The sequence below is a fragment of the Heterodontus francisci genome, chromosome 2 (genome assembly GCF_036365525.1).
Source record: "Heterodontus francisci isolate sHetFra1 chromosome 2, sHetFra1.hap1, whole genome shotgun sequence".
NCBI lineage: Eukaryota > Metazoa > Chordata > Chondrichthyes > Heterodontiformes > Heterodontidae > Heterodontus > Heterodontus francisci.
In genome coordinates this window covers 41,431,607-41,503,695 of record NC_090372.1, presented here as the reverse complement: position 1 = coordinate 41,503,695, position 72,089 = coordinate 41,431,607, and the positions used below count along the sequence as shown (strand labels likewise).

General features: G+C 42.3%; 1 protein-coding gene across 20 annotated transcripts; it reads right to left on the bottom strand.

Moving 5' to 3' along the window:
- Positions 1–17,277: 17,277 nt before the first annotated feature.
- Positions 17,278–62,060, bottom strand: adnp2a (ADNP homeobox 2a). Of its 20 annotated transcripts, XM_068057458.1 has the most exons (11): positions 61,929–62,060; positions 60,578–60,714; positions 51,579–52,277; positions 42,094–42,274; positions 40,232–40,279; positions 36,900–37,093; positions 36,442–36,603; positions 34,235–34,342; positions 28,164–28,276; positions 26,778–26,867; positions 17,278–23,922 (listed from the first exon to the last, which is right to left on the bottom strand). In XM_068057458.1, the coding sequence occupies exons 9-11, from the start codon at positions 28,269–28,271 to the stop codon at positions 21,235–21,237; spliced, it is 2,886 nt and encodes a 961-aa protein (XP_067913559.1). In that variant the 5' UTR covers positions 28,272–28,276; positions 34,235–34,342; positions 36,442–36,603; positions 36,900–37,093; positions 40,232–40,279; positions 42,094–42,274; positions 51,579–52,277; positions 60,578–60,714; positions 61,929–62,060; the 3' UTR covers positions 17,278–21,234. The 20 variants fall into 20 exon arrangements, with proteins under 20 accessions (XP_067913559.1, XP_067913535.1, XP_067913569.1 ...); XM_068057434.1 differs by lacking the exon at positions 36,442–36,603; XM_068057468.1 differs by lacking the exon at positions 36,442–36,603 and having other exon boundaries at positions 40,232–40,271.
- Positions 62,061–72,089: the final 10,029 nt, after the last annotated feature.

Below are 72,089 nucleotides of genomic sequence, written 5' to 3'. Positions count from 1 at the left end.
GAACCCTCAAAGATGTACCCTTGGCCCCATCCTATTTCTGATCTATGTACTGCCCTTTCGTGACATCATCTGAAGACGTGACATCAGGTTCCATATGTATACTGACAACACCCGGCTCTACCTTGCCATTAACTCTCCTGACTCCTTCACTGCCTCTGTGTTGTCACAGAATGCTTATCCAACATCCAGGGTGGAATAAACATTGGAAAGACCAAGGATATTGTCTTCAGCCCCTGCCACAAAATCTGTTCCCTTGGTATTGATTCCATCCCCCTCCCTGGCGCTGTCTCAGGATGAAACAGGCTATTAGCAACTTTCGTACCCTATTTGACTTGCAGTAAGCTTCTGACCCCATATCTCCTCCATCACATAGACCACCTACTTCCACCTCCACAGCATTGCCTGTCTCAATCCCTGCCTCAGTGCATCTGCTGCTGAAAGCCTTTGTTCCCTCCAGACTCAACTATTCTAATGCTGTACTAGTCAGCCTCCCATCTTGCACTGTCAATAAACTTGAGCTCATCCAAAACTCTGCAGTATGTATCCTAACTTATAGCATGTCTTGTTCACCCATCATCCCTGTGCTCGGTGATCTACATTGGCTCATGGTCCACCAGCACCTTGACTTTAAAATACTCATCTTCATAGTGAAACGCTTCCATAACCTCACCCCTTCCTATCTGAATCCAGTTGTGTTAGTGCTTTGCCCTCTCTGAACCCAACAAAGCCAGTGCTGTGTGCTAGAATCATAGAATGGTTACAGGAATGGTTACATAGGAGGTGGCCACTCTGCCTGTTGAGTCCATGCCAGTTCTATGCAAGTGTAATTCTGCTAGTCCTGCTGCCCTGCACTTTCCATGTAACCATGCAAATTTCTTACCTTCAGGTGCTTATCCAATTCTCTTTTGAAAGCCACAATTGAATCTACCTCCACCACCCTTTCAGGCATTGCGTTCCAGATCCTAACCTGCATAAAAATCTTTTCTGTCATGTCACCCTTGGTTTCTTTGCCAAAGGGAACAATTTCTCCCTTTTTTACTCTGTCTAGACCCCTCATGATTTTGAAAACCTCTATCAAATCTTCTCTTCTCTAAGAACAGTCCCAGTTTCTTCAATCTATTCATGTAACTGAAGTCGCTCGTTCATGGAACCATTCTCGTAAATCTTTTCTGCACCCCCTCCAATGTCTTTGCATGCATCCTAACATGCGGTGCCCAGAATTGAACACAATACTCCAGTTGAGGCCGCACCAGAGCTTTATAAAGGTTCATCATAACGTCCTTGCTTTTGTACTAAATGCCTCTATAGGATCCAGTGTGCCTTTTTCACTGCTTTCTCAACCTGTCCTGCCACCTTCAATGCTTTGTGCATATATGGCCCCTGGTGTCTCTGCTCCTGCACCCCCTTTAGAATTGTACCCTTTAGTTTATATTGCTTCTCCCCATTCTTCTTACCAAAAACGTATCACTTCACATTTCTCTGAATTAAAATTCCGGCTGCCATGTGTCTGCCCATTACAACAGTCTATGTCCTCTTTATACTTCCACGTTTTTTGTCATCTGCAAATTTTGAAATTCTGCTCTGTGCACCTAAGTTTGAGTTACTAATACATGTCAAGAAATGCAGTGGTCCTAGTAGTAACTCCTGAAGAACACCTTCCTCCAGTCCAAACAACAACCATTCACCACTACTATGTTTCCTGTCACTCAGCCAGCTTCATATCCGTGCAGCTAATGTCCCTTTTATTCCATGGGCTTTCACTTGACTGACAAGCCTATTATGTAGGATATTATTAAACGGCTTTTGGAAGTCCATGTACACCACATCAACCATCTGTTACCTCATCAAAAACTCAATCAAGTTAGTTAAACACGATTTGCCTTTAACAAATCCATGCTGGTTTTCCTTAACTCAGTTCAAGGGCAGTTAGGGATGGGCAATAAATGCTGGCCTGGCCTGCGATGCCCACATCCCATGAAAGAATTTTTTAAAAAATTAACAGGAATGGTTATATAGTGGTAATGTTGCTGGACTAGTAATCCAAAGGCCTAGGCCAATGCTTTGCAGACAGGAGTCCAAATCCCACCAGAGCAGCTGGTGGAATTTAAATCCAGTTAATTAATAAATCTGGAATTCAAAAGCTAGTCTCAACAATGCAGGAATAGGCCATTCAGCCCATCAAACCTGCTCTGCCATTCAATTCAATCATGTCTGATCATCCACCTCAATGCCACTTTCCTGTGCTATCCCCATATCTCTTGATGTTTTCAGTATCCAGATATTGTCTTGAACATGCTCAATGATTGAGCTTCCACAGCCCTCTGGGGTAGAGAATTTCAAAGATTCACAACCCTCTGAGTGAAGAAATTCCTCCTCATCTCAATCTTAAATGACCTACCCCTTATTCTAAGACTATGTCCCCTAGTTCTAGACTCACCAGCCAGGGGAAACATCATATCTACATCCACCCTGTGTGAATTTTGTAAGTTTCAATGAGATCACCTCTCATTCTTTGAAATTCTAGAAAGTATAGGCCCAGTTTCCTCAATCTCTCCTCATAAGGCAACACCGCCAATCCAGGATTGCCTGGTGAACCTCAGTCACTCCCTCTATGGCAAGTATATCCTTCCTTAGATGAGGAGACCAAAACTGTATACAATAATCCAGGTGCAGTCTCACTAAGGCTCTATACAACTGCAGCAAGACTTCTCTGCTTCTGTACTCAAAACCCCTTGCGATGAAGGCCAACATACCATTTGCCTTCCTAATTACTTGCTGCACCTGCATGCCAGCTTTTACTGACTCATGAACAACGACATACAGGTCCCTTTGGACATCAACACTTCCCAACCTCTCACCATTTCAGAAATACTCTCATTTTGATTTTTCTACCAAAGTGAATAATTTCACACTTATTCACATCATTTGTCATAAATACCTATCTGGTTCACTGACTTCCTTTAGGGAAGGAAATCTGCCATCCTTACCCGGTCTGGCCTACGCGTGATTCCAGACCCACAACAATGCGGTTGATTCTTAACTGCCCTCTGAAATGGCCTAGCAAGCCACTCCGTTGTATCAAGCCACTACAGAAAAGTCAAAAAAGAATAAAACCGGATGGACCACCCGGCATCCACCTGGAAACAGCAAAGGCACACCCTTTCCCGTTGACCCAGCATAGCCCTCCTTACTAACATTTGTGGACTTGTGCCAAAATTGGGAGAGATATTCACAGACTAATCAAGCAACAGTCTGACATAGTCATATTCACCAAATCATACATTACAGCCAATGTCCATTCCCCTCCATCATCATCTCTGGGTCTATCCTGTCGGTGAGGGAACAATGGCACACAGTGGCCATGTTCAATTCCCCACCTGACTGCAGCAAATGTATTTGTGTTAGAGTTTAGCCCCTTAGTGTTTTATTTTTCAAATAAACAATTAGCGACAGGTTTTCTTGTAGGTTTTATAAACAGAAAGTTGATTGTTTATTGATCACAACGCCTTATCCAAAAATTGTCGCAACCACATCTACTCACACAGTCACTCATGCTCACACACAAACACACACACACAGACACAAGAAGAAACAGATGGAGAAGGGAAAGAGGAAGGTGATTTTCAGTGGGTGGAAAAGTTACAATAAACCTGTTGAAATTGAGAATCAAGTTGTAGGTGGATGCAGGCCTGAGATGATTGTAGATTTCTCTCTTGATTGAATGTTCTGTTGAAGATGATGGGTTTCTTCTAGCTCTCACTGCTGTATACAGTAGATGTCAGATTTTTTCAGCAGGGCACTTTGCTTCCTGCGTTGGCTGGAGCTCAAGCTATTACAAGTAGCTTCACCTTTTGGGTCAGTCTCTCTCTCTCTCTCTCTCTTTCTGGCTGTCTTTCTTTTAAAGGTAAAACTATGTCACCTCTCACCTCCTGGTAGGAGAGATTCTTATCTCTTCCCCATGGTGTTTGCACAATGGCCCAAGACGTGGCTACTTCACACCTCCTTTGTTTCAGAAGACGACATTCAATTCTGAAATGTTTTAAGGAAAGGTGTAAGATATGTTCCATTAACACCTTTTCTTCAAACATTTTTCTTTTGCTTTGTCAAACTGTTTGAATACACAAAAGGCCAATCCCCTTTTTTGTGTGGCCATTTTAGACCATTGTTCACTTTTATAAATAAAAGTTCATTTTTTAAAGACAAAGTCCATTGTTCATAACTCTTCAGTTAGTCCAAGATTATTGTATCTTTGCACTTCTGGTGTGCGTGACACCATATTTAAAGGGAAGCCAGCCCTGCATTAGTTCCTGCATGAACAAAGCAATCCTTCCTGTTCCTGTTGCCTTGGTTTAAATGTCACTGTTGCCTGGAGAGACTGAGCTGTGGCTGCTCCCCTCAATCAAGACTCAAAAGGTACCAAGGCAATCCCTGGGAGGCAACACACACAATGGCAGAAAGAAGATCCTGAGTAGCCCCATGATTCAGCAATGCCTTCCTGCAGGTTCTCCTCCAGGCTGCAAGGGCAGAGTGGGAGGTCCTCTTCCCAAGGAATGGGAGGAGGAGAGGGCCCCAACTGACCAAGCAAGCCAGAACAGAGATTGCAGAGGAAGTCAGCATCCATGGAATCATCCCCAGAACCTGGATCCGGGGTTGGAAGCAGGTCAGTGACCTCATTTGACCTGTCAGGGTAAGTACTCCATACCTCATTTCCCTTTGGGGCTTACATGTGGCAAGACAAGAGGGTTGGCTTGGTGCTGACAGAGTCACCACTCAGTTGGTGGCAAGGCGTTCAGGCAGTAGCATATCCTGTCTGAGACATAGCTGCCTTTTGGTGAGAGGTGCTCTTTGACCCTCACAAGATCCCTAGAGTGTGGCTGTATGCAAGTGGCAACATCTGCAGGGGAGGCGGTGGCGTAGTGATGTCACTGGACGAGTAATCAAGAGGCCCAGGCGAATGCTCCGAAAATTTGGGTTCAAATCCCACCATAGCAGATGGTGAAATTTGAATTCAATTAATAAATCTGCAATTAAAAGCTGGACTAATGGCGACCATGAAACCATTGTCGATTGTTGTAGAAACCCATCTGGTTCACTAATGTCCTTTAGGGAAGGAAATCTACTGTCCTTTCCTGGTCTTGCCTACATGTGGCTCCAGACCCACAGCAATGTGGTTGACTCTTAAATGCCCTCTGAAATGGCTTGCATGCTACTCAATAGTATCAAACCACTACAAAGTCTAAGAAAAGGAATGAAGCCGGACGGACCACCCGACATACACCTAGGCACTGGAAACGACAACGGCAAAGCCAGCCCTGTCGACCCTGCAAAGTCCTCCTTACTAACATCTGGGGGCTTGTGCCAAAAAAATGGGAGAGCTGTCCCACAGATTAGTTAAGCAACAGCCTGACATAGTCATACTCACGGAATCATACACCGCCATCACCATACCTGGGTATGTCCTGTCCCACCAGAGGTGGCAGCACAATGGCATACAGTCAGGAGGGAGTTGCCATGGGAGTCTTCAACATTGACACTAGACCCCATGAAGTCTCATGGCATCAGGTCAAACGTGGGCAAGGAAACCTCCTGCCGGTTACCACCTACCGTCCCTGCCTCCGATGATGAATCAGTGCTTCTCCATGTTGAACACCAATTGGAAGAAGCACTGAGGTTTGCAAGGGCACAGAATGTACTCTGGGTGTGGGACTTCAATGTTCATCACCAAGAGTGGCTCAGTAGCACCACTACTGACCAAGCTGGCTGAGTCCTAAAGAACATAGCTGTTAGACTGGGTCTGTGACAGGTGGTAAGGAAATCAAGAGGGAAAAACCTACTTGACCTCTTCCTCACCAATCTACCTGTGGAGTTGAAGACCCGTCTTCACTTGAAGATACCCACCATTGTGTTGTGTGGCACTACCACCGTGCTAAATGGGATAGATTTCGAACAGATCCAACAACTCAAAACTGAGCATCCATGAGGCACTGTGGGCCATCAGCAGCAGCAGAATTGTATTCAGCCACAGTCTGTAACCTCAGGGCCAGCATATCCCCCATTCTACCATTACCATCAAGCTGGGTAATCAATCCTGGTTCAATGAAGACTGGAGGAGGGCACACCAGGCAACCTGTTGAAGCTACAACCCAGGATTAGTTGCATGCCAAACAGTGGAAGTAGCATGCAATGGACAGAACTAAGCAATCCCACAACCAACGGATCAGATCTAAGCACTGCAATCCTGCCAAATCCAGTCGTGAATGGTGGTGGACAATTAAACAACTAACAGGAGGAGTAGGGTCCACAAATATCCCCATCCTCACCGATGGGGGGGGCCAGCACATCAGCATTTGCAACAATCTTCAGCCCGAAGTTCCCAGTGGCTGATCCATTTCAGCCTCCTCCTGGGGTTCCCAGCCAGACAGATGCCAGTCTTCAGCCAATCTGATTCACTCGACGTGATATGAAGAAACAGCTGAATGCACTGAATACTGCAAAGACTATGGGCCCTGACAACATTCTGGCAATAGTACTGAAAACTTGTGCTCCAGAACTAGCCGTGTCTCTAGCCAAACTGTTCCAGTACAGCAACAACACTGGCATCTACCTGGCAGTGTGGAAAATTGTCCTGTTATGTCCCATCCAGAAAAAGGACAAATCCAACCCGGCCATTATCACCCTATCAGTCTACTCTCGATCATCAGCAAAGCGATGGAAGGGGTCATTGATATTGCTATAAAGCAGTACTTGCTCGGCAATAACCTGTTCACTGATGTTCAGTTTGGGTTCCTCCAGGGCCACCCAGCTACTGACCTCATTACAGCCTTGGTCCAAACATGGACAAAACAGCTGAACTCCAGAGGTAAGGTGAGAGTGACTCCCCTTGGCATCAAGGCAGTATTTGACTGAGTATGACAACAAGGATCCCTAGCAAAACTGGAGTCAATGGGAATCAGGGGGAAAATTCTCTGCTGGTTGGAGTCATACCTCTCACATAGGAAGATGGTTGTGGTTGTTGGAAGTCAATCATCTCAGTCCCAGGACATCACTGCAGGAGTTCCTCAGGGTAGTGTCCTTGGCCCAACCATCTTAAACTGCTCCATCAATGACCTTCCCTCCATCATCAGGTCAGAAATGGGGATGTTCTCTGGTGATTGCACAATGTTCAGCACCATTCGTGACTCCTCAGATACTGAAACAGCCCGTGTCCAGATGCAGCAAGACCTGGACAACATCCAGGCTTGGGCTGATAAGTGGCAAGTAACATTCACACCACACAATGCCAGGCAATGGCCATCTCCAACATATGAGAATCTAACCATCTCCCCTTGATGTTCAATGGCATTATGATCGTTCAATCCCCCAGTATCATCCTGAGGGTTACCATTGATCAGAAACTGAACTGGACCAGCCATATAAATTCTGTGGTTACAAAAGCAGATCATATGCTGGGAATTCTGTGGCGAGTAACTCACATCTCCCCAATGCCTGTCCACCATCTACAAGGCTCAAGTCAGAAGTGTGATGGAATACTCTCCACTTGCCTGGATGAGTGCAGCTCCAACAACACTCAAGAAGCTTGACAACATTCAGGACAAAGCAGCCCACTTGATCAGCACCCCCTCCACCACCGATGCACAGAGGCAGCAGTCCATACCATCTACAAGATGCACTGCAGTAATTCACCAAGGCTCCTTCCAAACTGGCGACCTCTACCACATAGAAAGACAAGGGCAGCAGATAAATGGGAACACTACCACCTGCAAGTTCCCTCCAAGTCACACACCATCCTGACAGAACTATAATCGCCGTTCCTTCACTTTCGCTGGGTCAAAATCCTGGAACTCCTTTCGTAACAGCACTATTGGTATACCTATAACCTAGGGACCGTAACAGTTCAAGGCAGCAGCTCACCACCACCTTCATAAGGGAATTTGGAATGGGCAATAAATGCTGGCCTAGCCAGCGAAGTCCACATGCCATGAACAAATTTTTTTTAAAAACTGCACATCCTCACTCCCATGGAGATGGTGGCCTTGGAGTTGGCAGGTCACCAGGGCATCCATGCTATCGCTGATGGCGAGACAGGAGTTCTAACCAAAGAGGGCGAGTCAGTGAGTGTGGGTACACAAGTGTATCTCGCACACAGAAGGCATAGTCCCCATGTGACCATGCTGGACACGGAGTGCCATAGCAAGTATGGATGAGGAAATGGGAGACCCTTAACCCTTGCATGGTTACGTTTTCTCATGCAGGTCAGGGGCAAGCCTAGGTCAGAGCAACTGAATGACAGCTAGCCACCGGAGGATGGGGTGGGGGAGATTCTTCAGAGGATGCAGCGCCACATCATTCCCCTGCACCCTCCATCAGCGCAGATAAGCTCACGTTGGCAAGTAGACATTTGAGATTAAATTCAGGGTCAGAAGCTGGTGAGCACTGCACAGATGTGCCGAGCAGCTGACAGAGGCTGACAGCTGAGGCCTCTGACAGTTGGAAGACTGTGGGAGGCCAGGCCTATGCCAAGCTCCAGGCTGATGACGTGCGTTTGGAGTTGGCCGTGACACAGCAACCGCAGCAGCTGCAGTGAGAGGTGATGGAATATCTGGAGCTTCAGAGGCTATGAGCACCCATGCGCAGACAAAGGAGGAGTCCATCTGGGCCATGAGTGCTGCTATGACTCTAATGGGTGCACGCTTGGCTTCCCCGCCATCAAGAGATTGGCAACCCTCATGCAGATCCAAATCCAGTAGACCAGTCAGTGGATGCCAGAGATGCATGCAGACCTGCATGCCATTGCCTTGGCCATGGGCTCAATACAGCAATGGCAAGGCGAGAAGGGGATGAGGTGCCTGGATCCTCAATCAGGTCTGTGTCCTTCTCAATTGAGCAGGAAGGTACATGTACCTTGCAAGGGAAGAGGAGCAGCTGCCTTTTGCTTCTGGGGTGGGGGTTCACCTGAGGACACTCTTGTAATGGACCATTGCTCCAGTAGCTGCAATAGAGGAAGGTCCTGCACCTGTGCAGGAGCCCTTCAGCACCCTGGGGCCTTCCAGGCCTCGGGCAGCCAGAGGATGACAGCCAGGTTTATCCTAAGCCATGGGGCAGCCAGGTCAGCAGCTCGCCTCCACCTCAGCTGAAAGTGCAGCGAGAGCACCACGTAGGAAAGATAAGAGCACCTAGCTGCATTTAGGGTTTACAGTTGATTTACATATCTATACATTAAGTTTTCTTCACCTGTTCCTCCTCCTTTTCACTTTAATTCTCTGTGCGCTGTATCTGCACCCTTTCTCCTTTAAGGCACTGAAAGCAGTGAACTAAGCTGGGTCCATTGAGGTCCTCAGTCATGCCACTTGTAAGATTTTTGCGCGTATAGGCAGGATGTTGACTAGCTTTTGACTCACAAGGTAGAGACTCTAGTTTCTTAATCAAGATAGAGAGTTTATTAAGCACAGAAAGAATATACAAACAATACTTAACCAAAGGCAGTAGTTATATAGCAGAGCATAGGACGTCCTCGGTCCTTGCTTCCCGAACTGCTATGGCGCAGTCTTTTTCTTGGTGTTCTGTTCTTGAATTGGTGCACCCCATGTGTCCCAGCCCTGGTCATTTACGGCCCCCTTCTGAAGGTTCCTTCCTTCCATATTAGGTTATCTTCCACCTTAACCTTTTTGATTGATCAGGTATGACCTCACTTTCTAAACATTGTCTCTGCGGATAGCTTGATATCATTGTCCTACACCGGGGAATGTTTGCTATCCCCACCAATATTCCAATCTTGAATGGTCTCTGAATATCTTTACTTGCATTACCACCCTCATGGGGCCTACAAGTCTATCACTTATTGTGACTCTGGGTCTGTCTTAATTGAAATGCAGAATGGGCAGTTACACATCCGGTTTCATTGCAAAGCTATTTCTGCTATTGTTACAGTAAACACAGTCTTCCACCATTTCTCCACTACAGTATACAAATATACATTTCACAATGACATGATTCCTAACACAAGGTCCATAACTTAGTTCTAATTTAATACAGATACATATACAAAGTATAACTATACCTGAACATAACCGCAACATCACTTAAAATCATTCTACTTTAAAACGTAGCATCTCACACGAATTTGTACCAGACCATAACTTGCATGGATTCATCCAACAGACAAAACATGGCAGAAGTTAACCCCTTAGTTCCTATGGTCCCATCGTGAGAGCGAAATGCCAGATGGCATTGATCCCTCATGCATTAGCTCTTTAGGAAGGCATATATTTTCATGGCCTCCTGTCTAATTCGCATTTTCTTTATCATGCCCAATTTTCTTAATTCTGATTTTGGTGTGTGCCTCATCACCAATTGAACAATTACCAAGACATAGGAAATAATCTTGACCCAAGGTGGTATTTGTTTAACCCTATGTCCCACTAGTGGCTGTCATTTTCTATCTCAAGGATTTCCTTTCATTTTGTTGTTGCAGGACATAAAAGTGTTGGATGCATTGATTCTTTGGAATAGGTCGGGCAGATGTTTGGGAAAAGGGGGAATGTCAATCAAATCTACTGCTATATTGATGTAACTACGGAATCGGATCTTGTTTCCTACCTGAGCCGTTAAAGGTCTAAAGCAAAATTCTCCCTTATTTAATTGACACACTAAACTGCCATATGTGTACTCAGTGCAGGTAGTAACAACACCTTCCCTCACTTTGTTAGGTAGAGTGAACAGGGGACTCCTCTCTGCTCACTATTTCCAATGTACAGTTGCAGGGGTCTTTGTTCCAAGTGAATCCACATGCTGGAACAGAGATTTCTACAATATCATATGGACAAACATAGGAGACCCACTCAAGTCAAGGGCAACCCAGGTGGTTCCGTCAAATAGGTAGATATACTTAGGTGGGTTTCAGTACTTAATGTGATTCCTCATTGTTATCTATTCCTTAACAACTGTTACTGTAATTCCAGATTTCCAAAACCAATTCTTCATTCTTTTGCCGCAGTTCTTTAATTCTAAGTTATTGGCCTGCTGTAAGTATTTTTGCTTCAAGTAACAGATTAGACCTGGACTTAAAAGATTCTCCAGCTCTCTCTTTCCCATATCTGTCTTGTGGATAATTCCTAACCCTTCATTCGTCTTCTCTGAACTTTAATCTTGCTCCCTCTGCCTATTACCAGTGTGTTTAATTCAGTTCTAATTGTTTTAAAGTCAGTTTCTCTATAGAATGTGTCACTGCCTTGATAATTGTAAAATGTTTCACTCTACTTGCCATATTAACTATTCACTGTCATGTTGTCAAGTAGGTAAACTTGTCTGAGACCCAGTCTTCAGTGCATTTCAGCACGCATTCTGCATGTTAGTTACTTTACATGTAACATATAACATTTGAACACTTAACACTGGTGTCCCAATATCATGTCACACATTCTTTTGATTAGATCATCAGAGAATCAAGAAAGATTGAAAGGGGAAGGAGTGGAGGAGGTGTCAAGAGCCTTGCTCATCTCGTGCTGCATGGTCCCAATACCTTGGGTAGTGGCCAGAATGTCAAATTCAGTTCTCAAATAAAAAAAACATAGGCAAGGACACAAACCTCCTCGAGAAAGCTATCAATTTACAATTCTTAACTACACTCCTAACTCTTACTAGGAAGTTCTGGACTTCCTAGAAATTATGCACATTAATTTCACAGCTTGAAATCTGATTTGGTCAATTTTTGAATTCCTTTATTAGTTCTTGCATCAGCCAGATTTTATTTCCAATTCCCATTAATTACAATTCTAATTTTGACCCCTACAGAAACTTTACAGTCCATTGCCCAAACAGGAATCAAACAGACCCTGAATGACTATATTGGTGTAGTGGTAGTTCCCACCGACAACACCTTGCTCAGCAACAGTTTATCAGCAGGCATACATGTAGTTTTTTAAAAAAAATTAAAATTATGGTTATCTCCTTAAATTTCAACTAAACTTCCCTTTTGAGTGCTTGGAATAGCAACTCATATCAGCTTGTTTTATCAATTCCAATTTTTAGAAATAATTATCCCCTGGCTTGATGGTTTTAAATGCTGCTTTTACATCAGACAAAAGTGCTTGCATGTGTTTAGAGGTGACAAAAGTTCTCAGATTATATCACCACCTTTTAAAAAAAAAGATAGAGCAAATACATTCCTCAAGCCATGTGCAGACACCAATTAAATCAAATTCCCAATTATTCACAAAATAGAGTCATAGAGAGATACAGTCCCTTCGGCCCACCGAGCCCGTGCCATCCATCAACCACCCATTTATACTAAATCCTACATTAATCCCATATTCCCTACCTATTCGCAAAGACCCAAGACTAATTCTAACTCAGGTGACTGAGCATCCCAAATTCCAATTTACACTATCAAACCTTAAAACTACCCCACTCTTACATGTGTGAATTTATATCTGGATTAAAATTCTGACATTTTATCATAATAACTAGAATGTCACTGTGGCCAATGAAATTCCAGTTTTCAGAACTTAAAAAGGTTTACTTTATTAATTGCATATCCCTTTAGGTCATGTGCATTTAACCCAAAGTGCCAAATCTACGATCACCAGATTGCGAGTCCCAGGGATAATTAAAAAATTAAATATTACAAATGCAGACAGATCTTAAGCAGCTTCCACTCCAGACCACAAAGGGTTAAACAGCTCAGTGCACAGAAGTTAAGATGACACAAAAAAAATCACACCCCCAAACAGGAAAAAAGGTCTTTCATTCACAAATTAGGAAGTTTCCTCTCATACACACTGCAGCCACTCTGGGTCTTTTCAACTTTAACGACTTTATCAATTCAACACAGAACAGAATAGCACATGCGGAGAAAAAAAGAAAATAAATTACATCACTTGTCTTCTTTCTTCAGGCAACTTTACAAATGCCTGTAATAACTAAATAAATAATTAATTCCACAAACAAAAGGAAACCTTCAACATTCTTAGCCCAAAAAACACCCAGCAAAGATTTTGCTGCCTGTTAAGCAGGCTTTCAGTCACAGGAAGATTCTTAAAGGGACAGAACACGACCTCATTTTCCATTCTCCTTTATTTCAACATACCTTTTCCTTCTTCCCATTTAAATGAACTTTGATACAAATATATACAGTACATACATTAAACAACCAACAACCTTAAAACAACATGCAAGACCAGACCACAGAGGGTTAACTAGTCTACAATTCAGTGACAAAAGACACTAAGCAGACACACAAGGGAATCACAGACAGGAGATACTCTTCATTTAAACTTCTCGACATAGCTGCTGAGCTGGATATGAGTTCCAGTGACTATTTCAACTTGAACTCCTTTCCACAACCAATCTGGTTGCTTACACATCGTCCCAAGCTTTACGGTGGGCTATTTTAAATTTCTTTTTCTTCTATCCATTCTCCCTCCTGCGCAATCTACTTTCAGGTTCCAAAATTCTCAATTCAGAGTCCCCGTTTTAATAGTGCCTAACTCGTGGATACAGGCTTGTAAATCATTGAGGCTCGGGGGCTTGGATCTAGATTTAGTTCCCGTCTGCTGTCCTGCTTGATTTAAAGCCTGGGTCTCCACCACAACATTAACAGGAAGATCAGGGGTCTTCACCTGAGTGGTACTTGGAGGCTTCCTCCTTTAAGGAATCCCAATCTACCCGAGGAATCAGCATACTATGCATCACCTAGTGATAGCAGACACAAGAGCTTGCTGTTTCCCCAATTTACTCTCTAACTCCTTGATTTTCAGACAGCACTGTCAGTGGTCTGTCACCCAGTGGGGCTGCTGAAGGGCTGCCCTCAGTGCACGTGAGTCTTCAAACTGCCAGCTAAGTATTTTTCTTCTCCTGACTCATGATATCCAAGTGATGCTTAGTATTTTCAAGGGACTGCATGCAGTCTCTGCCTGTAGAGCAGTAACACAGCTGCTGAATTACTGCTAATATGCTAGCCAGCTGTTGCTGTATCAATCTGACCCCTTTGGCCCTGTACTAATTTGTCCTATTCCTGGACTAACTGGTCATTCCTCTGTGTGCAATATGATGCTGCATAAGATATGAGCTTGAAGGCTCTATCTACCTGCAGCTTCTTTTCATTAACCTGCTCCTGAATAAACTCAACTATGTCCTCAAACAGAATGTGCTTAGTTTTATTTAAACAGTCTGCAAACAGGACCTGTGCATCCTTCATTTTAACTTTACTATCTAGCTTGGCTTGAAAAGCCTCAAACACAGGTTTGTCTGCCATGATTATACTTTTGAAAGACAACTGCTGGCAAACAATAAAATGTACTGGCACGCCCCCGTCACGGGCTCCCCCTCCTAGATCAAATGCTGGCCAGGCAAATGAGTCAGACGCTATCTCAACAAAGACCAGGAGTCCAGTTTTAACTAGTCACCATGTCCCTTCTCTGCGGTGCCAATTGTAAGATTTGTATGTTTAGCAGGATGTTGGCTAGCTTTTGAGCCATAAGGTACAGACTCTGGTTTCTTAAATCAGGATTAAGTTTATAAAGCAAGCATATACAAGCAATACTTAACCAATGGCAGAAGTTATACAGCAGAGCATAGGGTGTCCTCTGTTCTTGCTTCCCAAGCTGCTGTGGTGCTGTCTTCTTTCTTGAGGTGTTCTGTTGACCGTAGGGTGTTCTGTTCTTGAATCGTTGCATCCTAATGTGTCCCAGCATCTGCCATTTATGGCCCCCTCTGACATGTTCCTTCCTTCCATATTAGGTTACCTTCCACCTTAACCCTTTTGATAGGCCATCAAGCTAACTGCAGAGACAATATATAGGTGACCAAAGTCATTGTCCTACACTAGGGAATATTTACTATCCCCATCAACATTCCAGTCTTGAATGGTCTCTAAATATCTTCATTTGCATTACCATCCTCATGAGGCCAAGTCTATCAATTATTGTGACTCTGGGTCTGTCTTATTTAAAATGCAGAATGGGCAGTTATCAAGATATCCAGTCTCAGAGCAAAGCTATTTCTGATATTGTTGTTACAGTAAACATGGTCTTCCACCATCTCTCCACTACAGTATACAAATATAATGACTATTCTAAACACAAAGTCCATAACTTAGTTCTAATCTAATACATTGATACATATACAAAGTATAAATAAGCCCTGAGCACAACCGCAACATCACTTAAAATCATTCTACTTAAAACATAGCTTTTCATGTGAATTTGTATCAGATCATAACTTATAGATTAGTCCAGATAAAATATGGCAATAAAAGCAAAATATTGCAGATGCTGAAAATCAAATAAAGATCAAGAGCATAGGGTCACAGGAAACAGCTCTCTATGGGGGCATCCCGAACCTCCCTTGCACATATCTCATTTGACCTTGCCTGTGGTCCAAATGGTTCCTCATCTTGCATTGCAAGGTCAGCTGTCACCACAGCCTCATCGTCGGTGGAGGTATCACAATCACCGATGCACTCATTTTTCCATACCTCCCCCCTCTGCAAGATAGGTTGTACAGCACACCAACACAATACTAGAGACCGTTACTAGGGCATAATAAAGCACTTCAACGGATTGATCAAGGCACCTGAATTGCATCTTCAGAAGTCCAATAGTCAGCACAATGGTCACTCGTATTGGTCTGTGGCAGGTATTGTACCTCTCCTCTGCATCCATGCATGGGTTCCTCACAGGCATGAATAGCCATGTCTGAAGTGAGTAGCCCTCATCTCCCAGAACCCATCCTTGAAGGCACATGGGGGTCTGGAAAAGCTCAGGTACCAGGGACTGCCGAAGTATGTAAGCATTGTGGCTGCTTCCCAGGAACCTTGCACAAACCTGTATGATCCTCTTTCAGTAGTCACAGATTAGCTGAACTTTGAGCAAGTGGAAACCCTTTATGTTGAAGAAAACTGCTGGCTGGTCCAAGGGGAGCCCTGATGGCCACTCGAATTCAGTCAGTGACACTTTATACTCAGGGAAATTCAATGGTCCTCTCCACTCGATTCTCCAGATCAGCATGGTATCACTTATAGTCGCCGGCCCTATTGAACAGGGCATTGATCACCTCCTTGATGCACTGATGGCCTGCAGACTGAAGATTCCACACATGCCCCCAGTGGATCCCTATAAAAGGATCCAGAAGTATAGAAGTGGTCAACCATGATGATCTTCAGGGCCACTGGCATGGGGCATCCACCAAACCTAGTGCGTCTCAGCTCATTCTGCAGCATGGCGCAGAGATCAGTTATAGCCTACCTGGAGAGCTGCATACCAACATACGAATTAGTAGCAGGTGTAGGCCACTCGGCCCCTCGAGCCTGTTCCGCCATTCAATAAGATCATGGCTGATCTAATTGCAACCTCGACTCCACATTCCTGCCTACCCAATAACCTTTCACCCCCTGACTGATCAAGAATCTTCACCGTCTTCGCTAACGCTGGGACATTTGCAGGAAGTTCAGCCTCGGGTGGTAGACTCTCAGGATCCTGAGGATAGGCTCTTCTGTGCGCATGTGGCTGCTAGCGTGCTCCTCTACACTGGACCTACCAGTTATTTGAGGCATGCCCCCACTGAAGCATGCACGTGCCTCCCTCTGAGCTATCCCTCAACAGGGGCCACAAGGACTGGGTGAATGAGGCTCATTGCAGGTAACCTCTCTCAGAATCCTAGACCTTCCAAAAAGCTGACCCCGTACCTCCAAATGTGCCCGAAGCCTCTCTTTGGAGAGAGTGCTGCTGTCCCATGACCCTGGTGACACCTTCCACCCCTTTCTGTTGACAACTGCCACTGCCCTTTGCACACCACCCTTCCTGCCACCGCACACTGACTCTCCCGATGCCTTCACTGGAGAGCCAGTGCTTACACCCAGTACCTTGCCATTCCCCACCTAATTTCACCATGCAGGGTTCTGAAGCCCGGTGCACTGCTGATAAAGTTTGACATTGCCCGTAGAAGTAGCATTAATTGACCTTTTAAATACATCAATTTGTGTCCCGCTGCCTCATTGTCAGTAGTCTGCCCTCCAAGGTTCCTGCCGCTGGTAAAAATCCAGAAGTGACGCCATGATGTCAGACTTCCATCCAAAGGCAGTCCACTCCAATTTCACCCTCCAGCCTCAAACTTAGCAGGCTGGTAAAATTCTGGCCGACAAGACAGCTCAATTTACCTACTTCAATTATTTCATATTGCAAGAAAATGGCTGTACAAGAGTGGAAAAAAAATTGATGACCAAAAACCACAGAAATGCAAAAAAGGAATTTTAACTTTTTTTTTTATTTTGTACTTGGGCAAAATTCAACTACTCACAATGAATATAAAAAGGCCATAAAACCCCAAACCCTAATATAGTACTTCATAAAAAGGTCTTCCACTCTGGGAAGAAAGGTCATTTTACAAAACAATCACTGCACAAATACAGAAAAATGTTTTAAAAAAGTATTTTGTATTACTATGTACAAATAATTACATCACTTTAACAAGCTGCACAAAAAAAAAATCAATCGGTCAACACAACATAGAAGCTGTATGTACCACAAGCACCTTTTCAAACTGAATATACATCAACTATGTGAACAAACTAGGACAAAACATATCTGGTGTACAACAAACCAGTCATCAACAAGTGAAAACAAATGACAGCTTAACCAGCTTATATGAAGAGCCAAATGCTGGAGGTGCACACAAATAGAACATGTATGTTCAGTAATATGCACCCTTTCTAAAAATGCAAAACTTGTCTATTTAAGTAACAAAACCAGTGTAGGAACATTCGGTCTTGAGCATCACCACTAAAGTACATTTAAGAAAGCTTTTGCTATTCCGAAAGACTAACATTGCTTTATGGATATCCTGTGTTTAAATATATCAAAGTAAAAAGTAGTCATCAGACCAATCTAATGTGAGGATCTTAAATCTCATTTTGTTCAAAACTTAAATTTTAAAAATGGTCCTACCATGTTACCATGGAAAACACTAATTTTCCCTTCCATACAGAAAAGAATTTAAATGCGTTTTAGGGAGGATACATATGGGGTTTATCTGCTAAGTAGGGAAAAAGGCATAAAGATCATTAAGTTACAAAGCCATGTAACCATGAAAGAAACTGCACTAAAGTGATTCAATATAAAGGCTATATATTAAAAGTAAGCCAAGTACATGGCAAATAGTTCACTTAGAAAACTTCTTGAACCTATAAGAATGGGTTCAACTACTGTTTAATCAGATAGGCCAAGTCAAAGTTCACGGTGTTGATTATCAATTCATAGTGATTAAAGACAATTTGAAAACATGTCATTTATAAATCAGAATGCAATTACAGACAAACCAAATATGCTCATCTCAGTTCTCCTTTATTTTCTCCACTGCCAGCTGATGCTCTATCTTGGATTATATTCCACACAATTTATAACTCATGTTTCATCTGGTACGTATCTTGCTAACCACCTCCTTTTACTCCCATACTCCCTCCACAAAACTCATCTGGCTACATTATCTGATCTAAAGGTGGCACAGTACACAACGTGAATCAAGCTGATGCATAATGATATAAAAGGTAAAACTCAGCAGAATATAGATTCATACCCAGGATCACTGATGCCATTCTTTAACAGGCAGAGTTGCTGGAAGGAGGGAAAGAAAAGTCAACAATGCTGGAAAAATAAAAATTATTTGGCATGCCATAGAAAGGCTTTGATCTAATATTTATGTAGAGATAGTCAATATTTGATGGATATAGAGATGGTCAATATTTCTCTACTACATATACCATATTTTCAATTTCCCTTCCAAACTCAATCTTGTTTGTGGAAGAAAGATGTACATGAAATAGGTAAAGCAAAACCTTTCCTGGATCTGTGAAGAGATGTTTACAGGCATTTATTTGGAAAGAAAAAAAAATGAAAAATTGGAGCGAATAAAAGATAGCGATTTAGTGGTTACAAATGATAATTTGATGTGCTTTTAAAATAAGACAGGTACTATAATTTGTTTCTTTTCCTCCATTAGGCATTACTCGTGACTAGCAGCAGTTGTGTACTCTGCCACTGCAAAGATCTCTACTACTTCTAATCAACAACTCAGCCTGGAGAAATGAACCAAACAAGGCAAATGCAAGTCAGTGCGTCTGAAAACTGAAGAGTACTCACATAAAAATGAAGGAATCCATACAGCAATGTTGCTGATATGTGCCACTTGAAAAGCATCACTAACTTCAAGTGAGTGACACACAACTTTGCATCATCTCTTGATCAGAAATCAAATGCTTAACTATCAGGTTACAAAAAGTGAATTGGATTTAGCAATTTACAGTAAATTGAACAAAATTAGAAGTTGATTTAAGCATGTCGCACAGTCAGAAGAGTAAAATTTTGCAGTATTTCTCAAAAACTAGTTTTAAATTCTTACCTCGAGGTAAGATTGCAAACTTTGCAGGGCTTGTGAAAGGAAAGTCCACGTGCAATGACTGTATTTGTGACAATTCCAAGCTCACCTTTATTGAACACTACTAGGTGCAATTTCCAATAGTTGAAAAAAGTATCCTTGTAAGAGCAATTGAGACAATAAAGGAGCACAAGATTCATTTAATTAGGAAACCACAAATGAATCTGCTCAGATTTAAATTGATAGAAAGCCAGAACCTATTGTAACTAGGGTCTGCAGCAGAGCGGAAAAGATTTCAGATAACTTTTTAAAAAGATGGTGGAAGGAAGTGTTATTTGTTTAAATTAATGTTACATGAGCTTGGATGGAGCTTTTGCTAGCTGCAAAATGTACCTATCAGTTTGCTGTAGGCCAACTGTAAGCATAATTTTCTTGCCCTTAAATTTGTATTCAGGAATGATATACATTACAGACCAAAACACAATAAGCAGTCTTCAATAAAAAAAAACACCAACTTCCAACAGCATTTAGAAGCAAGATTTGAGATTATGTATCCTTCTCTGGCATCTACACTAAAAGTCAAGATCACACATTAATAACAAGCTAACCATTCATTTTGAAATATTCAAACGTGCAGTCTAGCGATCAGACAGCACTCATTTGTTATTTATTTCCTCCACTCCTGTACATTTATTAGATTATCTAGTGCAGAGGCAGTACAATAGCAGGTATCAAATCAGTTTGCAAAAGGTGTTTAACATTAGAATTGACAGGTGAGGGTAAAAAAAAAAAACAGCTCATGCTTTACAGTACAAATTCAAAAAAAAGATTTTAAAAACCCAATGCAACAGACATTGCTCTTTGAATTAACAATCCTCTGATTCCTTTTGCTCACAGGTGCAAACTGCTCCGAAAATTTGCTCTTTATTGCATCATATTTAAAATTATAACCTCAACACCTGAATTACCTGCTGCAACAGCTCTTGTTTTCATTGAATATTTATGAAAGTACAAGTGATTGGATAACAAAATTAGTTTAGGGGATTAAATGATTACTACAGCTTACTAATTATGGGGCAGCGAGAGAGATTTGATGATTAGTGACTGGGGTTGAATGCAAAATTGTATTGGAGAAAAGTAGATGAAAGGAGATAAAAGGCAGCTTCTAAAGCCATTAATGATCCTATCAAATGAGCAAAGTAATGTTAATGCAAAGAGGCAAAAGCTATGCCAAAAGCAACTTTGCACCAAGCATGACCAAATTTGTAGTATTTTTCTCACCCTTTTGTATACAAACATTTCAAAGCAATTTTTCCAGACAATGGAGGAGACTTCCACATCAACCAAGTTTTAAAAAAAAAATAAGAATCACAATGCAGAGAGATTGCCTTGCTAATTTGGATGAGCAAAGATCACAGGATTGTACATTATCCTGTAGCAACATACTGGCAGTATAACATCTCATGTATCGTTGCCTAATACCAACAAATTCCTTCTGGCTTTTATATACAAGGTTACATATTTCTGCAAACCACTGAGAAACCAGACAGCATACTAAGTGGTTTTAAATAAACAGGACAACATTTTTAGCTTTAAGTAGGATTTAAGTTAAACATTTCCATTTAGGTTTATCTTGGCCTCTGGTTTCCAACCACAAGGAATATGAGCCAAAGTGTGGAACAAAAGGCACACCTCTCCTAAAAATCAAAATGATCTGACCATTTGTTCTTCTACTTTGATTGTCTAAGAGCACGAATGGCTCCCTGTATTTAACCCACACAATCAATTTGTGGGCCACCTCTGCCATCACTTCTGTTCGTTCATCCTGCCTATGCAAGCCGGTGCAAACCTTGGCAGCTGTTTTCCCAATCAAATCGTGCCCAGTTTTAGATTGTGCTTTACTTTCCTCAATTCAGACATGTTGAATCCTAAAAGCACAGATGGTTTGCACTTCATTGCTTTCAAGCACAGCCTTTGTTTTGAGCCAAACTCAAGAGCAACATCGCTCTTCCACAGCCACAAGATTGAAGATAGCATCTCAATCTCTTTATTACTAGGGTATGGTTGCTTGTGAAAGTAGTCAAGTAAGAACAGCTTCCTTTCTTCATACGAGCGATCCTCAAAGCCTTTTGGAACCAGTGCCAAGATTGTAGATGGGTCTGGTAATGGTGAAAAGCATGAAGTGTTTGCAGCGTCATTCAACACCAAAGGGGAATCTTCATATTTGCTTTCTATCACATCAGCCTTTATTCGTTTAGGAGGAGGCAATGCCACATTTTTTTTATCCCCACTTGAAAGTTCATTCTTGTACTTCTTGGCATTTTCTGGAAACTCACGCTTTGATTGACCACCACTTTTTGGAACAATGTTACTTTGCTGTGTATTAAGGCCTCTACAATGCAACAGATGAAGAAATAGCGTTGAAGTGGTCATGCTATCTGCGTACACACCAAGACAGTGAATGCACTTGAAAGCTGGTATTTTCAGCAGTGGATGAATCATAGATGCTACATGGTGATCTTCTTGCAAATGGTTTTCATATTTTGAGTTTGAAAAGCGTTTTGAACAAAAGGGACATTTTGAACTTTGGGGTTCTTCTATTACAGAATCATTCACATTAATTTCTTCTTTTTGCCTGCATACCTCAATTACTAAAGGTGCATGAGGAGAAGACATTTTGTTTGGAATAAGTGTCAAGTGAATATCATTAGGGCCCATTTTAGCTTCTGGCAACTTAATAGTTAAGTTAAAACTGCCACCATTTATTTGGTTGGCAGTTGAAACTCCATCTTTATCATTTTCAACAGATTCAAATCGGAGTCCAGCATGCAAGGCCTTCACGTGTTCTGCAAATTTTCCGAGGTCGTGGAATGTCAAAGAGCAGAACAAACAAGTCAGGCCATGCATTAGTAAGTGAGAAAATATTATATTGTTATCCACATAGCTTCTACAGAAAAGACACTTACTTACGTGAGCACGTACTCTCTGCAAGTAAGTAGCACAGGCTACAATCTTCTCAGGTTTATCAGAACATTGCTCAACTTCATGTGCTGTTGCAACATGATTATCATAAGCACTCAGTGGCAGCAATGCACTGCACACTGAGCAACTCTTCCACTGTTGAGCCTTGGTATTTTGTGCAGTCGAATCTACAGCAAATGCAGGCACTGGTGCACTCTGTTTCTGCCCCACTGCTGCAGATGTAACTGTAATTACATGGGAGGATCCTTTCATTTGTTGTTGAGACACAGAATTAATATTATTTGTTTGGGAAATATTAAGTGGCGCTTGTGTTGTAGAAATCACTCCAGGTTTGTTACCTGTTATACCATCTGACATAACAGGCAAAGAAAAGTGAACTGGAGTTAGTGTGTATGCAGGTACGCTGTTGATTTGTTTGCTGCTCTGGATTAAATGTCTCACTGTCTGCGAACTGGTTGACAGGACATTTCCTGGAATATTGTTTCTTACTGTATGGTCCATGGTTAATCCTTGTGGCATTAAAAATGCCTGAGGAATGCCTGGACCCATTGCTCGGATTGTAAGGTTATTCTGGGTGACTTGAAAAGTCGCAGACACAAGGTTAACGTGTGCTGTTTTTGGAGCACCTCCAGGACCAGTTGTGGCTACAGTTGCTGGAATTACATTGTTTAGTAAATGGAAAGAATTCATGTTTGGCCTTAATGATTCCAAAGTTATTGGCTTAATGTTTTGAGGAAGTGCCAATACATTAATTGCCTGTTGCACAGGTGTTGTTACAGGTGATCTCACACAGGAAGTTGCTGGCACAGGTGGGGTGATATTGGCTGTTGATTTCACAGATGAAAGTACTGGTCCAATTGGTCTGACATTGAAGTCGACTGTATCGGCACCCACACAGGAAAGCACGTGGCCGATTAGTTTGGCATTAGGTGGTGAAACTGTTGATTCCACACTGGGAGGCACTGGCAGAGAAGCCTTGCTTACCTGAGGCTTAGGAGCAATGTGTAGCCTAGGTCTCATCTCGGTTATATGTCCAACTGTAGCTTTTACCGGACCTTCCACTTCCTTATGTCTATCCAGAATGTGATATAGTAAGGCATCATAGGTGACCATTTTCATTTGGCATCCTTTACAAAAATATTTATATACAGAAAGTACGACCTGTTCTTCTACCTGACCAATGTAAGTATTTACCAAATTGCCAAAGTGTGATAGAAAAACATGTTTCTTTATAGCATACAATGATACATCTTTGTATGAACATACTCTACAAAAATAAACCGGTTGAACTAGGTTTGACATTTTCCCCTGAAACACCTTGGGCTGCGTCTGCCTTACTTGATCTGTATTCACATGGTTAGCAATACTGTGCGCTTTCCGAGAATCAGAATGGAATATTTTGACATGTTTCTTCATGCTCTTGGGATGAGAGATAAATGTGCAATTAGGACAACTAACCATCAGTTCCACATCCATTTCATCTTCATGGGAACATCGCATATGACTCTTGTAAGCAGAAATAAATTTTGTTGAAAAATCACACAGGCTGCAGCAATATGGTTTTGCTCGGTAGGCCTGCAAACAAAAATAAAATGCATTTTTAAAATGGACCAGAAATAAGAGATTTGCATTTATTCTGATTTGCATTTACATAGCATCTTTCAGAACCTCATGACATCCCAAAGCACTTTCCAGCCATTGAAGTACTTTTGAAGTGTAGTCACTGTTGTAATGGAAGAACCATGCAACCAAACTGCACACAAGATTCCACAAGCACCAAAGTGATAAACAATTGGATCTTTTTTTAATGTTAGTTGAGGGATAAATACTGGCTAGGACTCCTGAGAACTCACTTGCTCTTCTTCAAATAGTGCCGTGGGATCGTTTACATCCATCCGAGGGGGCAGACTTGGTTTAATGTCTCATTTAAAAGATGGCACCTTCGACAATGCAGCACTCCTTCAGTACCATAAAAACCAGGAAACCCCAGATGTGCGCTGTTACTGGATCCTAACTAGGGTTGGGAGTAGGGAAAGCCAGGACACACTCTCCTCCACTACTGATCGCTATCCAGCAAACAGAAGTAGAGGTACATTTTTTAAAAATGTCAGATTGATCGCTGACTACCCTGTGACCATCATGGCTCACAAGTACATAATGGTCACTTGACAAGAGCTGACTGGCACCCATGAAACTATAACCTAAAACAGGAAATCATCTTTACATCAATTAGAAGTAAATTGCCAAGAAAATAAATGTTTGGAATCCTCTGTCTCCACTCCCCACCCATTCAGAATTCAAAGTATATAGCAATTTTCAGCTAAAAATAAATCAGTGCAAATTCCTTAGTGTTAATATCTCATTATCAAGATGTTCTACCATGGAATCTTTGTATTTCCCTATACAAATATTAGTCAACATTCTTGAACATAAATAGGAGCAGGAGTAGACTATATGGCTCCTCGAGCATGCTCTGCCATTCAATACAATTGCGGTCAGTCTTCTGCCTCAACTCCACTTTCCTGCCTGTTCCCCAAATCCCTCGATTCCCTGAGACGCCAAAAATCTGTCTACCTTAGCCTTGAATATACTCAATGATGGAGCATTTTACAAACCGCTGGGATAGACAATTCCAAAGATTCACAATGCTCTGAGTGAAGAGATTTCTCCTCATCTGTGCTGAATGGTTAACCCTTTATCCTGAGACTGTGCCCGCATGTGCTAGACTCCCCTGTGAAGGCTAGTACATTCTTCCTTACATATGGAGACCAAAACTGCACACACTACTCCAGGTGTGGTCTCACCAAAGCCCTGTACTATTGTAACAAGACTTCCTTATTCTTGTACACCAATCCTCTTGCAATAAAGACCAATATGCCATTTGCATTCTTCACTGCTTGCTGTACCTGCATGCTAACTTTCTGCATTCCTTGTACAAACACACTCAAGTCTCTCTGGACATCTTAGAAGTTTGAGGCCTTTTAAAAAATATTCCAGTTTTCTATCCTTACTACTAAACTGAATAACCTCACACTTCTCCACATTATATTCCATCTGTTACCTTGTTGCCCATTCGCTTAGTTACAGACAGTTCCCCCCTTTACACCTCAACTGTCCGAAGACTGTGTGTTTTTAACAAGTGTTTTAACCTGAGTGTTCTAATGGTCAACAAACAGACAAATGACAGGTTTTCATTTTCTCCCAAGTTTAAAAGATAAATGTTTATTAACACCACCACCAACTCTCACACTTATACAGACAAACACACATTCAAGAATAGAGATTATAAAGATAACATGCTTTAGGTCTGATAATTTGTAAAAAGTTCTCTTTTAAATTTGCTTTTCCCCCCAAAGTGAAGACTTGAAACGATGCAGGCCTGCAATCTTTTCCCTTGTTCACTGAAGAAAGACTTGAGAGTTTCAGGAAGATGGATGCACAGTTGCAGACTGCTCTCGTTACATTCCAGCCAAAAGGTCAATGGCAAAGTCCTGATACGCTTTCTGAGGTAGGGAGTTCAAAGCCAAACTCCAACCTCTGCCTACATATAACTTAAAGATGGTGATCTTCGGCAGGGTCCTTCCTCTTCACTGGAATAGATGGAATCTTCAATTTTGAACTAAACTGAATTAACCAACACCGATTCCGCTCCAATTGTTCCAGAATGTGCTGCCACAATCCTTTTCTCCTGATTTGTCAGTTTGTATCCAGGCCACTTTGGTGCACCTCACGTCTGTTTGGGGTTGTTTCACAAGTTCATTACATAGTTCATAATTTCTCCCTGCGTGAGCATGACACTTAACCTGTCAATAACACTTTGCAACTGACCTCCTCACAGCTTACATTCCCACCTAGTTTTGCATCAGCAAACTTGGGTACATCACTCTTTGTCTCCAAGTCATTAATATAGATTTTAAATAGCTGATGCACCACGCTGATCCTTGAGCTACTCCACTAGTTACAGCCTGCCAACTTGAAAGAGACTTGTTTATCCCTACTCTGCTTCCTGTCCATTAACCAATCCTCTGTCCACACTAATATATTACCCCCAACTCCATGCACCCATATCTTGCACATTACCTTTTTATGTGGCATCTTAACAAACAAACAGTGACTTTCTTCAGCTTTCAAAAAGCAAATTTTTTGCCCAAAAGGATCTTAAAGTTGGTTTCACAGAGATTTAAGCTTCATATATTTAGCATCAAGAACCCAGATTGTATCTTTACTTTTATGCTCACTTATTATGACATGGTATCAATTAAGAGGATAAACACTGATGACTGCTTACTAAACTTCTCCCAAACCTCAATAAAGCACATTGCAACTTTTATCTGTTAGACGCAAGATATGGCACAAAAGTTGTATTAGGAAAATGAATCCATGCGTTTGTTAACTGCATGAATTAAATCTCAAGCAAATACTCCGATTACCTTGGACTTTTTACTTGGTTGCCATATTGAAAAGTCAGTCCATGATGTGTTCTTCATGTAGTAGTCCCCTGGATTATGACTTTTAAATTCCTGTGAACATATAAACATTTTATGCTTGTAGCACATTGGCATTTACAGAAAAATGCACAAAACATTTCTGCAGTTAAGTATTCAAAATGTTTATCATGCAAGAAGGGTCTTTCTCAATCTAGAGTGCATATCAAGGAGAGCACTAGTTAAGTTGATTGCTTGCTTACTTACTGTACACCGAGATCAGTTTTGAGCTAACAGTACAAGTTAACAAATAACATTTCAAAAGAGTTTTCTGGCACCACATTCAATGTGAATCGGGATTAGTACACAGGCACAGAAAAAGCCAGGAGACTTTCGGAAATGGACACATTCAGCAGAAGAGATAAAAAAAAGTGGAAATGCCGCCCCCCACCCCCACCTTCAGCAGCCAAGTTATTTGTTGATCAGCTTGACACTCTTCCCTGAAGCTCATTATATTGGCATTTTGCCAGCTTAGGAAGACTACAACATATATTTTACTGTGTGAAGTCAATATTAGTATTTGAGCACTTGTATGTACATGGAAAACTTAAACATAAAGGACAAAACAAAATCCCAGACAAATATTTACATCTATGGCATGGCAGCACTGTGGAGTCCACAAAAACAAAGGCCACAGAGGTCAATTCGCTGACATTCAGACCAGTTAGAACCACAGCAAGGGCTAATAAGACCTAAAAAATGGTCTACCCATTTCAATGCAATCTACTGAAGTTCCACTCACTAGGAGTCCTGAAATTATTCACATTACAATCCTACCAGCATCTCCTACAGCAATATTGATCCACCACCACCTTCCCCCAACCCCTCACAAAATCTAATCAGGTCAGATGTTACAAATTCCTTATGTTGAGGTATAGTAATAAACTGGTGCATACTCAAAATATCTATTCAAACCCCCACACTGTTGACATTTCCAATTCAGCTTCCCTTCTAGAATGACAGACCACTACGCCAGCTCAGGCATAATAATGCAGAGTAGAACCACAACTAGTCTTTGAGGTGGGTAGGGAGGAGAAGGGGAAAGAGAAAAGTGGGGGTATAAGTTAAACAGGGCATGCAACCTACAATCATAACCAAACATCCTCAAACAATTGATGTTCCACAGATCTTCTAGATCATCTGTCTGTCCTTTAAGGAGTGTGGTCCAGACTAAAGAGTGAAAAATGGTTTGAAAATACTCAATTGGACCACTTATGGAAAAAGATTCCCAATTTTATTTTTGCACAATTCACTAACATTACGAACACTTCACAACTGTGTGAGAGATTGTTACATTCTTGTTAGTTTCTACAAGTACACCTTGCCACATACCTCCAATAGTTCCTTACAGTATTCCAGGCCAATATCAGACAGGATTCTCTTTACCTTCTTTCTGGATTTCCTGATGGTTTCCAGCTTGGTTAAAGGAAGCTGATACATTTTTACTGTTATTGAATAAACAAAGGAAATCAGGTCAAGGTAAAAAAAAAGTAAACCACCATATTAATCTCTGCAAGAAATAAAGGGACTGCTCGGCACACAGTTAGAACTATATCCTTCTCACTTCTGAGACATGGGTCCCAAGCCAGCCCTGTTCAATAGGGTGGAAGCAACAACACCTCCCACCCTCCACCCCCAACCAATTGCAACGGCCTAAATGAATTCACTCTCTTGGCTTAGTTGTTAATCAGTGCAGGTGTACAGCACAAGTTTTCAAGTTAGCAATTTCATTCAGCAAACTGCTGTTGGAAATTAACTTCAAAAATCATCACACTGGTACAGTAAGAAAAACTCTTCAGGTTGGGTGTAATGCACACTGTTGTGCCACTGAAATACTTTCTGCCCATGAACCAAACCTGGGAGCATTATACAGAAAACATGGGCGAGAAGTGCTTCGATCCTTCACACCATGGGTGCCCAACTTTTGGCCTATTTGTCCTACATAGGGGGCCAGTGAGCAAATTTTGGAAAGATAAAAGCATTCGAAATTTATTTTATCAAAACGAAAAATGTGCATTTTTGTGAACAAGCATTAAATGAGAAGACAATTTATTAATTTACTATGTTGAACACGATTTAGCAAGATACCTGGCAATGACTACTTGTGCAAGCAAAAACAATGTCTGCCCGCATAGCCGTTATAGTGATGCAGAGTATTCCAGATGGATGTCTTTCTGACAGGAGTAATCAGTCTCCCCCTCCCCAGCTCTCTCTCCCCCACCACCCGCACCTACCCCACTCTCCTTACACCCTCCCCCAACCTCACATCTGGCTCTCCCCCTTCTTCTCTTCCACCCCCTCAATCACCTCTGGCTCTCCCCCTTTCACTTCACCTCTGGCTCTCCCCCTTCTCCTCCTCCTCTCCCAGGCTCTAGCTCTCCCCCTTCACTTCTGGCTCTCCCTCCATCCCCTCACTTCTGGCTCTCCTCCTTTTCTTAACCCCCCCCCCCCCCCCCCCACCCCCCCACCCACCCCTGGCTCTCCCCCTTCTCTCCCGTTCCCTTTCCCCACCTCTGGATCTCCTACAACCAGCCCCCCCCCACCACCCCCAAACCTCTGGCTCTCCCTCCATCCCCTCACTTCTGGCTCTCCCCCTTTTCTTAACCCCCCCCCCCCCCCACCCCTGGCTCTCCCCCTTCTCTCCCGTTCCCTTTCCCCACCTCTGGATCTCCTACAACCAGCCCCCCAAACCTCTGGCTCTCCCCCATCGCCTCTCCAGCCCTGCCCCTCACAACCTCTGGCTCTCCTCCTCCTCTACTGCCATCCACACCCCCACCCCCCCAAAAAACCTCTGGCTCTCCTCCTTCTCCCCCCACCCCACCTCTGCCTGTCCCCCACTCCCCGTCTGTCCCCCGCCCCGCCCCCCCCCCCCCCCAAGGCTCGCCTTCACTTTAATCAGCATGCTGATCACAACTACTGTCTCTGTCGTGACCCGCTCCACTCATTAACCTGCAGGGTCGGATCACTGAGCCATAGCCAATCGCCACGCAAGCATTGCTCTGTGGGAGTTGTCACCCCAGATTATGGTTCCGTCCATAGGGACCAGTGGGACTACATTTCCCAGCAGGAGCTCACTCGCCAAAATCAGCAGGGGTGGCCGACTGTCAGTCACAAAAACTTTGACGGGTCGGAAAAAATTTCTCATCCCTGAAGCTGAAAGAAATGGCCGAGGGCAAAAACTGCACAGCAAAGAGGAGGAATGGCCGAATACAGTTTACATCCACGGGTCAGATGAAACTTATGGCAGGCCGGATTCTGGCCCATGGGCCGTATGTTGGACAACTCCGCTTTACACTGATGGACATAAAATTATTGGACTTAAGTATACTAGTGCATCCTCCCTGACATTCCACTCATTGTCAGATATTTCAATCTCATCTTCATCTTACTGTTTCTCTCAGCTTTTTCTATCCACGTGTGGGGCTCCCTCTCTCCCTTACTGGTCTTTTCACTTCTATGTTTAGGTCTTTTCATATAGTTGGGGGTGGAGGCAAGATTGTACGTGGCAGGAAAAGAAGATGGCAGATGGCATGTAAGGAAAATGAGCCACTGATGGTGGCAAACTGCATTTTGCAGTGGGGGTTGTAGGGAAAATGCAGCTTGTCCTCTTCAGCAGCTTTCTTTTCACACCACACTCACTTGCCTCAAATGGGGCTGTGGGCCATCGGCAGCAACAGAATTGCATTCCACCACAATCTGTAACCTCATTGTCCGCATATCCCTCACTATACTATGACTGTCAAGCAGGGGATCAACCCTCATTCAATGAGGAACGTAGAAGAGCATGCCAGGAGCAGCATCAGGGGTACTTGACACTGAGGTGCCAACCTAGTGAAGCTACACATGAATATGTGCATGCCAAGCAGCATGCTGCAGACAGAGCCAAATGATCCAACAACCAACTGATTCGATCAAAGCTCTGCAGTCCTACCACATCCAGTCATAAATGGTGGTGGACAATTAAACAACTAGTGGGAGGAGGCAGCTCCAGCAGCATTCCATCTGCAATGATGGAAGAGCTCAGCACTCAAGTGCAAAAGTCAACGATGAAGCCTTTGCAACCATCTTTAGCCAGAAGTGCCGAGCGAATGATCCATTGCAGCCTCCGTGATCCCCACAATTACAGAAGCCAGTGTTCAGCCAATTCGATTCACTCCACATGATAACAAGAAATGGCTGAATGCACTGGGCACAAAGGCTATGGCCCAACAACATTCCAATCTAATTCTGAAGACTTGTGCTCCAGTACTAGCCATACTTCTAGCCGAGCTGCTGCAGTACAGCTACAACAATGATGTCAACTGAAAATGCGAAAAAATGCCCAAGCTGTCCTATCCACAAAAAGGAGGACAAGTCCAATCTGGCCAATTACTGTCCCATCAGTCTACTCTCTAACATCAAAGTAAGGGAAGGTGTTGTCAACAGTACTATCAAGTGCACTTACTCACTCACTGCTGCCTAATTTGGTTCTGTCAGCCCTACTCTGCGCCATACCTCATTAGTCTATATTTGGACCAAGGATATAAACAGCTTAACTCAAGAGATGAGAGTAACTGCCTGCGACATCAAGTCAGCATTTGTCTTTGAGTACTGGCAAAACTGAAGTCAATGGGAATCAGCAGGAAAAACTCGCCACTGGCTGGAGTCATGCCTAGCACACAGGAAGATGGTGGTGGTTTTTGGAGGCTAAGCATCTAAAGCCTAGGACATCACTGCAGGAGTTCCTCAGGTTAATGTCCTTGGTCCGTCCATCATCAGCTACTTCAATGACCTTCCCTCCATAAGGGCAGAAATAAGGATGTTTGATAATTGCAATGTTCAGTTCCATTTGCAATACCTCACATAATGGACAGAAAAACAAATGGGAGCAGGAAGAGACCATATGGCTTCTTGAGCCTGCTCCGCCATTCAATATGATCAAACTTCTGTCAACTCCACTTTCCTGCCTACTTCCCATATCTGTTGATTCACAGATCAAAAATCTGTTTGTCTCAGCCTTGAATATACTCAACAATGCAGTTTCCAAACGTCTGGGGTAGACAATTCCAAAGATTCACAACCCTCAGTGAAATAATTTCTCATCTCTGTCCTAAATGATCATCCCCTTATCCTGAGACGTGCCCCATGTTCTAGATTCGCCAGCTAGGGGAAATAACCTCTCAGTATCTGTCCTGTCAAGCCCCTTCAGAATCTTGTATGTTTCAATGAGATCACTTCTCATTTCTCTAAACTCCAGAGACTATAGGACCAATTTACTCAATGTCTCATTATAGAACAACCCTCTCATCCCAGGAACCAATCTAGTGAAACTTAGCTGTACTGCCTTCCACTGCAAGCATATCCTTCCTTAAATATGGAGACCAAAACTGCACACAGTGCTCCAGGGATGGTCTCACCAAAGGCCTGTACAATTGTAGCAAGACTTCCTTATTCTTGGACTACAATCCCCTTGCAACAAAGGCCAACATGATATTTGCTTTCCAAATTGCTTGCTGCACCTGCATGCTAACTTTGTGTTCCTTGCACAAACACACCCAAGTCTCTCTGAACATCAACATTTAAACGTTGCACACCTTTTAAAAAATATTCTACATTTCTGTTCATACTACCAAAGAGAATAACCTCATACTTCCCCATATTATACCCCATCTGGCACCTTGTTGCCCACTCTACTTGTCTATATCGCTTTGCAGCCTCGTGTCTTCATCACAGCTTATATTCCCACCTAGACTTGTATCTTAAGCAAACTTAGATATATTACTCTCCGTCTCTGTCATTAATATAGATTATACATAGCTGAGGCCCCAACACTGATCCTTGTGGCACTCCACTAGTTACAGCCTGCCAACTTGAAAATGCCGTGTTCATCCCTACTCTCTGCTTCTTGTCCATTAACCAATTCTCCAGCCGTGCTAACATATTACCCCCAACTCCATGAGCCCTTACTTTGCAAATTAACCTTGTGCGGCAACTTATGAAATGCCTTTTGAAAATCCAAGTATACAACATCTACTGGTTCCCCTTTACCTACCCTGTTAGTTACATTCTCAAAAAACTCTAATAAAATTCATCAAACACAATTTCCCTTATGTAAAACCATGTTGACTTTGTCTAATCATACTATGATTTTTGAAGTGTACTGTTCACACATGTAGACTTCAACAATAAAGATTCCAACATTTTCCTGCAACTGTTTTCCCTTTCTCGAATAGCAGTGTTACATTTGCTAACTTCCAATCCGCTAGGACCATTCCAGAATCTAGGGAATTTTGGAAAATCATAACTAGTGCATCCACTATCTCTGTAGCTATCTCTTTTAGAACCCTAGGAAGTAGGCCATCAGGTCCTGTGGATTTGATAGTTTTTAGTCCCTCATGTTTCTCCAATACTTTTTCTCTGCTGATAATTACCTTAAATTTCTCACTCTAATTAGTTTACCCTTTGTTGCTGGTATGTAATTTGTGACTTCTACAGTGAAGAACAGACACAAAGAACTGAACTTGCCCAGTCCCATGATGGCAGGCTGGGAGGCTGGAAAACCAGGAAAATAGGGGGAGCCATGTTGCAAATATATTCCTGCTGCCAGGGAACTTTCCCAGAGACAGGCTGGGAATCAGATTAGAGGCCCACCCCATGAATGAGGGCTGCCAACTACACTAGTTAACGCCTCAATTAGAGGCAATTTTGCAGCCTTGCCAGAATTTTGCCAGCCAACTCAATGGAGGTGGCGTCCTTGGAACAGGCTGGGAGGTCATTGGAGCTGAAGGCTCCATGCCCCATTGACAGGGCCACAAGCACGAAAGACCACAATTGCGGCTGATCCTGATCAAGCAGAGAAGTTTCACCTCCATCAGGATAGAGTTGCTGGCCTAAATGTTGTTTATTTCTTCACTGCTGAGTAGCCCAGAGAGGACGCCTCTATGTTGAGATGTCCTCATGGTTATCAACCTGCCTTAACAGCATCGACCTCTCTGGGTGGGGTAGCAGAGTCTTCAGTGCTGCCAGGCCCCTAGAGTTAGGCCTGCAGCATGAAGAACCCGCCCACGTCCTTAAAAGGCCGCTTCCCAGAAGATTGCTAAGCCGTTTTTGTTGCCAGCAGGTACGGGCTCGGAGTCACTATTTGGTCCTGATGTTACGGTCATAAAGCCAGCGGCAAAATCCAGCCCTGCAGCATCAAGAGCCAGCCCATGTCCTCAATAGGAGGCCAGTTTCCTAAAGATTGCGGAGCCAGTCTCGTTGCCAGAAAGTATGGGCTCGGGGCCCCATTTAGTCCTGTTGTAAGGGTCCTGAAGCCTCTGACAAAATCCATCCCAACATATTTGTTCAACGTCTCTGCCATTTCTTCATTCCCCTTGATAATGTCTCCTGCCTCTAAGGGACCAATGAAGACTTTAGCTACTCACCTTTTTATATACTTGCAAAAGCTCTTACAAACTGCTTTTATATTCCTGGCTCATTTGCTCTCCTTTTGTTTTTTCTTTACCAACTTTTTAGTCACCCTTTGCTGGTTTCTGAAAAAAAAAAACATTCCCAATCCTCAGGCTTACTACGATTCTTTGCAACACTATAAGCCTCTTCTTCTAATCTAAATACTACCCTCAACTTCCTTAGTAAGCCAAGGATGGATGAGTTTTTTTTTTAAATGGAATATATTTTTGTTGAATACTTTGAAGTGTTTCTTTAAATGTTTCCCACAGTTTATTTACTGCCACACCTTTTAATCTATTTACCCAAACAATCTTAGCCAGCTTTCCCCTCATATCTATGTAATTATCTTTAAGATTCTTGTTTGGGACTGCAACACTTCAAACTCAACATGGAATTGAATTGTATTATGATCACTTTTACTATGAGATTATTAATTAAAGCTGCCTCATTGCACAATATTAGATCTAAAATAGCTTTATCCCTAGTTAGTTCCATAACCTTGTCCCAGGAAACTGTTGCAAAAGCATTCTACAAACTCATCTTCCAGACTACCTTTGCCAATTTGATTTGTCCAGTCTATATGAAGATTAAAGTCCCCCACGATGATTATATTGCCTTTGTTACAAGTTCCAATTACTTCTTGCTTCATGCCCTGTCCAACAGTATAACCTACTGTTGGGGAACCTATTTACTACAGCCACCAGTATTTTTGAGCCCGCTATTCCTGATCTCCACCCACACTGATTGCACTTCCTGATCTTCTGAGCCAAGATTCCTTCTCACTGCTGCCTTTATGTGATTGTTTACTAACAGGGCTGCTCCTCCTCCTTTCTGAAATGTTGTGTACCTTGAATATTTATTTCCCAACTTTGGTCACCATTTATCTCTATTTGTGCCTCTAGCTCACCTACCTTATGATGAATGCTGCACGCAATCAGAAAGAGCCTTTGAGTTTCTTTTTAAACTACCATTCTTTGTAGTCCATGCCTGCATGCAGCAAGACCTGGACAATATTCAGACTTGAGCTAATAATTGGCAACTAACACTTGCACCAAGTGCCAGGTAATGACTATCTCCAATGAGAAAGACTATCCATCTCTCCTTAACATTCATGGCATTACTATCACCAAACCCCCCACCATCAATTTCCTGGGGGGTCACTATTGACCAGAATACTGTGGTTACAATAGTAATGTGTGGCTAGGTATTCTGCACCAAGTAAATCATCTCCTGACTCCCCAAAGCCTTCCTGCCATCTACAAGGCACAAGTCAGGGGTGTGATGGAATACTCTCCACTTGCCCAAATGAGTGCAGCTCCAACACAAGAAAAAACAACCTGCTTGATCACTCCCTCCACCACCAGCACATCATGGCTGCAGTGCATACCACCTACAAGATGCACTGCAGTAACTTGCCAAGGCTTCCTTTGATAGTACTTCCAAACCAGTGACCTCTACTGCCTAGTAGGGTAGCAAAGGGCAACACCACCAACCACAAGTTCCCCACTATCCTGACTCTCAATAAAATCACAGAATGGTTACAGCACAGGAGGCCATTCAGCCCTGTGTGTCCATGCTGGCTCTCCAAGAGCAACTTAGCTAGTCCCACCCTCCTGCCCTTTCTCCGTAGCCCTGCAAATTTCTCTTCAGGTGCTTATTCAATTCCCTTAAAAACAAAAAAGCAATATACCGTGCAGGCTGGAAATCTGAAATAAAAACATTAAGTGCTGGAAATACTCAGCAGGTTTGGCAGCATCTGTGGAGAGTGTTTCTGATGAAAGGTCACAGATCTGAAACGTTAACTGTTTCTCTCTCCAGATGCTGCCAGACCTGCTGAGTATTTCCAGCACTTTGTTTTTATTTCCCTTTTAAAAACAATTGAATCTGCCTCCACCTCACGCTCAGGTTTGGAAATATATTGCCGCTGGGTCAAAAATCTGTACTTGCTTAAAACTTATTACACCTCTAACTTTTTCCAGTCCTGTTGTTTGGCAACATAGTTCATTGAAGCAGCGGCAGGACATCATATGAGTAGAGAGTATTCCCTCACACTAATGACTGCCTGATCTCAGCTGTCGCAAGAACGAGGTGGTTAAAAACAAGCCAGCACCTCCCAATGAAAAAGAGAATCTCAGGTCAGAGATTGCAGTGCCTCATAAGAAAATACAGATGTATTTTATACCTTCACAAAAATTCCAAAAAAATTCTGTTAAGCTTCTCTCCTTCAAATCTTTGATGTTTTTTTGAAAGTAACAACGATTAAGAGCAGTTGCTGATGAGATCTTTCAGTAAGGACTGAGTTAAGGGTACACCAACTTGCCCTACTGATCTTCTGCCAGCTTATCTAGGGCCAATTAAAAAAAAAAAATCACGGTAAAATTCCCCAAATATTTTACTGTATCCACGTATACTACATTGTTCACTAAAGTTTACTTAAGACTTGCAAACATACAAATTCAAATAGGACTTTACACTTCAATTTTACATGTTGTACAGCAACCAGGAGGTAATTTTAACCTAATTCACCAGGAAACAAACAGGATCAGATAGCATGCAAAGTTAATACAGGTTATACATAATAAAGATTGAAGCCATGGCCAGCAATGACAGATGAGATGACAGTCAAGTCAATGAGTTTACCTATATGAGCTCCTCAAAAACGTAGCCTTGACTCCTCTGACTTTGCAAATTACCACATCTCAACTCCAAGTCTGCTCTGAGGTCCCTGAATGTGTTTTAGCCGTCCAAATCTGTGCACACTTTTCCTGTAACTACGTTTAAAGATCGCCGATCAGGTTTTCTCCCCACCGCAGTTTGTAGTGTACATTAACGATCTAGATGTGAATATAGGAGGTACGATCAGTAAGTCTGCAGATGACACGAAAATTGGTGGTGTCGTAAACAGTAAGGATAGCCTTAGATTACAGGATGACATAGATGGACTGGTAAGATGGGCAGATCCAATGGAATTTAATCCTGAGAAGTGTGACGCGATGCATTTTGGGAGGACTGACAAGGCAAGGGAACATACAATGGATGGGTAGGACCCTAGGAAGTATACAGGGTCAGAGGAATCTTGCTGTACTTGTCCATAGATCATAGGCAGCAGCACAGGTAGATAAGATTAGGAAAGCATATGGGATATTTGCCTTTATTAGCCGAGGCACAGAATGTAAGAGGAGGGAGGTTATGATGGAGCTGTATAAAATGCTAGTTAGGCCACAGCAGGAGTATGTGTACAGTTCTGGGCACCACACTATAGGAAGGATGTGATTGTACTGGAGAGGGTGCAGAGGAGATTCACCAGGATGTTGCCTGGGCTGGAGCATTCCAGCTATGGGAGAGAGACTGGATAGGCTAGGGCTGTTTTCCTTGGAGCAGAGAAGGGGGAGGGGGGACCTGATTGAGGTATACAAAATTATGAGGGGCATAGATAGGGTAGATAAGAAACTTTTTCCTTTAGCGGAGGGGTCGATAACCAAGGGGTATAGATTTAAGGTAAGGGACAGGAGGTTTAGAGGGGATTTTAGGAAATTTTATTTCACCCAGAGGGTGGTTGGAATCTGGAACACTGATTGAAGGGTTGGTAGACGCAGGAACCCTCAACATTTTAGCATTTAGACGAGCACTTGAAACGGCATAGCATGCCAGGCTACGGGCCAAGTGCTGGAAAATGGGATTAGAATAGATAGGCTTGATGGCCAGCACGGACACAGCGGGCCGAAGGGCCTGTTTCTGTGCTGTATAACTCTAATGACTCTATGAAACAGCCCTAATCAAAATCAAAATGACATTCCCTGTGGCTATAACTGTGATTATTCCTCCTCATCCTTTGACACAATTAACCACACCATCCTCCAACATCTCCCCTCCACTGTCCAATTTGGTGGGCTCCTCACCTGGTTTCACTTTTATCTATTCAGTCTTTGCAGAGGCTAGAGGATATCCTATAATGCCATCTCTACATTACCTCTATCCCTGAATCAATCCTTGGCCACCTCCTATTTATCACCTCAGGGACATTATCCGAGGATGTTAGGTTCCACGCACACTGATGACACCGAGCTCTAATTCAACACCAACTCTCTTGACCACTCCACTGCCTATGTTGCCAGATTGCCAACATCCCAGCTGAGCCACAATTCCCTCAAGGGGAAGACCAAAGCCATTGTCTTCAGCCCCCTACCATTCCCCTCCATAGCCACTGTCCTAGATTGAACCAGACTGTTTCTAACCTGAGCATTCTACTTGACCTGTAACTGATCTTCCAAAACCATACCTTCTCCATCACCAAGACTGCCTACTTCAACTCCTATATCATCCATCTCTGGCTGACTCAGCCCATCTGTTGCCGAAACCCACACCCATACTTTTTTGTTACCTTCAGACTTGACTATTCCAATGCACCCCTGGCCAGATTCCCACTTTGAACCCTACAAACTTAAGCTCATTCAAAACCACACTTGTATCCTAACCTGCACCTTCCCACTCACCCATCATCCCATACTCGCTGGTCTACACTGGCTCCCTTTCCACAAACACCTTGATGTTCAAATCCCTCAACACTCTTCACTACTCCTCCACTACCCCCTCCCCCCAATTCCAATATCTCCTTTGGTTCATGTCAATAAATGCAAGTTTTAATTATAGAATTGAACTATGTAACACAAGACATTTTGCTAAAACATGGCTACTAGTCAGAGTAAGTGAAATCATTACACCATGAGTGGTGGAAGCAGATTCAATTGTGCATTTCAAAAGGGAATTGGATAAATACTTGGAGAGAAAACTGCACAGCTGTGGGAAAAAAAAGTGAGGGAATGGTACTAACTGAATAGTTCTTGCAAACAGCTGGCAGACACGATGGGCTGAATGGCCTCCTCCTGTGCTTTTATGAAATAATCAGATACTCCTTTAAACTGAATGGTTATAACCTTCGTCTGATCTGCTATTGTAACAGTTGTGATCATTGCTGCAAACAAGTTTTCAGCAAATATATACATGTCACTGTCTCTACAAATGTTACTGCACTCAATTACATTCCTGAATATTTACACCACGATTCATTCTGGAGAGTTTACTATTATTAATGGATCTATCAAGGGAGCTTGTATTTTAATTTTCTTCTTGCTCACACCAAACCTCTCAAGTTGTTACTGTATTTAGGATACTGCACTGTAATATGGTGCTACAATGTCATAATGCAAGAGTGACACTGGACAGTGGGAGGGCTAACTCATGCCCAATTATATCCATTATATTCTCCTTTTAGAGATAATAGGAACTGAAAGAAAACCAGGATTGTTTGAGACAGAAAAATAACTATGTTCTTCTACCAAATAATACTCATTGAACTATTCAGGATAAGTCAAACTAGTCTTGACTCAACTTGATTATTGGCCCATGTAATAAAGAATAATACAGCACAGAAAGCCATTCAGCCCATCATGCCTGTGCTGGCTCTTTGAAACAGCTATCCAATTAGTCCCATTCCCCATTGCCATCCAAAATTTTCCCCTTCAAGTAATTATCCAATTCCATTTTGAAAGTCACCCTGGAATCTGCTTCCACCATTCCTCCAGACACTGCATTCTAAATCACAACAACTCACTGCATAAAACAAAATTCTCCTCCTCTCAGGTAATGGACACCCCTGTCCCTGGAACCAGACTCTCCCTATATATTCCATCAAAATTCTTCATGATTTTGAACACTTCTATTAAATCTTCCTTGCTCGAAGGAGAACCACCCCGTCTTCTCTAATCTCTCAAAGTATCTGAAGTTACATATTCCTGATACCATTCTAGTAAATCTCTTGTGCACCTTCTCTAAAAAGTGATGGCCAGATTTGAACACAATACTCCAGCTATATTTATAAAAATTTAGCATAACTTCCACACTTTTACACTTAGGCCTGTGTTTTTAAAGCTAGGGATTCCATATGCTTTACCTGCCTTTTCAACTTGCCCTACCTTCAAAGATGTGTGTACAATCAGTCCCAGTTTTCTCTTCCTGCATCCCTTAAAAAAAAAATTGTACATTAGTTTGCATCACTTCTCTTTCTTTCTATCAAAATGCATCACCTCACAATTAATTCTCTGCATTAGAATGCATCTGGCACGTGTCTGCCCATTTCACCAATCCATCTATGTACGACTGAAGTCTCTTACTATCCTCTTCACTGTTTACTGCATTTCAGAATTTTGTGTCATCTGCAATCTTTGAAAATATGCCCTGTATACCCAAGTGTGTGTAATGACCTAGACCTTGGTACACAGGGTACAATTTCAAAGCTTTCAAATGATACTAAACTTGGAAGCATTGTGAACTGTGAGGAGGATAGTGTAGAACTCCAAAAGGACAGACAAGTTGATGGAATGGGCACTCAGGTGGCAGATGAAGTTCAATGCAGAAAAATGTGAAGTGGTTCATTTTGGTAGAAAGAACATGGAGAGACAATATAGAATAAAGGGTACAATTCTAAAGGGGTACAGGAGTAGAGGGACCTAGGTGTATATGTGCAGAAGTCACTGAAGGTGGCAGGGCAGATTGAGAGAGCAGTTACTACAGCATACAGTATCCTGGTCTTTCTTAATAGGGGCATAGAACACAAGAGCAAGGAGGTTACACTGAACTTGTGTAAGACACTAGTTCGGCCTCAGCTGGAGTATTGCGTCCAGATCTGGATGCTGCACTTTAGGAAAGATGTGAGGGCATTGGACACAGCACAGAAAAGATTCACAAGAATGGTTGCAGGGATGAGAAACTTCAGTTATGAAGATTGATTGGATAAGTTAGAACGGTTTCACTTGGAGGAGAGAAGGCTGAGGGGTGATTTGATAGAGGTATTCAAAATCATGAGGTGGCTGGACAGAGTAGATAGGCAAGGTTTGGAATGCACTGCCCGAGCGTGGTGGAGGCAGGTTTAATTGAAGCATGTGTCATGAAAACCCTACATGCCAAATGGGAAATATTAATTTCATCAGTTGGAACCCTGCCTGAGACTTTTACTGGAAATGTTTACAAATAGCTTCTTTTAAAAAAAACTAACCTGGCTGCCAAGATGGCCACCAAAATTTACATTTGAAACACCAAAGAATTAGACGAGAGACAGCATGACTGATTCAACCTAGCCAGAACAACAGGGTGCTCTCTGATTAAATTACCTGAAATGGCTTTGTCAATATGGTCATCAAGAGCCATCAACATCCACTGACTTTGAAAGAGCCAACCCCCTCCAAGTGTGACTGAACAGCTTAAGGTGTGGCGCCCTGAATCTCAGAGAAGACTCCAGAAGGGCCTCATTAGCCCAGAGGGGTTTGGAAATGTCATCTGACTGCTGTGCAGCTCTGGAGAGGCTAAGCTTCGTCAGTGAGAAAGCAGAGGAGTAACTGAAAGCCATACAGTCTGCTCGCTCTCTCTCTCTCCAGTAAAAGATCCAGAAAAGCCTTGGCTGCAACTGCTAAAGTCTCAAATCTACAGATCAGCACAGCCAACAACTAGACAAGGATCAAACCCCCTCTTTTGCCTTCCGGAGCCTGAGAAGCAAGCCTGCAACCATGCTCAGGGCCCAGCGAGGACTTCAGGACTACAATTTCAACTAAGAACTCTTGGACTGATGGTCAGTATTTAAATTCCATTTATTACAGACTCTACTCCAACCACCCAACTATGTTTTTCCCTCGGTAATCTGTGTGTGTGTGCGTGCGTGAGCGAGAGAGACTCTTACATGAATGTGTGTGTGGCTGAATAGCACATTTTAGTAATTTCAACCGGTTCAGAGTGTTAAAGGATAATAAACACATCTTTCTTGTTTAAACTCAAGAAAACCTACCTGATTGGTTCTTTGGCAATTATATATTAGAGGAACAGGAGCAAGTGCTCACTGAGGTGGTAAGTTCAATCACTGTGTGAAAAGGACAAATGTGCGGTCAATCCAGAGAAGGGGCGAAAGGGAGCCCGAGACTCCTTCCTCACCTGGTTGTAACCCATTGAAAAGGGAATTAGACGGTTATCTGAAAAGGACAAATGTGCAGGGTTACGGGGAGAAGGTGGGGGAATGGCACTAAGTGGACTGCTCTTTCGGAGAGCCAGTGCAGACACGATGGGCCGAATGGTCTCATTCTGCACTAAATTCTGTCAAGTCCAAGTCATTAATATAGCAAAAAGAACAATGGTCCCAATATTGACCTCTGGGGAACACCACTGTAGAGTTCCCTCAATTTTGAAAAACAACTTCTCACCGCTACTCTGCTTTCTCTTAGCTAACGTTATCCACGAAGCCCACTGCCCCTTTAATCCCATGAGGTTTAATTTTGCAAATAATTCTATTTGATCATACTTCACCAAATGACATTTTGAAAGTCCATATATACAGCACCAACCTCATCTACCCTCTCCGTTACTACTTTAATTAACACAATCAAGTTGGTCAAATACAACGTGCCTGCAACAAATCTATGCTGACTGTCATTTATTAAATTACATTTTTCCAAGTGTCATTTTTGTCTCAGATTACCATCTCTTAAGAGTTTCCCCACACTGACATTGCCTGACTGGCTCCTAGTTGCTGGGTTTATCCCTTTCTGGAACAGGGGTGTAACATTTGCAAACCTCCAGCCTTCTATTACTCTTTTTATATCTAAAAAGGATTGGAAAATTGTGGCCAGAGCCTTTGCAACTTCCACCCTTACTTCCCTCAGCATTCCAGAATGCATCCATCTGGACCATGTGATTTTTCTACTTCAAGCGCCACCATGTACTTCCTGTCTTATTTTTATCCTATCCAATTTCCCTGCTGTCTCCTCCTTCACTGAAAATGCTGCCAGTGTCACAGTAAAGAATAGTGGAGAATTATTTAAAGAAATATTTAAAGAAATACAGAACGGAGTATATACCCGAGGGGAAAAAGCTCCACTTCACAGAAAAAATAGCCATGGACAACTAAAGAGATTAGGGATAGCATAAAACAAAAAGGGCTTACAAAAATGCAAAGCGCAACACAGATCCAGCTGAATGGGATCGATACAAAGACCAGCAAAGGGTGACAAAGCAGCTTATAAGAGCTACTAAAAGAGATTATGAAAGGAAACTTGCAAGGGATATCAAAATCAATAAGACACTTTATAGTTACATAAAGGGAAAGCAGGTGGTCAAGAGCAATGTAGGCCCACTAAAAGCTGAAACTGGAGATATTGTCATTGATAATGGGGAAATGGCAGACATGTTGAACAATTACTTTGCCTCAGTATTTACAGTTGAAAAGGAGGGTAGCTTGCCGGAAGTCCCAAAAAAATTAATAGCCGATAGGAGACAGGGACTTAATACAATTAAAGAAAACATCAGTAACAAAGAAATTAATGGAACTAAAGAGTGAGAAATCCCCAGGACCTGACGGTTTCCATCCGAGGGTGTTAAAGGAAGTAGGGGAGCACATTGTAGATGCCCTAACTATAGTCTTTCAGAGTTCCCTAGATCCAGGAGTGGTCCCTCTGGATTGGAAAGTTGCACATGTCACCCTACTTTTTAAAGAAGGCTGAAAGGGGGAACATGTAAGTTACAGACCAGTTAGCCTGACATCTGTGGTGGGCAAGTTGCTGGAGTCTATAATCAAGGATAGGATGACTGAACACCTAGAAAAATGTCATTTAATTAGGGACAGCCAGCATGGATTCATGACGGGAAGGTCATGCCTGACAAATCTCAATGAATTTTTTGAAGAGGTGACTAAGGTAGTGGACAGGGGAATTCTATAGGTGTTATCTATATGGACTTCGAGAAGGCATTTGATAAAGTCCCACATAAGAGACTGTTAACTAAGGTAGAAGCCCATGGAGTTGAGGGCAAATTAGTGACATGGTCAGGAAGTTGGTTGAGTGGTAGGCGACAGAGAGTGGGGATAATGGGTAAGTACTCCAATTGGCAGGATGTGACTAGTGGTGTCCTGCAAGGATCTTCTGTGTTGGGGCCTCAATTATTCATTAATGACTTGGATGATGGCATATTAAGTCATATATCCAAATTTGCTGACGATAAAAAGTTAGGCGGCATTGTTGACAGTCTAGATGATAGCATAAAATTGCAAAGAGATATTGACAGACTAGGTGAGTGGGAAAAACTGTGGCAGATGGATTTCAATGCAGGTAAGTGTGAAATTATCCATTTTGGACCAAAAAGGATAGAGCAGGGTACTTTCTAAATGGGAAGAGATTAAATACAGTGGATGTCCAAAGAGACTTGGGGGTTCAGGTGAATAGATCTTTAAAATGCCACGAGCAAGGGCAGAAAATAATCAAAAAGGCTAATGGAATGCTAGCCTTTATATCTAGAGGATTAGAGTATAAAGACACAAAGGTTATGCTGCAGCTGTACAAAACCCCAGTTAAACCCCACTTGGAGTACTGTGAGCAGTTCTGGGCACCACACCTTAGGAAGGATATATTGGCCTTGGAGGGAGTGCAACGTAGGTTTACAAGAATGATACCTGAACTACAGGGGTTAAGTTATGAGGAGGCATTACACAAATTAGGCCTGTTTTCACTAGAATTTAGAAGGTTAAGGGGTGATCCGATTGAAGTCTTCACGATATTAACAGGAAAAGACAGGCTAGATAAAGATAAACTATTTCCACTGGTGGGAGATTCCAAAACTAAGGGGCATAGTCTAAAAATTAGGACCAGACCGTTCAGGAGAGATGTTATGAAGCACTTTTCACGCAAAGGGTGGTAGAGGTTTGGAACTCTCCCACAAACAGCAGTTGAAGCTGGAACAGTTGTTAAATTTAAATCTGAGATAGACTGCTTAACAAAAATCTAAGATATTAAGGGATATGGGCCAAAGGCAGGTATATGGAGTTAGGCCGCAGATCAGCCATGACCTCATTGAATGGCGGGACAGGCTTGAGGGGCTGAATGGCCTACTCCTGTTCCTATGACAATGCAAAGTACTCATTTAGTACCTCAGGCATGCTCTCTGCCTCCACAAGATAATCTTTTTGGATTCTAATCTACCCACCGTTCCTTTGACTATCTTTTTACTATTTGTGTGTTTATAAACAAGACTTTTGGGTTCCCTTTTATGTTACCCATTAATCTATTCTCATCCATTCTATTTCAGTTCGCCTCTGCAGTTTCAGTGTCCAACTTGGTTCCCTACTGTATTATGAGCCTAACATTTACTGCAAGCCTCCTCTTTGTTTCATTTTGAACTCTAGATCTGTCATCAACGGAGCTCTAGTTTTGGATGCTCCTCCTTTCCCTCACGGGAATGTGTCTAGTCCGCACCTGAACTATCTGGTCTTTGAAGATCTCCCATTACTCATTTATTGTTTTACCTGCCAATCTTTATTCCAATCCACTTGGACCAGATTAAAGTGAGCACTCCTCCAGTTGAGTATTTTCATGTTTGATTGCTCCTTGTCCTTTTCCATAATATTCTAGGCCCAATGATAGTGATCAACATTTTACAAAGCTCACTCACTGAAATATACTTCACCTCATTCCCGAGATCCAGATCCTACATTGCTTCCAAACAAGAAATTTCTCAAGACACTTCAGGAATACCTCATTTTTCCCCCTTTATTCTTATTTTCCTAGTTTATTATATTAAGATAATTGAAGTTCCCCATTATCACCATGGTAAAGTTCTCATCTTTCTGAAATTTGCTCCTCTATCTCACTATTTGGTGGCCTACAGTAAATATCCAGAAGCTCAATAGCTCCTTAATTCTAGATAAACAGATTAGGTCTTTGAACCCTCAAGTACATAATCCTTTTCCAATGCTGTCACAGTAGATTTGATCAATATTTCCACAACCACCTTTTTTAAAAAAAAACTTCCCTATCTTTCCTGAGTGTCAAATAGCCAAAGACTGCCTCCTTGTTTCAGCCAGGTCTCTGTTATTACCACTGTATCATAATCCAAGAGGCAATGTGTGCTTGTAGCTCATCAACCTTATTAACCTCACTCCATGCATTCACACACATGCACTCCAAACCCATCCTACTCTGCCTCGCATTTCTCGCCTGATCCCGATTTCTGAATGACATTTTATTCTAAAGCTGTTTGTCTCTCCCAGACCACTGTGCATCTAGTTTCTCGCCAATGTTTCATCCTGGTGCCTCAACTGCTTGTTTAAACCCTCCCCCACAGCAATAGTTAACCACCCCACACTGGAATTGGTCTCAGCCCTGTCCCTCCTGCTCCAAGGATCTGAAAGCCTCCCTCATGTACCATTTCTCCAGCCACCCAATAACCTGCTTTATCTTACTGCTCCTATAATCACTAGCATGCAGCACTGGGAAAAATCCAGAGATAATCACCTTTGTCCTGCTCTTTAGCTTCCTCCCTAGCTGGTAAAACTCTGACTGCAGGACCTCTTGCCTTTTTCTTCCAATGTTGGTTCCAACATGGACAAATTTTTGCTGCTCCCCTTCTCCCAGTTCTCCAGTCGAGTATTTTCATGTTTGATTGTCTCTTGTCCTTTTCCATATTTTACAGAATGTTCTGCACCCAGTGACATCTTTTATCCTGACACCTGAAAGGTAACATGTCACTGGCTGCAGAAACACATATCTAGTTCGCTGACAGTCCAAGTCCCTGTGCCGTCCTTTGCCCCATGGTGCTGTGGATTTGTTCTAGACTGCACTCCTTCAAGGCGTCATCACTCTCACCAGTATTATTCAGCATTGAAAATCAGTTTGTGAGCACACACTCGTAAAGGATTCCTGCATGCCTGTGTTTTGTTCCTACTCTGCCGAATAGCCACCAACTTACTAACCTCCTGAATTTTTTAGCTGTGGGGTGACCACATGCTGGTGTATACAATCTTGGAATATTGGGGTTGGGGAACACCACACTCAAAAATGACAATTTTTAAACAACCAAATCACCCTTCACTGCTATCTCATAGAAAACCTACTTTACTGAATTAGGCAGGGCTCCTGTGAGGTAGGTCTTGAGATATCCAGCGGATTACAGATATAATAAATTAAACAATCCTGCCTTATCAGAAGACATTTAACATGGTTCCAAATGGGTTGCTCCTAACACATGAATAGAGCCCAAAGAAACAAATTTAATTGGCTTTGGAAAGCAGAAAATAAACAGAAGGATTTAACTGAAGAACAGTGACTACTAGAGTTTTACACACAACTTCTTTTACAACTCATTCCCAAGACCATTTTGGAATTTTGGTTGTAAAATTAGGTGATTTATCTTCAAAAATGGACAGCAAAACATTGAGAAAGTTCAAAATAGTGAAGGTAATTCTGGCACATAATACCAAATGAAACTCAGTCAGTTTGGGTATCTCGCTTTGAGAATCATGGAACTGTAACAATGTAAATTACTTAACAGGACCCAGCACTAAAGGACAAGAACATACAAATCTCAAGGAAGTTTCTTACATAGCGTGCGAGATAAAGAAATCACCGGCTGTCCCTCGATTCGAGGAGGACATCTACTCAAGTAAACTCGTTTCTGACATAGGTCTTCAAGTGATTGACCAGGCCAATTCTCGACCCGTAGATCTTTGGGCACAGGGGGCAGGACGTCCCACGAGGTAGTGGGATTCAGAGTGTAGGATTTGCTTCCTTTTCTTTCCTTCTCTGCCGCCACTCTGCCTCATTAAGGCGTTTGGACTCAAAGCATGATGCAGCTTGATGGACAAATTATTCCATTTTGAACTGGTAGCAAGCTCCTCCCGGTCAGTGTCAATGCGACCACACCTCAAAGAGAGCTTCAGAGTGTTTTTGAAGCGTTTTCTTTGTCCCGGAACACTGGCCATTTGAGAGTCAGAAAACAGGACCTGGCGGACAGAGTTTTTTAGCCTCCGGACAGTGTCCAGTCCATTGAAGTTGGTTTTGAAGGAGTTTTGCCTGAATGTTTGCAGAGCTGGCTTCAAGGACACTAGAGTTTATTCAACAGTCCTCCCATTGAATCCGGAGGATGTGGCTCAGGCATTGCTGATAGAACTGCTCTAGTGTCGCAGTACAGGAGACGAAGTTCCGCCTTCACATTGAGGATACCCTCCTTCATGTTGTGTGGCACTACCACTGTGCTAAATGGGATAGAATTCGAACAGATCTAGCAATGCAAAACTGGGCATCCATGAGGCACTGTGGGCCATCAGCAGCAGCAGAAATGTACTCAACCACAATCTGTAACCTCATGGCCCAGCATATGCCCCACTCTACTATTACCATCAAGCCAGGAGACCAACCCTGGTTCAATGAAGAGTGCAGGAGGGCATGCCAGCAGCAGCACCAGGCATACCTCAAAATGAGATGTCAACGTGGTGAAGCTACAACACAGGACTATCTGCGTGCCAAATTGCATTAGCAGCATGCAATAGACAAAGCTAAGCGATCCCATAACCAACTGATCAGATCTAAGCTTTGTAGTCCTGCCACATCCAGCCATGAATGGTGGCGGACAATTAAACAACTAACTGGAGGAGCTGGCTCCACAAATATCCCCATCCTCAATGATGGGGGAGCCTAGCACATCAGTGCGAAAGAAAAGGCTGAAGCATTTGCAACAACCTTCAGCCAGAAGTGCTGAGTTGATGATCCATCTCGGCCTCTTCCTGAAGTCCCCAGCATCACAGATGCCAGACTTCAGCCAATTCGATTCACTCCACTTGATATCAAGAAACGACTGAAGGCACTGGATACTGCAAAGGCTATGGTTCCTGACAATATTCCAGCAATAGTACTGAAGACCTGTGCTCCAGAACTTGCCGCACCCCTAGCCAAGCTCTTCCAGTACAGCTACAACACTGGCATCTACCCTGCAATGTGGAAAATTGCCCAGGTATGTCCTGTACACAAAAAGCAGGACAAGTCCAACCCGGCCAATTACCGCCCCATTAGCCTACTCTCAATCATCAGTAAAGTGATGGAAGGTGTTATCAACAGTGCCATCAAGCAGCACTTGCTTAGCAATAACCTGCTCAGTGATGCTCAGTTTGGGTTCAGCCAGGGCCACTCAGCTCCAGACCTGATTACAGCCTTGGTTCAAACATGGACAAAAGAGATGAACTGAAGAGGGGAGGCGAGAGTGACTGCCCTTGACATCAAGGTGGCATTTGACAGAGTATGGCATCAAGGAGCCCTAACAAAACAGAGGTCAATGGGAATTAGGGGGGGAAACCCTCCGCTGGTTGGAGTCTTACCTCGCACAAAGGAAGATGGTTGTGGTTGTTGGAGGTCAATAATCTGAGCTCCAGGACATCACTGCACAAGTTCCTCAGGGTAGTGTCCTAGGCCCATCTTCAGCTGCTTCATCAATGACCTTCCTTCAATCATAAGGTCAGAAGTGGGGATGTTCGCTGATGATTGCACAATGTTCAGCACCATTCGTGACTCCTCAGATACTGAAGCAATCCGTGTAGAAATGCAGCAAGACTTGGCCAATATCCAGGCTTGAGCTGATAAGTGGCAAGTAACATTCGCGCCACACAAGTGCCGGGCAATGACCATCTCCCCTTGATGTTCAATGGCATTACCATCGCTGAATTATCCTAGGGGTTACCATTGACCAGAAACTCAACTGGAGTAGCCATATAAATAACGTAGCTACAAGAGCAGGTCAGAGACTAGGAATCCTGCGGCGAGTAACTCACCTCCCGACTCCTCAAAGCCTGTCCACCATCTACAAGGTGGAAGTCAGGAGTGTGATGGAATACTCTCCACTTGCCTGGATGTTTGCAGCTCCAACAACACTCAAGAAGCTCGACACCATCCAGGATAAAGCAGCCTGCTTGATTGTTTGTAGATGGGGTGCCATTCACTCCCTCTACCACCGATGCACAGTGGCAGCAGTGTGTACCATCTACAAGATGCACTGCAGCAACACACCAAGGCTCCTTAGCAGCACCTTCCACAACCTCTACCAACTAGAAGGACAAGGGCAGCAAATGCATGGGAACACCACCACCTGCAAGTTCCCCTCCAAGTCACACACCATCCTGACTTAGAACTATAATCGCCGTTCCTTCACTGTCGCTGGGTCAAAATCCTGGAACTCCTTTCTTAACAGCACTGTGCGTGTACCTACCCCACATGGACTGCAACGGTTCAAGAAGGCAGCTCACCACCACCTTCTCAAGGGCAATTAAGGATGGGCAATAAATGCTGGCCTGGCCAGCGACACCCACATCCCATAAATGAATAAAAATAAAGTACAGGAATGTGGTGACAACTGCTCTGGACAATAGGACTTTTGTTGTCAAAACTCGCTGCCATAGTTTGTTGAAGGCAGTGCTGGCGCAGCTGATCCAGTGCTGGTTGTCCTCGTCAATCGTGGCCTTTTTAGAGAGAGGTGGCTGCCAAGGTATGGGAAGTGCTCAGCCCATATTCCAAAGTCTCTCCTTCAACATATTTGGGAGGTGAAATATTTGGCTGACCAGGTGCGGGTTGATGCAAGAGTTTTGTTTTGGCAAGATTCAAGGACAAGCCGATTCTCTTGTATGCAGAATTGTAGAGATCGAGAGTGGCTTGCAAATCTGGTGCAGAGTTGGCAACATTCCAGTCATCTGCAAACTGTAGATCATGTATTTCTACTACTGGTCACTTTAGTTTTGGCAGAGGCAACTGAGGTTAGAGTTTTCCATCTCGGTAGTAATTAATACTCACACCAGAGGGCAGCTGATCTTTCATGAGATAAATTGCCACTGTCAGGGAGATTGTAAATCGTATGGGAGCTATCACGTAGCCTTGCTTGACCCCAGTCTAGATTTTGAAGGCATCTGTTCCAGATCTCCCACTCAAGACTGTTGCAGTCATATCATGGAGAAATTGCAGGATTGTGATGAAGTTTCTTGGACATCTAAATCTTTGGAGCACAACCCACAAAGCCTCGCGATTTACTGAGTCAAATGCTTTGGTCAGGTCGATGAATGCAGAGTTCCTGGTGTTGTCAGGCAACAAAAAGCATGTCAGAGGTTCCTCTGGACGTTCTGACAGTTCCTGGTAAAAGCCTGCGCCTGAGCTATTAAGGCTCCAAATTGACATCACCGCCCTCAGTGAGACCCGCCTTCCTGGGGAGGGGCAGCTGAAGGAACAAGCAAGGGGATACATTTACTAGAAAGAAAGGCTGACAGTAACCATGATGTTCACAGATTTGGTTTCATCATCTGGAATAGGATCTTGGATGCATTGCCAGACCTCCCCAACTGCATAAATGAAAAACCCATGACACTTCACCTACAGCTCAGCCATAATCAATATGCCACCGTCATCAATGCTTATACCCCAACCCTTGATTCCAATGAAGAGGTTAAGGAAAAGTTTATTTTGACCTTGATGAAGTCCTTACCTGCCATCCCAAAAGAAAAGATCATCCTTCTGGGGGATTTTAATGCCAGGATTGGCTGTGACTCCGATGTCTGGAGAGGAACTATTGGGAAACAGGGTAGGAAAAGCCAATGCAAATGGTGCCATCCTGCTGACAAAGTGTGCTCAGCATGGCCTCATTGGCCAGAAGTACAAATACAAATCCACATGGAGGCATCCTAGATCAAAGCACTGGCACCTCCTGGATTATGTCACTGTTTGAGACAAAGATCTAAGCAATGTCTGTATCACTCAATCCATGCAGGGAACTGATGCCTGCTGGGCAGATCATCGACTTATTCGACTGGTGAAGAGTCAGAACCAAGGCATCGCAAGACCCAAAAGTCCAAGAGGAAGATCATCAATGTCTCAGCCCTAAAGCTGCCTGACCAGAGAGAGAGGAATTCCCAGTGCAGCTCACAGCCAATTTGGAAAATCTTCACGCATCCAACTCAATTTCACAACAGTGGGAACAAATAAAGTCAGCTATACTAGACTCCTGCATCCAGACCACTGGGTTCAAGCATCATCGTCACTAGGACTGGTTCAATGAAAACGATGCTGAAATGTGTGACCTCCTGGAACAAAAACGAGCAGCCTTCATTGCTTGGCAGAACAATCCAAGGTCGCAAATCAAGGTGGTAGCAATCCAACAGCTCAAGGCTGACCCCCAAAGACAAATCTGGAAGATAAAAGGACAAGTGGTGGGAAAAGCAAGGTCAAGAGATCCAACAATTTGCCCACCATCATGACAAGCGAAGCTTTTTTGAAGCCACCAGGGTCATCTATAGACCAAGATCATATGGACAAAATCCCCATCGTCCACAGGATGGTGTCTCTTAAGGATGACAATGCCACCCTCAACAACTCCTCAACCGTGAGTCCACAGTGGCATCTCATATTCTTCAAGCTATTCCCCAGTATCCCGAGGTAGAATCCATGGATGAACCACCAATGGGAGAGCTGCAACAAGCAAACAGGTGAAAACAACAAAGCCTGCGGCCCCGATGGCATTTCAGCTAAGGTCTTCAAAGCGGGTGGATTTTTGCTCACTTCAAGACTCCATGCACTCATCCTACAGATTTGGGAGGAAAAAGAACTCTCCCTAATTGCGCCCCACAACTTCAAGAATACGACAATTGTAACTATCTTCAAGAAGGGAGATAAATCATGCTGTGGGAACTATCGAGGCATTTCCTTCTTGTCCATAGCAGGGAAAATCCTGACACGCCTTCTCCTGAATCACCCACTTCCTGTGGCTGAGGAAATCCTCCCAGAGACACAATGTGGCTTTAGACCTTCCAGAGATGAAGAAATAACCTACAGTTTATACACATGATTACAAACGTTTAAAAATTAAACGGACAGGTGTTTAGGTCTCAAAGAAACCTAGCTCAGATGGAGAAGCACACAGTTTACCAAAACTTCAAAAAGAAATTAGATGGTCACTTGAATGAAATAAACTCAAGAGCTACAGGGATCAAGTGGGGGACTGAGGTTGACTGGATAGCTCCATGGAGAGCTGGCATGAACTCAATGGGCTGAATGGCCTCTTTCTGTGCCATAAATAACTATGACTAAGAATTCTATATAGTTTTGCAACGCCTGGCCTTTTGGGACAATATTGTTTTCTATGAAATATAGTCAGTCAAGTTTCAGTGTGTGGTATACTATTGAAGCAAAATCCTAGTGTTGACATTTGAATTAGTGGGGCATTTCACCTTCTGGGAGGTTTGAACTATGGAGTTTGCCACAGATTAAACAAGTTAAGAGATGGTCATGATAGTGACCACACAAACCATTTGAAGAAAAAGTCTCAACACATCAAATGTTCTTTTCTTGTGTCATGCCATGATTTGATTATGTTCTTTAGAACGTTGATTACTTTCTTTTCCATCTTGAAATTAGAAACTGTTATAAAGCTGATTATAAAGAGATGTAGGTGGTCAGGGACTTCAGTGCCCATTTGTATTTTCTTGCATTAATTAAGTAACGCATCTTAAAAGTACTTGTGCCTTGCAGTGCTGCCTGTACATACCGTGCAGCAGTGCTTACAAGTAGTTTTATTTGAATTTGCAAAAAACAAAATCCTACTTTTGCTTATTCTCTTAACTAGGTCTATTTTCAGTATTGCATGTTTAGAGAAAGGCAAACACATAAAAACTAACATGTTTATTTCCTTCAAAATATATTTCCAAAATCTTCTGCCATTTCATCCCATCAAACCCAAAATCCACTTGATAAGAAAATATCAATTATGAACAATTGCAAAATGCTTGTGATTGGCATTCTGCTACTACAGTGGTGGTCTTGGTCAGCAATTAAGTTCACAGCCTGTTGAGAAGGGGATAGATTCTGCTCGAAGTTAAATTAATTTTTGAAACAGCACCGGATTATTCAGGGTTAATGAAGTAAAATTGCAAATGCTGGAAATTTGAAACAGAAAAAAAAAGTTAGAAATACACTGCAGCTCAATCAGCATCCTTAAAAGAAAAGACACCTAGAATTACATAGCATATGCAGTACGGAAACAGGCCATTTGGCCCAACCAGCCTATGCTAGTTATGCTCCACTCGAGCCTCCTCCGTTCTTTCCTCACCTAAATCCATCATCATAACCCTCTTTTCTCTCCTCCCTCATATGCTTGTCTAGCTTCCCCTTAAATACATCTATACTATTTGCTTCAACCACTCCCTGTGGTAGCAAATTCCACATTCTCACCACCCTTTGGATAACAAAGTTTCTTCTGAATTCCCTATTGGATTTTGTGGTGACTAGCTTATATTGATGGTCTCTAGTTATACACTTCACCACAAGAGGAAACATTCTCTGTGTCTACTCCATCTAAACCTTTCAGAATTTTAAAGATCTTGATTAGATCAACCCTCAGCCTCCATTTTTCAAGAAAAAAAAAAGACCCAGCCTGTCAATCCTTTCCAAATATGTATACGCTTGCATTTCTGGTATCATCCTTGTATATCTCTCTGCATCCTCTCCAGTGCCTCTATAGCCTTTTTATAATACGGTGACCAGAACTGCATGCAGTATTTCAAGTGTGATTTAACCAAAGTTCGATGCAAGTTTAGCATTACCTCCCTACTTTTCAATTCCATCCCTCTAGAAATGAAGCCGAGTGCTTGGTTTGCTTTTTTAAAAAATAGCCTTACTAATCTGTGGCACAACTTTTACTGATTGGTGTATTTGTACTCTTTAGATCCCTTTGTTCCTCTACCTCACCTAGATTTACACCTTTCAAGTAATAAATGTCCTCCTTATTCTTCCTACCAAAATGTACTACCTCACATTTATCTGTGTTGAACTTCATTTGCCAAGTTTATTAATGTCCTCCTGTAATTTGTTGCAGTCCTCCTCAGTATTGACTAACCCCCCAAAGATTTGGTGTCATCCACAAAGTTAGAAGTTTTTGATGCCAAAGTCCAAATCATTAATGTAAATTGTGAACAGCAGTGGTCCCAGCACTGATCCTTGTGGAACTCCACCTCCCACCTTCTGCCACTCTGAATAACTAGCCTTTACTCACCCACACCGTCTTGAAGCTAGCTAGCAACCCATTCTGCCACTTATCCGCTGGCTCCACATTTTCTGACCTTATTCATTAGTCTATTATGGGACACCTTATCAAAGGCCTTTTGAAAATCCAGATAAATTACATCTACTGCATTAACATTGATACTCTGACCTCCTCAAAAAAATTTAAATTAGGTTATTCAAGCAAGACTTTCCTTTTTGAAATCCACGCTGACTATTCATTATTACTACACATTATGAAGGGAATATAGCCGAAATACAAGAACTCTGAAGAAAGGTTTACACCTAGAGGGTCATTAATTTGCATTTTCTCTTTACAGCTGACCTCCGATTTGACGTGCATTTTGAACTTTTTCTGTTTCTATTAAGCAGCTCAACAGAGCTGCTCTACTCCAAAGTACCCTCAGCACGGCAGAACTATTAAAATATGTTTAGCTAACAAGACAATTAAAAAGGTGTGTATGAAGCAAGTTAACAGAGTTGATTATTTTCAATGGCCTGAGAACACTATTAAACAGTATACTCATTAAAATTTGGATATAAAGGTTTTAAAATATTGAACTTCTGGTTTAAAATACTAATTGCCCTTTCACACCAGAAAAAGACTTGAACTAAATTTCAATCGGCATTTTCAACTTCAGGAGGATTACTGGTTTAGTCTGTGGCAGCACCTCAACTTCTGAAAGTTGACAGCATATTGCTCCAGAGTACAAGAAATTTGGATTTATACAGCACTTTTAAATTAAGAAGCATCCAAAGGGCATTTAACAGATGAATCATGAAAATGGATGTCGGAGCAAAGGAGGGCTGACAAAAAGCTTGAACAAAGCTGGGTTTTAAAGAGGTGGTGGACTGGTTTAGGGAGGTAATTCCAGTGTGAAGGGCAAGGGTGTCAAACGTACGGCCTGCGGGTTAGATCCAGCCTGCAGAACACTTTCACCCGGGCGCAGATTTCCGAACCTGACTGTCCTTTTAGAGTCATAGAGTTTTACAGCACAGAAACAGGCCCTTCGGCCCAACGCGCCTGCGCCGACCATCAAGCAGCCATCCTAAGAAATCCCATTTCCCCGCACTTGGCCCATAGCCTTGTATGTTATGGCGTTTCAAGTGCTCATCTAAATACTTCTTGAATGTCGTGAGGGTTCCTGCCTCTACCACTTTTCTGCCTTGGAATTTGAATTTTGGCTAACCATGCGGATTGGCTGAACTTTACCGCTCAGCATTGAGAGTCCAGTGCCTTTTAAATTGGGTGGGTGGATTCTCAACTTCTGTAGCATATGGCCACTGGGAGTTTGGCTTCTACTTATTGTTGCATAGGTTGATTGCCAGTCAGGCACGAGCATCTTACATTGATTTTTAAATATTTGGAAAATTCTTCACTTTGTGGGGTGGGGAAGATTCAGCTTTAAATTATTCTATTGGACTTGCAGCAGCTGTGTGTTTGTGTTTTTCATAATGTATTATTTGTAAAAGCTCTCAAACTTCATTTTAAACAGATATGGCAGGTAGGCTGTTTCTTAGCAGTAACTGAGATAGAAACCACTGTAGCTATCAAGGTCATGGAGGTAACCAACTGACATTCCTTCCTGTTTCACCATAATGCCTTTCGAAATGGGCTATGAATGAGGACTTTGTTAACTCTGTTCACTGTGAGAAGCAACTTATTTTTAGCCTCAGCATCTGGCTCAATATCCCAAAGATTAGTTATACCACTTTTAAATGATATTTTACCAACTTTTGCTTCATTATTTCCACAGTATCCAGTTCTGTGCAAAATTCTAATTAAAAAGGTTTGTGCAGGCTTTGCAAGCTATGATTGATTGCCTGGTGCCTTTTTATATTGGGCACATGCAAGGATACTCATTCGCATGTAAAGAGCTGTCAGCGGTTATTGGGCAGCAGTAATTGGAACTTACATTTTACATATAGCGCTTTAAGATCTCAGGACATCCTTTACAGGCAAATGAAGGGCTTAAGCGTCATCACTGTTTATACTCTTCATAGAGGGACTAGGAGCCAATGCTGGTCAGTGAGGACAGTGGTGAGTGATTGGTGAGCAGAACATTGTGTGGGACAGTATACATTGGAGAGATCAAGAGAGGTAATCGGAGTGGAGCTGGGTGTTATCAATATACATGCAAAACCTGGCTCCATGTCTTTGGATGATGTCACTGGGGGGGGAAAAGAGAGACATGTAGATAAGGAAAAGACAGCGAAGGACAGATCCTTGGAAAACACTTGAGGCAATGGTGCACAGGCAGGAAAATAAATCAATCACTGTTGATCCTCCGACTGGGATTTGATTGGTAAATGTAGGAGCAAGCAATGGCAGTGCCACTGAGCTGGATAACATATGAAGGGAGTTGGAAGAGGATGGTATGGTTCACCATGTCAAAGGCTATATAAGAGGCTGAGAAAGAATAGTGTACTATGGCCACAATCACCAAGGACGTAATTTGTGATTTTAGTTAGAACCACTTCAGTGCTGTGGAACGGCCAGAGACCAGATATGAGAGATTCAAATGTGGAGTTACAGGAAAGACAGTCAAGCATCTGAGAGGCAACAACATTCAAGGACTTGAGAGGAAAGGAAGACTGGAGATGGGATGGTAGTTTGCAAGGACAATGGGGCTTAGGGTGGGATTTTTGAACAGGGATTGATGGCAATTTTGAAAGGAAGAGAGCGCCATTTTCAATGTCAATTAGCATGGGGACCAGGAAGGCGAGTTGAGTAGTCAAATAACTGTTCAGTGGGAATGAAGTCAAGGGAGCAGGAAGTGAACAAAATGATCTTAAGAGGACATATAAGATAGAAAACTAAAGAAAGTCACGGGTTGCCAGCCTTGATTAGCAAGAGGAAGGGGGAAAGCAGTAGAGACAGCTGAATAGATGATCTAAATTTATTGACAAGAAATCCATAAGTTCCACATACTTATTTGAAGTGAGTGTGGAGAGACAAGGGTTAAATCAGAAGGTTAATAGTGGAGAAAAGCAGGGAATTATGTTGCTTGCTAGGATAATCCACGAGTAGTGAGCAGTGTTGCAGAGGGCAGCGAGGCCCAATCGTGCTCGGTGTGGTCCGATCAGGTCTGGCAATTGATGGCTAAATCAAGTATGCTCAAACCAAATCCCTGGACTTAATGCAGCAAAGATGCAGGCCATACTGAAGGAATGACCAATATGGGAGGGTTTTATTGGACACAAGGACAAGAAGTGGTTGAGCAGATCAACAGCTGCAGTCATATTGTGATGAATAGTGTGCCAAAGGCTAGATATTTGAAAGTAGAGTGATTTGGGGAAGTGTTTTTTTTCCCCCCAAGAGTAGACAGAGAAGGAAGTGAGGTTGGAAGAGGGCTGTGGGTAAGGGATACAATTGGTCAGAGATGGCCCTATCTGAGAGGAGAGACCATGGGAGAGGCCACACAAGATAGCAAGGTGATGGGGGCGGGCATGAATATGGGTAGGGAAGCTTATATGAAGTTAAGGGAGGACTGGAGGGGAGTGAAATCAGAGGAGAAAGGACAAGTTGGGTCGAGATGGAAATTGAAATCATCAAAGCTGAGAAGTCACTCAATGCAGAGTCTGAGAGAGGAATGGATGGAGGATATCAGAGTAATACAGGGTGGGACTAGGGAATGAAAGTAGAGAACAAAGATCTTAAAGAGATGAGAGGAGTAGAACAAGCTATGGTGCTTGAAGGAGAAGGCGGCATCAGTGAGCCAAGAGAGGCACCAAGGTATGATTTGGTGAGAAGGGACACACCACCGTGGCAGTCTGGTCAGTTTCCATTCAAGCAATGTCAACACAATCATCCGCAATAAAGTTGTGGAGAATCACTGAAGTCCACTGATTGTCAAATTCTTCCTGCAGCCATATTCCTTAAATCAGGAGGATCACTCAAAAACCACTGATGGAAGTTAGTCTATTTCAACTGTGCAAGATTCCTACCTGCCAATTTTGCATCCCACAGTCAGACAGTAGCTGAGACTAAAATATTGCTTAGGAAAAGCCCATGTGAAAAGAGAGTCAAAAGTCAAATTTGATTGCAGGTCTCAAGTTGTAAGTTCAATGCTAAAGAATCATAACTAAGCCAATCACTGAGATACTAACAGCAAAAAAAGTCAGAATGACCTACATACTGACTAAATATATCTTGATTTGTACTGATGTACTAATTTTTTTTTTAAAGTTAGAGGATTTACACTACTGACAGACACTATGCACATTTTGAACACTGACCAGCGGGATGGGCGGCTGGAGAAAAGCTAATTTGCAGCTATTGGCACCTTGTTTTCCAGCAATATTTGGTACAATAATAAAATAATTTGATCCTGTCACTAGACACTTGGGGGTCATTCATTTTCTATTGTTGGCCCAGTAATGGATATTCTTGTTACTCAAGTTTTTTTCTCTGCAATAATGCACTGCATTCCTTTGGATAGCTGATACTATTTCGAAGTTAGGCCGGGGGTCTCCAAGAGACCACTGCAGTAGTTCCTCACCTCCCAGGAGTAAATAGTTGCAGGTGGTCTCCATCGCACCTGTCAAAAGTGATGAGCAGTGGCCTAGATACAGACATTTGAAAACAACTGGACCAGGTAAATGGAGAAAAAGGCTGGGTATACAATACTTGGGCTTTCAGAGAAAATCATTGCTACCATGGAGTTGCTTGCAGTTTAAGTGTATATTTATTGTATTATATGCAAAGCAGCATATATTTCCAGTTATTCTATTACATAACAAACTGCATGACATTTCAATTCTAAATGAGTGGTGCAACATCCCAATCCATGACCCGAGAATACTGTGAACAGCCCTGGTCTCCATATTGCAAAAAGGATATACAGACATTGGAGAAGATACACAACAATTACAAGGATGATACCAGAACTAAGAGGTTGTTATCAATGATCAAAAGGCTGGGCTTCTTTTCACTAGAAAAGAGAATACGTAGAGGTGACCCAATAGAGGTCTTTAAAATTATGATAGGGAAGATTGTAGAAAAGATGATTCCATTTGAGAGTCCAAAACAACGGGCCATAAATATAAACGTCACTAATAAATCCAGGAGGAACTGTTACCCAGAAAATGCAACTCTATGCCACATGGAGTAGTTGAGGCAAACAACATTTAAGAGGAAACTGGATAAGTACATGAGGGAGAAGGAATAAGAGATGTTGACAGGGCAAGATGAAGTAGGGTATGCAGCATGGGCCAAGTGGTCTGTTTCCATGTTACATAATTCTGTTTCACATCCCATGGAAAGATTTCTCTGTTTGGAGCTGTGATGTCACTGCCTTTGTGATGTAATCATTGCGGTCATGTAATTACAAGCCAATAAACTGTTGTACTTTCTAACCAATGAGAGATCAACTTTCCAATCATCCGGTTTCCACAGACCAATCACACCAGAAACCAATGATCTACCGTTACCATGGAAACGGTCACGTGGTGAACATGGACCACAAACCAAGCCCCGCCCCCACTAGGCTTCCTTCACTGGCATTTGCTGAGCCTGGTCAAATAGAATAAATACCAGTTGATCACGTGGTTAGCTGTGTTCAGCAAGACTAGAAGAAACAAGAAAGGGATCAGGATAAATTAAACCGGTTTAGAAATTATATGGATCTAAAAAAGATGCATACCACTCCTAAAGTACTGTTATGGTAACCAAAATCAAGTTCATACAGGATTCAATAAATGTTCTGTCTAAATTGCTACTTTATTAATCAGTTGGGAGAAAAATTGCATTTGAAGCAACCAATTTGGTTTAATCTTGACTAGCGATGGGCTTCAATAGGATATTTACGGCATGTTTACATTATTGATTGTTGCAGAATCACCAGTGTAAGTTATTCTAAAATTTTGAACAAGTTAGCCATCACATGGAACATAGGACATTGTACTATAACAAGAATTCTGGCAACGTTTTACTAATACTATACATATAAATTTAAGTTCCTTATCCTTACTACACTATAACAGTATATTACTGCAGTAAAGTACACCAAATCAAATGCAGTGATTTCAATAAATCAAATGTATACGGCAGAAAAACGTCAACGTCTGACTTCAAGTGCACTTTTCTATCAATTCCACATTTTATTAAATGCGATTTACACAAAATCGATTTTTTGTTTGCCGCGACTTCCTAAAGTCGGTATCACAAAAAGTGCCTTAAATGTCAAGTACATATTACATTTACTTGAAAAATACTCAGTTCAGTCTTCAGATACTTATTAATGCGCAGGAGTCAAGTGTAGTATTCTCCTCCCACAACTACACTTCACGCCGGTAGTTTGGTTTGCGAGGGAAATCTTTTCCCAGCCTTGTAGGGTATCATCCAACGGTTCAAGTTGGCGCCTGTAGAGGGAGGAGGGAGAGAGCGCGCAGCCTAGGTGTTGTTACCCCTCCCGCCTTACACACCGACACCAGCCAGTCGCCGGGCTGCACTAACTCGCTCACCTGTTGGCAGATACTTATCTACAAACACAGCAATGCAAAGCAGAAGAAAAGCCCCAAACAGCTCAACCACAGGCATACTCGCAACAACAACTGCACTTTTAAGACTGTGCAGTTGGGTCAATGAGAGTCAAATTTACAGCTTGGGGGCATGGCTCATGTGAGTTTGGGCTGGGGAAAAGGGGTGGGAACGGACCAGTAACTGATAACAAACGGCCCCACGACTTCAACCCCTCACTACCAGGCAGGGCTGAAAGAGGGAGCTATTCACCCCACCCCTTTCACTCAATATATTACGCGCCAATTCCCTCACCCGACTAACCTTAGCCCGTTTTCCAACTTTCGGCTGCTTGCTGCTACGCAGTCAAATGCTTAATGAAAATTTTTCTAATGTCTTATCTTTTCTCATAAATTCACTTCAGAACCGTAACGTTCTTGACAAAATGGCGCTCGATTCCACCTGGAAGTGACGTATGAGATAATTTGCATACAGATGAATTGACCAATAGGAATAGAGTATCATAGGCATATATTAAAATAAGCACAAAACAATTTACTGAAACTTATTTCAAAAAAAATATGCAAAATACACCAGTCTCCACAAATGTTGCAATTTACCAATTTAGGTTGGGTAATAATGCCCAAAATGTTAATTCTCGCGAGAATTAATGGCCTACGTCATAGTGACGTATATTAGAGAGGCGTTGCATGATGACTTCAGTGGCAGTCAACAACCACGTGGAGAAATTTAACACTTGACCTTCTTTGCATATAAGGGGGTGGATCAGTATGGTGTAGCACGTGCAATGGTAAGCCATTGAGTTGTTACCCAATGGGAAAGGAAAACCCATGAATGGAGACTCTTCCATGAGGAAACTTAAGAACATTAATAGGACAGGTTTATTTCTAATTGTGTAAGTGAATAGTTATTCTCAGAATATGTGATTGTTGGGCCATCTTAGAACAAGCATTGCGAGTATTCTATTATATAATAGCAATATTGATTGAGAAATGGTTAAATGTTGATGACCCCATATATATCTAAATCAAGTGATATATGATTAGATAACATGATAAGCCAAGAGTTGAAGGGTTTGTTTTGAGATATGCAACTGATCAACCAAGTTGGGGTAAAGTTGGTTGATTAACTTTGGTTCGTCAAATCCAGAATAAACCTTAGGTTAATTTAATGTAATCTAGTTAAGTCTGAAAATAAAGTTATTCAGCAAATGTCAAGTAATAAAAGTTCAATAAAATAAGATGTGAAATTGATGCCCATTGCGCATATGTGTTTCAGTTGGTTAGTAAGTAGTTTCAAAAAGAAAATGTGACCTATTCAATGGATGCATCCCTTCAGTAAACTTGCAAAAGTACACTAGTCAACTATATTAAGACATACCTATTTCTACTTTTAGTGGAATTAATTACAATAATAAAATTAGTGGGCAACCTTACTAGACATTGAATTACTTTATTTCTGATTAGCCACCTTCTGCTGTTTGGCACGTGGACCTGTTGCAGCATCCTCTGTTCCATCAAGTTTTGAAGTCAGGCAACTTTCGGTCTGTTGGTATCTGCAACTTATATGTACTGGAACAATAAGTTTTAACCAGTTTATCTTTGGCTCTTCATTGTATGTTACAAAATTTGTGGCAGTCCTGACTCTTCCTTGAATTTGGAATTGTGAGATGGGCAATTTGTGGCCAAACTGGTGTGTGAGGACCGAATTAATTTAGAGTTTGTTTTATATAATTTCTATTAGGCACGACAACTCGTGGTTGGTAATGCAGTTTTTCCGGTTCTGGATGATGTTTGCTGTACTGTATTTTTCCAGTTATTCCATATCTGTGTTTTACTTGCCCATTCTTTGTCATTTTGGCCAGATACATTTCAACTGGTAATTCTGGGCACAATCTTTTTTATTCAAAAAAATTGAAAGACAAACCCGTAATGCAGAATACCACATGGTTGAAAATGATTTGTTTTTAAAAATGACAAGGTAAATCAGAAGGAAACGATTACCTGACAATGACCTTAGGCTTTAAAAGGACAAGCATCAAAGGACAAAGAAAAGACTAAGGTCAAGAGTTCCATAGTTTTGAGGTCCTAGGAAAGAATGAATTAGAGTAGATGACTATGGAATGAGTCTTGATTTCAAAACTGGATGTTGGGAACAAAAAAAGTGAACAGAACAGCATATTTGCAGCTGAACAAGAAGAGGAACATTCAGAGAAGCACGTAACCATAGTAATATCCATAAAACAGACAGAGATAAGAATGGTTGTGATGGAAAAGAGAGAAATTGTAGGCTAGGTGTGGGAGAATGATCATCTATCGGACAAGGTTTTTGTTGCATCTTCTCCTTGTTCTTGTGAATCCTTGTTCACCACTTTCCAATTATAAGGCAAAGAAATGAGCATAAACAGGGTTTGTTAAATTTAAAAGATGAAAAGTCAAATTTATTAAAAATTAAACTTAAGTTCTAACACGGTTAACGCCTACGGATATACAATGCACCCACGCTAGCATGCACACGCGATACACATGTAAATAGGGTCAGTCAAGAGCAGAAGAAAAATAAAATGCTGCGGTTTGAGGCAATATGAGAAGAGTTTCTTGTTTATTGTGCTTTGAGCTCACTGTAGTCCTTTTGTAAGTAGTCTTGCTTTTTGTTGGGGCCCAGTATTCTTAAACCTTGTTTATTTAGGAGACTTTTCTCTCTTGGGGTTCATGTGTCTTCAATGGTTTCCGAAGCTGGTGAGAGCAAGATGAGAGCAGAGAGGAAAGAGGTGTTCTCGGTCCAGGAGAAAACAGCTTTCTGAGTTCAAAATCCCTGTTGGAAATTCAAATTCAAAAAACTCCAACAGTCAGCCAGTCATGTGACCAAACTGGTCCGACCACATCTGTTTGTGTATTCAGCCATTTTAGCAGTTAACCTGGAATGCTAGCCTTTCCACCTTCAACGCCTGGTAATCAAAAGTCCATTGTGGATTAAATTGGAGCAGGGAATAGCTCCTTTGTCCTTTGAAGTACTGTCTGTTGATATGCTAATGTCTCTCTCCATCCAAAGTCTCCAATTGTTTTTTTAAAGCAAGTTCTTTCTTCACCAGCAACAGTCCAAAATCAATGTTCATGTGGTGAAATTAATATTCCTCATTTTTGGCAGTTGGGGGGCTTGCCTGAAAACACAATAGGAGCGCATATCAAGAATTTGAATGTGCAGGTCAATATGTCCAGTTTGTGGCCTGCATGATTTGGCATTCATTAGAGTTATTGGATGAAAATTGAGTGGGCTTCAAATTGAGCATGCTGACCTTGGTGCCCAATATCCCAATATGCAATCCTGTTTCATAAAGATTTACACCAGAAGTGCTAAATTATAAAATTTAGCCCTTTGTCTTTGAAGAATTAAAAGAAACAAGATTTTCATTGCCCATTGATTGCGGGAGGTCGTTAATGGTATGCTGTTGCACTGGTGATCTTGTTTCCAATGTATACACGTTATTGGAGGTCTGCTATTGCATACTTTGGTCATTGTCTTTGACCTTACACTTCAAACAAGCTAGCATCAAATGGCATCCCAACTAATGCTTCTCTAATTTTCATTCAAGCCATTCTATCTATAGTTCATGGTTTATCCCCGACCCTTTATTAATTTTGTTGAAACTGTTCCCGTTGGTGGAAGGGTTGAAAACTAAAGGAAACAATTTAAGGTGATTGGCAACAGAACCAAAGGAGACATGAAGGAAAATGTTATTTTTGCACCGTGAGTATTTGGGATCTGGAATGCACTGCCTCAGAGTGTGGCGGAGAGAGATTGATTCGTGGCTTTCAAAAGAGAATTGGATAATTATCGAAGAGAAAAAATTTGCAGGGCTACAGGGAAAAGGCAGGGGAGTGGTACTAGCTGATTTGCTGTTGCAGAGAGCCAGCACAGACACGATGGACCAAATAGCCTCCTTCTGTGCTGTAACTATTCTATGGTTCTTCAGAAGTATGCTTTCCCTCTACTCTGTTCCTTCTTGATAAGGGACATTCTACATTCTTAAGCTTCTGCATATGCTTTGAACAATAAAAATAATTTTTTCCCAATTCTAAAAAGACAAAGTTTAATCATGTCTTTTGCAGTTAAGACAGCAGCTCCCATTTTTTTTACCTTTGATAGCTCCACCTGAGACCATCTTCAACATTCTTCAACTCATTATTTCCTCTGACCTTAAATAAAACTAAGAGGGCTGAACTCCACCCCCACCCACCTTAAGGTACATGTGTGTTATCTAGCCAGATGTGGTAGAATTTAGTGTGGCATTCAAATGCTGAGAACCACCTGTGTTCTGCCCTTTCCTAAATGCTGTGAATTTGGAAATGGCACAATACATCTGCCCACCAGTGAGCGGACATATTGTAATGCCATTCAAGTAATGGATTTGTGACCCAAGGCAGGTGTACTTGTTAAAATTTGAATTACCAGATGGGGGCGGGGGGGAATATAAATGGTTGGTTTCCCTATTGCAATTGGTCGCATTGTGATTGATTACCATTGAGAATCTGAGGAATTCAAACACTGGCCACTTCAGATTTCTTGAATATATCAGTCAGTGAGTCCACTTTTATACTGCAGTATAGTAACTTCCTCACCTGCCTACCTCCCTCATGGTGGACACCCACAGTTGCCCCAATAATAGCACCAGAAACTGCCTGAAATGTTAATGCTGCTGACGCTGGATTTGGGATGAGTTCTAGGGTGCCTTTGGGAGTGGGTAGAAATGACACCTACTGGGATATTACACCCCGCACGCCCACCACCACCTGGAGCACTTTTGGGACTTCCAGGGTTAAGATTTCTTATTGATTGAAGATGCAAATAAATTGTCAAATATACTGTGTCTTATGTAAGCAACAATTTGTAAGTTTTTGATATGAACAGTTGGCATCAAATGATTTTGAACAGAAATGGCGGGTGGTGGGGGGTGAATTCTAAATGTGGAAGATCTGATAGCCATAAATTACCCATATTATCACACTATATCAGGAGTTGAAAAGAGTGCTACCTTCGAAGCAAAACATAATCTTCTCGTTAGATTTCATTTTTTAAAAATTAATTTCGCTATTTTAATTTTAAAAAGCCAAATATGTATCATTATTTATCCAAAATGTAACACACTGTGCTACCTCCTTTTTGTGACAGAAACCGATTACTTATTGAATTTGAATAACCGTCATTTAGATCGAAAAATAACTTTTCAATGCAGCTGGCAGTAATACAAATCCAGAAAGCCTAGAAAGCCCGACAGTTTTTAGTGAGCTGAAGCTGTCAACAAATCTAGTTAAGTCAAACCAGTTAGAACTATCAATGTTGGGTTTGGTCAATTTAGCTTCCAGAGTTGGAAAGACTGCAGGAAGAAAATGCAGTTAACTACGAGCGTTAACTATGAGCGTAACAATAAATGGATGCAATCTATATGCTTTTGTTTTGAGGAATTAATTTTTATAACACTTGTATGTACTATTTATATGTACGTGTGTATACTGTTACATGTGCATTTGTTCAATAAATGTGCTTGATAGTTATTGAAATGAGTCTGAAATTATATTTAATGTTATGATGCTGAACCACTTTTTGAAAGCATGAGAAAAATCCAGTGGAGGCACAAGATTGATTGATTCAGTAGCTCAACCAATTTACAGATAAGTTTTGAGCTCCCTATCAGAGAGGTATGGGGCGGCACAGTGGCGCAGTGGTTAGCACTGCAGCCTCACAGCTCCAGCGACCCGGGTTCAATTCTGGGTACTGCCTGTGTGGAGTTTGCAAGTTCTCCCTGTGTCTGCGTGGGTTTCCTCCGGGTGCTCTGGTTTCCTCCCACATGCCAAAGACTTGCAGGTTGATAGGTAAATTGGCCAATATAAATTGCCCCTAGTATAGGTAGGTGGTAGGAAAATATAGGGACAGGTGGGGATGTGGTAGGAATATGGAATTAGTGTAGGATTAGTATAAATGGGTGGTTGATGGTCGGCACAGACTCGGTGGGCCGAAGGGCCTGTTTCAGTGCTGTATCTCTAAACTAAACTAAACATCAGGACGAGTGAAAATAGTCTCAAGGCCAGTGGCAGCCAAGCTCACAAGACTAAGTTAAATGCAGAAGCAGAGGTATCTCAGAGGAAGGACAGAAAAAAATGTAAGGAATTTCCACTAGTTGCAGATACATCATCTTCATCTACAAAATTAATTTGTAATTATATCTTGGAAGTTCCTGGTGAAGAGATTCTGATAAATGTCTAAAATAAAAGCAAAATTCTGCAGATGCTGGAAATCTGAAATAAAATAGAAAGTACTGGAAATACTCAGCAGGTCAGGCAGCATCTGGGAGAAAGAAGCAAAGTTGACATTTCAGGTCTGTGACCTTTCATCAGAACATAAATGTCAGGTTTATACAAGTACCGAAAACTATATGGTATATTTTCCTTTTTTTCTTAGTTTAATTGGTTATCTATTTGATCAACATCCGTTTGTTATGACCAGGTGAGAAAGAGATCTTGGGTTCCCTTTCAGCCTTCACCTGGTCTTACTGTAACAGGGTTTAATTTTTAAACACACCGTGTTTTCATCTTCCCCTTGGTGAATCCTTGTTTACTGCTTTCCAATTATAAGGCAAAGAAACCAGCGCACACACACACAGGTTTTCTTAGGTTTAAAGAAGCAAGATTGAAATTTATTAAAGTTAACTTGAATTTGGTTGACGCCTACGGATACAAGATGCGCCCACGCTAGCATGCATACACGATACACACATGCAAATTGAGACAGAAAAGAGCAGAAGAAACAAAGTGGAAAAGTTTGAGGCAATATCTGAAGAGTTGTTGCTACGGTTCTTCGAGCTCACTGCAGAGTCCTTGTTTGTAGGTAGGTCTTGCTTTTCATTGGGGCCCAGTATTCTTCTTAACCCTTGTTCACTGTAGGAGACTTTTCTCTCTTGGGGTTTATGTGTCTTCAGTGGGTCTTTGGAGTTCCATGAGGAGATGGGAGCAGACAGGAGAGTGGAAGTCTGCTTCAGTCCAGGAACATTCTGCTTTCTGCAGGCTCTCAGTTCCATTCTACAATTCAGAAAAAAAAATCCCAGACTGCCAAGCAGGTTAGTCATGTGACTAACTGGTTTGATCATGTCTGTTTGTGAATTGTATTGGAGCAGGGGATAGCTCCTTTGTTCCCAAACACTGTCTGTCTGTTAATATGCAGAAATTTCTTTCCAGCCAGAAGCCTGGCAACCCCTTGTAACAGGTCTTCTCTTCTTCCCAGCAACAATTTGAAATTTAATGTCCATGTGGCAAAATTAATGTGCCTCATTCTTGGCAGGTGGAGGCCTGCATGACACTTTTCAAAGCTGATGATTCAGAAACAAAACTTTAAATGAAACCAATAACTAGATTGTTTTTCGAACATATTGCTAAAATATGACAAAACAGCATTTTAAAAAGGAGTTATTGGTAAAAAAGTGTAAATGTCCATTAATGTATGCCCTTCAGACTGCATTTTGCACAACAGTACACCAATACATTTTGCATTTTACTCTATTTCCTTCAGAGGGTCAAAAGATAATCCCAATGTTTTCTACAGGTTAAGAACTCCAAGTGTAATAGTTACTCTTTAGGAAGCTATTTTGCTCTCTGTTAATTATAGAATACATGAGTAAATGGAAGAGCAAGATGGGTATAAAGCATTAAAGAATTTTTAGCCATTTGTATTGCTATTTGCAGTCTTTTTCCCAGCAAAAAGTTGTTAATGAAAAGTAGCATTAAGAGATCCCTTGACAAGAATGATGAAGGCCTTGTTAAAGGCCAGTGAAGAGAAAATCATGCAGAATTGTATGAGAAGGGTTGCCCTGGCTCAGGAAGCACATAGAAATTAGAAATGATTCCTAATCTCCACTGAGAATGTGTTGGCTTAATGAACAGAAAACATATTCTAGATGTCACCACACCATTCTGTAGTCTTGTGTGAGTTTGGTGGTGTGAACCAGTTACACTACATAGGAATGATATAGGGGTAGTTGAAAGTTGAATCTATATAGTTAGAGTTAAGGAATATGAAGGGAACTGCTACTCTGTGAGAGTATATTGTTGACTACTGGATTGTGGGAAAATAAATAGAGTAAAAGATCTGTAGACAAATTAGAGAAACGTGCAGAAAAAGGTTCATAATAATGGGGGCTTTAATTATGTAATGATAGACAGGGGTACAAGTAATCTAAGTTGCAAATAAGGAGAGGAATTTATACATTGGGGGTAAAAGTCAACTTCGGCGAGGACGCACATGGGCGGTAGAGGGTTGCCGCCCATTTATCAAGTGTTCAATTTTCCTTTCCATTGAAATCAAAATCCGACGACGTGTGTAACAGGCAGTCAATGTGCAATCGCTGGTTTTGTGCCTCCACTGAAGGTGAATTTGGTCCCTATTGTGTCCAGGGTTGCCTCCTAGATCAGTATGCTTTTAAGACAACAGGAAAAAAGATAGTGTTTGATCTGTTCTACGAAATTAAGTGGAATAAGTCGGTATTGTAAAGGTTGAGGAACATCTAGGTCACAGTGATCATAGCATAATTAGATTTGATATAAAAATTGAAAAGGAATGTGAATAGTCAATAGATAAAGGTACTTAGCTAGGGAAGAGAGTCAATTTCCCTCTGGAATTCCCTCCCTATACCTCCACCTTTCTTTCCTCCATTGGAAGTTCGTGGACTATTCTTAATACTTCCTTACGGTACATCAGCGGCACCACGATCTGGTGAATCACTGTCCACCCTTCATCCGCAGGTCCGTGAAGAGGTCTCCACTTCCTCATCAGCACATCATTCTTTGAATAGTAGCACTCTGGGACTCCCTCTGCTTCTACTTCGGTTTGGGCAGTCTGTGCTAACATTTTTAATACCAGGTTAGCTTGCTGAGTCTTGACCAAGGAACACCTGTTTAACCCATTCTTTGCATTCCCTAACTTCCCAAAGAAGGTTTCAGATAACCAGACAGTAGGGTTATCTGACTGCAGTGCCAGTTCAGCCTCCTCTGACGGAGCTTGTTTGGCCATGGACCAAGTCACCACACAGTCAGGGAAAATGCCAGGGACCTTCTCCTGCAACTGCTCTGTCTCCTGGACCTCTTTCGGTCTCTCTAAAACCACTGGGGAAACTACCATCTTTGCCCCCACCAGGTCATCACCCAGGAGCAAGTTAACCCCGTCCACAAATAAACTAGTGACAATCCCCATGGTTACTGGTCCTGAAACAAGGTCGCATTTCAGGTGTACCAGGTATAAAGGTATGGGCATATACTTTCCTCCGATACCATTCACTAGCACTCTAGCATTCAATGCACTCTCTGGGGGAAAGGTCATGCCTTTTCCCAGCAGAAGGGATCGGGTGGCCCCTGTATCCCTAAGTAGGACTATGGGCTTGCTTGCCTCACTTGGGGGGTATGGGGTCACTTTTCCTTGGGACACAAAATCCTTGTAACTTACAGGGATTTTGTTATGTTTTCTTGCACCCACAGTGGTAGGTTTACTGAGTCTTACTGCTACAATTAAAGCCACAGCCTGCTCTGCTGTGCTGTCCATCAGGGCCCCTTTTCCTACAGTGGTCAGTTGTGCCCTGATTAATTCTACAGGCTTACCCTGTAACTTCCAGCAGTCAATTCGAAGGTGACCTGCCTTGTTACACTGAAAACACAAGCTTTTGGGTGTCGCTCCTGCTCTCAGCACTGTCATCTTTGGCCTGAGGAGGGCCTCCTGTGTGTCTAGCTTTCCCTTCTCGCCTATGGCTATTCAGGCTCCTATCACCTTCCCACCTTTTATCCTTTTTGGGTTTGTGGGGGTGACTAGGGAAGGGTCTCCCTTGGGGTAAGAGCTTGTGTACAAGTGTAAATTTATCAGCCAGGATTGCAGCCTGTCTGGCTCTTGGAACCTTTTGTTCCTCTATCTGGGTTTTAATGGGAAGGGGGAGCAAATTTTTGAACTCCTCGAGAAGGATCACCTCTCTGAGGTTTTCATATGTGGGCTGTATCTTGAGTTCCCCTATCCTCTAGTCAAAAGCGAGCTGCTTCACACTTTCAAACTCGAGGTAAATTTGTTCAGGCTGCTTTCTGAGGATTCGGAATTTTAGATTTAGATTAGATTAGATTAGAGATACAGCACTGAAACAGGCCCTTCGGCCCACCGAGTCTGTGCCGAACATCAACCCCCCATTTATACTAATCCTACATTGCTACCAAACATCCCCACATGTCCCTATATTTCCCTACCACCTACCTATACTAGTGACAATTTATAATGGCCAATTTACCTATCAACCTGCAAGTCTTTTGGCTTGTGGGAGGAAACCGGAGCACCCGGAGAAAACCCACGCAGACACAGGGAGAACTTGCAAACTCCACACAGGCAGTACCCAGAATCGAACCCGGGTCACTGGAGCTGTGAGGCTGCGGTGCTAACCACTGCGCC

Excerpts from the sequence above, each read along its gene's own strand:
- adnp2a (XM_068057413.1), bottom strand. The coding sequence starts at position 51,603 with ATGATCTTTTCTTTTGGGATGGCAG. Across the intron at positions 28,277-51,578 it reads CTTTTCTTTTGGGATGGCAG|TAAAAATGTATCAGCTTCCT; the intron begins GTAAGGACTTCA and ends ATTCAATAACAG. Across the intron at positions 26,868-28,163 it reads ACTGTAAGGAACTATTGGAG|GAATTTAAAAGTCATAATCC; the intron begins GTATGTGGCAAG and ends ATATGTTCACAG.